Below are 72,089 nucleotides of genomic sequence, written 5' to 3' on the forward strand. Positions count from 1 at the left end.
GTTGTTTTTTTTCTCACTTAATTGTTGCCCTTTTCATTTTACCTGTATCTGATCTGTTTGTGCAAAAACATGTCAACTGTGTTATGCTGAGATTCAGATGCCAGTACAGACCTGAATGAGATGAGGTGAGATCTTTCAAGACAGTTGTGAAAATTGAGTAAAGCTTCATCTACTTCAGTGTTTGAGTAGGCCTGAAGGTCTCTGAACATCAAGCAAGGGCACAATTGTGTTCCCCTCTCATGATATCTCCTCCCTATTTCAGCCAAATATGGGCAACTATGTACTTATTGGTCAAGTTCAATTTCATGGGCAGATCTCGCCTTTAGAATGTAAGACTCTCAGCCAATGAGGATGAGGGTCAATGGTGGGAGGGGGTGTTTTGCGTTAGGGATTAAAAGTGCTGTCCTACCCACAGGAGGCGCTTCCTCTGTTTGTTGGAAGGATGGGACGCCCTTCTCTGGAGAATGTACAATAAACTTTGATTTTTTTCTAGAGCTCTCTCCAGTTTTTTTTATTAAATGGTGACCTCTCACCATTTCCGTACCACACAGACCGATATTAATTTAAAGTGGAGAGTTTATTGAAAGCTGAGGCTGCTGAGGATAATACCCAAATCAGACAGAGCCGAACAGTAGGAGGAGGAGGTTTATAAAGTCTAAAACCACTAAGGGCAGGGGATTCTGTAGCGTAAGGGGAATAACAGAAGCAAGGAGTAAAGGTTACATTTCTTAATGCTAGGCAGAGACAAAGGAACTGAAAAGTTATTTCCTCCTTATTCCTCTCGTTTGCTTTTGATGCCCCTGTCACATCTAATTTGTTTTTGTTTGTTTGGTTGGTTTTGTTTTGTTTTGTTTTGTTTTTTACTGGCCAATTCCTTTATTTTCCAAATGAAGAATCTGAGGATTAGAAATATGAAATCACTTGCCTGAAAGTCTCATAAATAATAAGGCAAGAATAGTGAGATTTCATCCCAGATTCCCTGGTTCTAAATCTAGAATTCTTTTCCACTGTATTATGGAAGCTAGAACTTTTGTCTTTTTCTTGGTCTCTTCAGAATCTAGCACAAAGTTTCATACATAGTAGTTGCTTAATACATTTTTGTTGAACTAAATTGAATTATATTATATTAGAATACTAGTTCTGAACCTTTTTTGGATCATAAAATACTTTAATTGTCTGGTGAAGCCTAGAATAATGTTTTTAAATGTATTTTAAAAATTGTATAGTATTTAAGAAGAAACCAATTATGATGTGGACTTATTCTCTTCCCCTATGAGGAAGAAGCTCATTTGGCTATTATCAGGCATAATCAATTCCCGGACTATCCTGTTTGTATAGAGTGATTGTAAGGATGGAACTCTTTATCAAACTCTGTTGTCTATTCCTCAACCTTTGTGTCATACCCAATTTGTGCATCTGTTTCTAGTTTAATTTGATAGGACTTCTATCAAATTTCTGGCAAACTGCTTTTCCCTCATCCCATCTGTTTTTGTTTTGTTTTTACTTTTGTTTGTTTATAGCATGTATTGTGTGCTCTTCTTCTCAACTCCTGTGGTGGATTTATTAAACACTATTTTATTTGTTTGCTTGTGTACATTTGCATACCTAATCTTTTTCACTAATCAACCTTTCAATTTTTTAACAAACTACAATTGTTTTCTGAGTAGCTAGGTGGCTCACTAGGCCTGTCCTCAGGAAAAAATCATTTTCCTGAGTTCAAATATGGTCTCTGATACTTACCACCATCATGACCCTGAGCAAATAATTTCACTCTATTTATCTCATTTTTCTGCAGATGAACTCCAGAAGGAAATGGCAAACCACTTCATTATCTTTGGCCAAAAAACCCCAGATGAGGTGATGAAAAGTTAAGGCTAAATATACATAGTTATTTTCATAATCACTGATTTGTATTACTTTGAGTGCTACCAATAAACACTAATTAAAACCCTTTTTCTTTCCTCTATTTCCCCCTTCATTATTACGAGATTCTTGACTTCTTTTTTCAATAGATTTTATTTTCCAAAATACATGTAAAGGAGTTTTCACATATATTTTTATAAAAATTTCTGTTCTATTTTTCCCTACCCTCTCTTACATACTCCCTCTCCAAGACAGCAAGCAATATAAGTTAAATATGTACTGTCCTTTTAAACATTTCCATATTTGTCATGTTGTACAAGAAAAATCAGAACAAAAGAAAAAAAAAAAAGACAGAAGAAAGAAAACAAACCAACAAGTAAAAATGTAAAATACTGTGCTTCTATCCATATTCAGTCTCCATAGTTTTCTCTCTGGATGTGATTTGCATTTTCCATTCCAAGACTAGTAGAATTTCTCCTCATTGTTGAGAAGAGCAAAGTCCACTGATGAGATTGGAAAGGAGATAGCTTAAAATCAAAAAAAGACCAAATGCCAGCAGGAAATTCCTTTTTTGGGGAGAGACAGAAGGAGATAATAACCGAGAATTCCTGTCTTATTTACAACAACAAAGAATTCTTGTCTTATTTACAATAATAAGAAAATCCCTGTCTTATTTACAACACTTTCCAAAACCTCATTACATCACTGCATCTGAATGACTGTGCTCATGTATAAAACAGAGTCCTCAAAAATCTATTCTTTGCAAAATTGGCCTTGTACCATGCAACCATTTTGCCCACCGACTCTCCGGGTGTTTCCATTCTAATCAATAAAGGCTTTGTTTCCATACAGCATTGAGCAGCAAATTCATTTGCTACGGAACCCGCTCGGTTGGTTATTTTGGGGAAGGAGAGAGAGAGATAATCAGACTTAGGAGAAAAGGAACTAACTCATCTCGGTTTAGAACCTCAGTTTACTCTTCATCATCCACCACAGCTTATCATCACATAATCTTGTTGTTGCTATGTACAGTGTTCTCTTGGTTCTTCTCACTTTATTTAGCATCAGGTCATGTAGGTCTTCACAGGCTGAAATCAGCCTCTCATCATTTCTTACAGAAAAAATAATATATATCATATTTTATATCATATATCATAACTTATTCAGCCATTCCCCAGCTGATGGGCATCTACTCAGTTTCTTGCCACTACAAAAGAAACTGCTACAAACATTTTTGTGCATAAGGGTGCTTTCTACTTTTTTATAATCTCTTTGGGATACAGACTCAGTAATGAGACTACTGGATCAAAGTTTATGGGAAGTTGGATAACCCTTTGGGCATAGTTCCAAATTGCTCTCCAGAATGGCTGAATCATTTCACAATTCCACTAACGATGAATTAGCATTCCAGATTTCTCACATTCCCTCCAATATTTATCATTATCTTTTCCTGCTTGTCCTCTTCAGAAACAATTATTGATGTTTTCTGTTTCACACATCACTAGAGTATAGAACGTATTCCCTCTTATCCCCATCTTCAAAAGCCATGCCATGTGACAAATAGTATTGATGCGGAGAAATTGTGGCTCTAAGCCAAGATGGATCAGCTCTTTTTCTGGTTGTCTGATTACCTCTCTCTCCTTCCCTAAAGTACCCAAGGGCAGGTCCAGATAGCGAATTAATTTGCTACTCAATGCTGTATCAAAACAAAGTCTTTACTGATAGTAAAGGGATAGGCAGGCATTTGGCTTCTAGGAAGGCCAAGCTTCCTGGCAAGGAAACACCAGTTGGCGGGCACAAGGCAAGGATAAACTGAGTGCGAGGAATACATTTTTAGAAATTCTTTTTATACATAACCAGGGCCATAAAACAAAGTTTGCACAGAGATGTTATCCAAGAGGTTCCTGAGAGATTTGTAAATAAGACAGGAATTTCTCTTAATTCTATTAATTATTTGTCTCAAATTACTTGTCTCTCCTCAGACAAGAATTTCCTATTAATTATTTTTACCTTGGGCTATCTCTTTTTGCTCTTATCAGTATTTTTTGTTTTGTTTTAGTGAGGAAAAGAAAAGGGAGTACAGCTGATCAATGCATTTGGGCAAAGGTATACAATGTATAAATACCTCTCTCTCAATTTCTCTCTCTCTGTCTCTCTCTGTCTCTCTCTCTTCCTCTCTCTCTCTCTCTCAATTTCTCTCTCTTCTTCTCTCTCTCTTCCTCTCTCTCTCTTCCTCTCTCTCTCAATTTCTCTCTCTCTCTCTCTCTCTCTCTCTCTCTCTCTCTCTCTCTCTCTCTCTCTCTCTCTTTCTCTCTCTCTCTTTCTCTCTCTCTCCCTCTCTCTCTCTTCCTCTCTCTCTCAATTTCTCTCTCTGGCTCTGTTTAAGTCACTTTGAATCAGTTCCCAAAGATCTTTTTATACTTCTCTATTTTCATCACTCAATTGGAATTTTGATCAGCATCCAGAGAGACTTGGATTCGAAAAAGAAGAAGGTAATAGGTGGTCTGGGCACTATCTGAGGACTTTCTTGTCCTTATCCAGATGATTTTGCTTTTCCCTCTGAAAATATTTTTTACTTTCTATATAATTTGTATGTGTGTGTGTATAGATAGAGATAGAGATAGAGATAGAGATAGAGATAGAGATAGAGATAGAGATAGAGATAGAGATAGAGATATTGTTACCCATGATGGAATATATGCTCCTCAAAGAATGTTTTTAATATCTTTAGTGCCTAGCACATAGTAGGTATTTAATGAATGCTTGTTGCTTAATGGCTTAGTATTTATGGGCAAGAGAGTCTTTCAGTATTCTTCAAATCATATCACAGACTGACTAAATCACTTTACTATTACAAAATGTCTTGCTCTTATTCCCTACTCTGCCATATTCACCTGCCTCTTATTTTGCATTGTCTTGCAAACAGACACCTGGACTGTATCTTATTACAATCTCTGACTACTATTCTGTGCATAATATCCAGGCCATTCCCTCAAGCCAGTCCATTGACATCCCAACCTTGAGGAACTTCCACAGTCCAGCTCCATTATTTCTCTCTTCAAGCAATTGTTTCCCCTAGCAGTTCCTGGGCAGGACTGGAGATGTGGAGGAAATCTTCCTTTTCCTTGAATTGCTCACCATATACTGTCCCCCTTCCAATACATTTGTGCTAAGTCACAAAAGCTCAGCAGCATGTAGCTGGCTCTTGCACAGTGCTGATCGGGATGGTAGTTCTCAATCTCCCAATTATCATATAACATATAGGGTCCTAGGGAAAGAAGTGAAGACCATGTGGGAACAGCATGAAGAACGTAGAACTCCCCATGTCCTATCTATTAGAAATGTTCTAAACATGTATTCATATAGCCTGCAGCAGATGAGTTAACATATCAATATTTTGATGAGTTACAAAAGACAGTAATTCTGTGCAGTGATCTGAAGAATGATAAATGGAAAAGAATCAATAGGATCTGTAAACTCCATGAAAAAGGCAGAGATGGACGATAATAATGAAAATAAAAATAAATACCTCTATGCTATATCATGGTTAGAAAAGAACTTTGTAAATATCTCATTTGAACCTTACAAACACCATATAATTTATTTAGTATAGGTATTCTTATCACCCCCGTTTTAAATATCTAAAAATTGAGGTTTAGAGCATTTTAGTGGCTTGTCTATGGTCACAATGAATAAGGAAGAAATTCACTCTAGACCTTGGGATTCCAATTCTAGTCACCTATCTTCTCTGGCGATAAATAGGTGTCAGGGCAGCTGGTGTTGGGTGAGAATAAAGTCCCAAACTTGAAATAGTTTTAGAAAAATATTAATGATGTCACGTAGTAGAGTAGTCTGAGCCAGAAAAGAGAATGGGGCTGCCTCTTGTCCAGGCTCTGAAAGGTTTTTGTTCCACAGAATGAGGACCGGAGTACCCACAGTTAAATAGGGGGGAAGATGCGCCCGTGCATGTCTGGGTGCCCCTCTGTCCCTTCCCACTCATTCTGATCTCCGTCTCCTCCTCCCCGGACAAAGGAAGCTGAGAGCCGTCCCTCCCCAGATCCCCCTCTTCCTCCTCGTCTCTGGGGGCTGGCAGGAATCCAAGTCCCATTCTAGACTGGGGGTTTGAAGATGCTGCTGAGCTATTGTGCTCTTCCTTTTTGTGGAGCCCAGAGCTCCCTTTCCTGGGCCTCCCCTTCAGCTCTTTGTCTTCTCCTCAACCACCCCCAGCAGAGCCCAGCTGCTGTCTCCCCTCCTGCCTGAACAAAGAAAGCTTAGGTGTTATGCATATGACCTCACTGCCATTTATTTGTCTGCTTTCTGTAGCTGCTGGACGCAAAGAAATAGGAGCAATTCCCCATTCAACATTGTCTAACTCTCCCTTCCCTATCACTCTTGGTAGTTCAAGAGAGGTATGCATTTAGGCAAGCCCTTGGGAAGAAGGAATTAATCTTTATGGCTCAATCAACAATTATCTTCCATACAACCCAGTCAGTGGGACAGAATTGGACCATTAAGTACTTTTTAAGAAGTAAAATTAGGCATTTCATTTCTCCTACAAAAATTTTATGTGATTTGGCAGAGAACCCAGAAGAAGTAGAATTCTCTAGTAGAATTTGGTTCTAAATAGGAAAAGTATAGGAAGACTGCTAAATTGTGTCTGTCAGAGTTATATATCTGCATCTCTATTTATATGTGTATTGTGTGCATGCAAACACACACACACACACACACACACACACACAAAGAATGACCCAACTGGAAAATTAGGCATTAGTCATTTGACACTGTTACTACATTGCCAATATAACTTCTAACTGATACAATTATAAAAACATTAATACTGACAGTAAACAGAAGAATTCATCTTAGGCAAACAGCAAACCAAACACAGGATTGGCATCACATGTAAATTTAATGAAGAAATTAGATTAAGATCCTGACTTTTATTTTTTTTTAATTTAAAACCCAACCTTATACAAAATAAGAAAAGGGGGAAAACATTGCCATATATGCAGAGTAGAATGTAAAAGAAGATTCAAGATGTAAATCCATAAATTTCTATGTCAAGAAAACCTATATGAGGCAGCTAGGTGGCACAGTGGACAGAACACCAGTCCTGAAGTCAGGAGGACCTGAGTTCAAATCCGACCTCAGACACTTAATACTTTCCAGTTGTGTGACCCTGGGCAAGTCACATAAACCCAATTGCCTCAGGGGGGGAAAAACTTATATAATAAAAATACATTATGTTCAGAGCTGCTCATCTTTATTTTTTTAAGATTTTTATTTTCTTTTTTTTTTTAATAATTTTTTATTTTATTTTATAATTATAACATTTTTTGACAGTACATATGCATGGGTAATTTTTTACAACATTATCCCTTGCACTTACTTCTATTCAGATTTTTTCCCTTCCTCCCCCAACCCCCTCCCCCAGATGGCAAGCAGTCTTATATATGTTAAATATATTACAGTATAATTTAGATACAATATATGTGTGTAGAACCGAATTTTTTGTTGCACAGGAAGAATTGGATTCAAAAGGTAAAAATAACAGTTTACATACATTTCCCAGTGTTCCTTTTCTGGATGTAGCTGGTTCTGTCCATCATTAATCAATTGGAATTGGATTAGCTCTTCTCTATGTTGAAGAAATCCACTTCCATCAGCATACATCCTCGTACAGTATCATTGTTGAAGTGTATAATGATCTTCTGGTGATGCTCGTTTCACTCAGCATCAGTTGATGTAAGTCTCTCCAAGCCTCTCTGTATTTCTCCTGTTGGTCATTTCTTATAGAACAATAATATTCCATAACATTCATATACCATAGTTTACCCAACCATTCTCCAATTGATGGACATCCATTCATCTTCCAGCTTCTAGCCACTATGAAAAGGGCTGCCACAAACATTTTGGCACATACAGGACCCTTTCCCTTTTTTAGTAGTTCCTTGGGGTATAAGCCCAGTAGTAGTATGGCTGGGTCAAAGGGTATGCACATTTTGATAACTTTTTGGGCATAATTCCAGATTGCTCTCCAGAATGGTTGGATTCTTTCACAACTCCACCAACAATGCATCAGTGTCCCAGTTTTCCCACAGCCCCTCCAACATTCATCGTTATTTGTTCCTGTCATCTTAGCCAATCTGACAGGTGTGTAATGATACCTCAGAGTTGTCTTAATTTGCATTTCTCTGATCAATAGTGATTTGGAACACTCTTTCATATGAGTGGAAATAGTTTTAATTTCATCATCTGAAAATTGTCTGTTCATATCCTTTGACCATTTATCAATTGGAGAATGGCTTGATTTCTTATAAATTAAAGTCAATTCTCTGTATATTTTGGAGATGAGGCCTTTATCAGAACCTTTAACTGTAAAAATTTTTTCCCAATTTGTGACTTCCCTTCTAATCTTGTTTGCATTAGTTTTGTTTGTGCAGAAACTTTTTAATTTGGTGTAATCAAAATGTTCTATTTAATCAAAATGTTCAGAGATCCACAGGCTCAAGGACAATCCCCTCTTTCTCTTCCACAAGGGACAGGGAAACACCCATTTCATCAGGCGCTGCTTGAAACCAGAACAAAAATAAATACTGAGTTAAGTTATATCAGGAGAGATGAGAGAGAGATGACATAGAAAAGGGTTAGGGTTAGGGTTGGGGTTAGTTCCTGGACTTTCTCCTCTCTCCAGAGCCCCAAGCCTGAGCCCAGGGATGGAGGAAAGAAGGGAAAAGGATGGAAACGACCACCGGGGGTTGGAGGGCAGGGGATGTCCCCAAAGGCTTCTCCCTGTTGGACTTCACTGTATCCCAGCCCACCCAACTACCCCCCAAGCTGCAGCACTTCAGACAGAAGCTCCTTTGGCAAGGCAGGATGCCCAAAGGCAGGAGCAGCCCCAAGCAGGCACACACAGGAACACATGTGTACACACACACACACACACACAGACACACATATTGTTGGGGGCCGTAGCCCCCTTTGATATTCCTTGTTTAATCTCCAACTTCCTTTGGGTTAGTTTCATTTTTCAGCCCCCTTTCTAATGATCTGAAATTACCTAATTATCTATGGTATAGACAAACATAACTTATTTATTGTCTCTTGAGATTAACTACTTTTATAGAAGTCCTTTCCATTATTAGCACTCCTGCTTTCCTTTGTAATCACCTGAAGGAAAAAAAAGAAAATTAAATAGCACCCATGTTCAACTCTTTATATTTCTTGTGTGTGTTTTAGATAATTTTTGGTCTGCAATAAGTTGGTTTGTTTTGAAATCTGTTATTTAATTTTCTTATATTTCTTTACTGTACTTCATTAACATTGAATATAATATTTGTTTGTTTTCTCTTACTCAAATTCTGACATATTTTTGTTAAAAATATAAAAAGCACAAAAAGATGAGCTCTTTTCTACTAGCCATGAATGAATGAAAAAAGAAAAACATTTACCAATGTTTTACTAAGCATTTACTAAGCACTTACTATGTGTAAAGAATTGCATTAAGCACTGTAATATGTAGCCCAAATGGCAATTCCCACTTCCAGCTTCTGAACCTCTAAATCAATGTTCATGAATTCTATGTTATTATCCCCAAGATGTGTCTGATTTGGTGGAATTGTCCTTCCTAATTGAAAAGGAATTCAGGCAAAAAGGAAGGAGGAGAATAGAGCCTGCCCACCTAGTTCTGGAACTTGCTGTGGAGTTTCTGTTCCCCATAATCTCTACCCTTCCTCCTTCTTATCCTTCATCACTTGTCAATATGGCCTAACACTATGCTGCACATTCAGTAGGCAATACACCAAATAGTGAGTAAACAAGGAGCTAGCATTCTGATTTTGTTTTGTCAGCTCTGATCTTGAAAGTTTTTAAGCCTTGGAGTGATGTTTCCAATTCTCCCAACTCTTTCATGTACACAACTGTTGCTATTGTTTTTCTCTCTGACTCTAAGTTACAAGAAAAGGTTTGGCCCTGGGTCTATACCAGGAATACAGGATCAGTTCAGCATGATTGACCATTTCAAAAAGAAAACTAACAGAAATCATACGATTATCTCAATAGTTTCTCAAAAGTGCTTCACTAAATATGAGACCCATTCCTATTTTAAAACACTAGAGAGCATAAGAATAAAAGTAGTGTTCCTTAAAATAACAAGCAGTAACTATCTAAAACCATGAAGAAGCATTACTGGTCATGGGGATAAGCTAGAACCCTTCCCAGTAAGATCAGGGTGAAACAAGGATATCCATTAACTCCACTATTATTAAACATGGTACTAGACTTATTAGCCTTAACAATATGAAAAGAAAAAGAAATCAAAGGAATTATAATAGGCTATGAAGAACCAAAACCATCATTGCAGATGATATGACAGTATACTTTGAGAACCCAACAGGATCAACTAAAAAATTACTTGAAACAATTAATAACTTTAGCAGTTACAGGATGGAGGATAAACCCATATAAAGCCCAGCAGCAAGAGATAGAAAGAGAAATTCAAATTTAAATAATTGTTAAACTACATACTACATTTAGAACTGTATCTGCTAAGGTAAACCCATGAACTACATGCAAGCAATTACAAAATACTTTTTACACAGATAAAGTTAGATCTAAAACAAATGGAAAAATATGAATTGCTCATGAGTAGCCTGAGTCAATATCATAAACAAGACAATTTTATCTAAACTAATTTATGTATTCAGTACTGTACCATGCAAACTACCAAAAACTATATGGTTAGACTAGAAAAAATGACAACAGTGATCATCTGTAAGAGTAAAAGATCAAGGAAAAATATCAAGGGAATTAATGAAAAAAAAAAAAACACAAATTAAAGTAGTCTAGTAAAACCAGACCTCAAACTATAATATAAAGCAGTAATCATCACAACTTGCTAAGAAATAAGTGTGGTTGCCCCAGTGGAATAGACTTGCTACATAAGATACAGTAATCAATGACAAAAAATAACCCAGCGTTTGATAAATCAAATGATCCCAGCTTTACAGATAAGAACTCACAATTTTTAAAATTAATTTTATAATTATAACTTTTGTTTGACAGTAAATGTGCACGGGTAATTTTTTACAACATTATCCCTTGCACTCACTTCTATTCCGAAATTTCCCCTCCTTCCCTCGACCTCCGCCCCTGGATGGCAGGCAGTCCCATACATGTTAAATGTGTAAATAGTATATCCTAGATATAATATATGTGAGCAGAACCAAATTTCTTGTTGCACAGAAAGAATTGGATTCAGCAGGTAAAAATAAACTGGGAAGAAAAACAAAAATGCAAACATTTTACATTCCCAGTATTCCTTCTCTGGGTGTAGCTCATTCTGTCCATCAATTGGAACTGAATTATATTTTCTTTTTGCTGAAGATATCAATTTCCATCACAATACAACCTCATACAGTATCGTTGTTAAAGTATATCTCCTGGTCCTGCTCATTTCACTGAGCATCAGATAATGTAAGTCTCTCCAAGCCTCTCTGTATTCCTCCTGTAGGTCATTTCTTCCAGAGCAATAATATTCCATAGCATTCATATACCATAATTTACCCAACCATTCTCCAATTGATGGACATCCATTCATTTTCCAGTTTCGAGCCACTACAAAAAGGGCTGCCACAAACATTTTGGCACATACAGGTCCCTTTCCCCTCTTTAGTATTTCTTTGGGATATAAGCTCAGTGTAGCACTGCTGGATTAAAGGGTATGCAGAGTTTGATAACTTTTTGAGCATAGTTCCAAATCGCTCTCCAGAAAGGCTGGATGTATTCACAATTCCACCAAAAATATATCAGTGTCCCAGGTTTCCCACATCCCCTCCAACATTCTGCATTATCTTTCCTTGTCATGCTAGCCAATCTGACACTTGTGTAGTGGTATCTCAGAGTTGTCTTAATTTGCATTTCTCTGATCTAAAGTGATTTGGAACACTCTGTCATATGAGTGGAAATAGTTTCAATTTCATCCTCTGAGAATTGTCTGTTCATCTCCTTTGACCATTTATCAATTGGAGAATGGTTTGGTTTCTTACAAATTAGAGTCAGTTCTCTATATATTTTGGAAATGAGGCCTTTATCAGGACTTTTAACTGTAAAAACATTTTCCCAGTTTGTTACTTCTCTTCTAATCTTGCTTGCATTAATTTTGTTTGTACAAAAGCTTTTTAATTTAATATAATCAAAATTTTCTATTTTGTGATCAATAATGATCTCTAGTTCTCCTCTGGTCACGAATTACTTCCTACACCACAAAAAGAGGCTGAGAGCCGCCCGTCCCCCAGACCGCCCCCTTCCTCCTCTGTTCCCGGGGGCTCAGGGATCCAAGTCCCATTCCAGGGCTGGGGCCCGCTACTGCTGCAGCTCCTGGGCGGTTCCCTCATGGGGAGGCCAGGACAGCCGTCCACCTCCGTTCCTGCCCTCTTTCTCCCACTTTCCGTCAAGGGGCTGACCCCCAACACCCGGAATGGGAGCTCGGCTCCTGCCGCCCCCTCCCCCACCCCAGCTGCCTGTCCTCCGACACCTCGGTCTCGGCTCAGCCCCGGACCCTCCTCCACCTGCAAGATGCCCTGCGGCCCCTCCCCTGGGCAGGCTGGGAGGCGGGAGGCGAGCTCCTAACTTCTCCGGATTTACGTCACCCAGCCCCCTCCCTCTCTGCGGCCTCTTTGTTTGCTTGGGCGGAGAGCAGCCCTGCCTTTGCGGTGACCTCACCGCGCCCGCCTCTCCCTCCCACACTTGCATTAGCCCTCTTTTGTGGGAGGGGGAGGTGCGGGGCCCGGGAGCGAGGGTCCGGGGAACCGGAGGAGGAGGGGGGGGGCCGGAGGGGAGGCGGTGAATAGCTTGAGGTCCTCCCGTCCCCCCCCCCCACCGCCGGCCCTTCCCCTCCCCACCACACTCCTCGCACCCCCGCCCCCTTGGGATTGTGGAGTATTTTCCTTTGGGAACCAGGCAGATGCCCCTCCCTCCTCCTGCCCCCACCACGTTCTCTTCTCTCCAGGGTTCAGTCTTCTTCTGAATGTCCCCCCTCCTGATTGGCTTGTCTTAGTGTCCTAGGGGATGAGTGACGGCCCGGCTGGGCCGGGGGGGGGGGGGGGGGGGGGGGGGCATCAGTACCTTTCTTTATGCGTGCGTTGTCTGTGCAGGCGGGATCCTGCGTGATTACTGGCGTGTGTGGATGTGTGTGTACATGTGTGCACCGCTGTGTGCCGGCTGCAGCCTTCCCACGTTTCTGTGCGAAGGTCTGGGATAGTGGAATGGGCTGGGGCGCGACGGAGGCCAGCCTTTGGGCACACGGCCTCCCTCCCAGGTGGGCGTTTCTGCCTCTGGTTCCTCTGGTCCTTCACTTGGCCTTGGGACTAGGGACGGAGGAAAGCGTCCAGGAGCTCTTCCTTCCTCCACCCCTCTTTTGCCTTGGTACCATTTCTTGGAATGGTGTATTCAAGCAGCACCTAGTGAATGGGACATTTTCTTGTAACTTGCTGTGGAACAGAAAGAGATGCGGTCCCAGAACCTGCTGATCTCTCTCATTTGCAGCTGAAAGGGCACAATTGTCTTCTTGAGAGGAATTAGATGCCTCTCGCCTCCGGGCTGTTGATTGCCGGGATTTCTTCTTGTGAAAGTTTCCCTTTCTTAGCCTTTGACCTCTGGGAGGATGGCTCTTAATCTGGTACATTGTACATTCCTTCTAAATCTTGTAGACAGTAACAGTCCTTAGAGAACTTTGCTACAAAGATGTTTTTCCTCATTTAACTGTTACCACAGTCGTTTTAACTTTGTATCTTTGTGCTAAAGCACTTCACCTTCATAAAGCTAAATTGTCCATTTTATTTTCTGCGCTCCTCCGGCCCTCTTCCCCTCTCCATAGGTGTAAAAAGCGATTTCCTTCTTTCTCCTCGGATTTACTGTTGAGTCCCCCTTTCCACCTAATTCATGCATCTGTTTGTAATTGAATTTGATAGATGGCATGTGATGTGACTTGCTTTCCCTGGTAGGAAGAAGGACTAATGGCTTTAGTGTGATACAACAAATTCAGAAACAATTGTATTCCTATAGAACAACGTGACATTAGAGTCATGCTTAATTCATCCATCCTGTCTCTACTTAGCATCTTTAAAGACCGGTCCCCACAACCTTGAGTCAACCTTTATGGGAATTGACCTTTTTCCAGACTGACTTATTACCATGAATTAAGGTAATCAGAATATAAACTATTAACCATAATTGCATACAAAAAGGAAGTTAACTTTCCCAGGCTACCTTGGTTGGCATATCTTTAGTCAGGTGTGGGATTTGTTCTGCCAGGTGCATTCCTTGTACCTCTTTGACCCTTTCTCTCCACTTCCTGCCTTTATGCCCCGGAGCCAATTTCCCCTAAAATGTGATCTTGATGAAGATCTTTACTAACTTCTTTTCAGGACTAAGCCCACTAGGAAGTTACTCTCTCTCTCTCTCTCTCCTCCCAATGCCTTTCCTCTAGTGGCATCTCCCTCCTTACTCTAAGACTGGTAACTATGTGTGCTCCCACATGTTTCATATTCACCCTTCCTGGTATCTATTGTATCCCTTCATCTTGGTTGTAACCTCTTTCCCTAAATAAATCTACCTTTTTACATAATGGCTGTTGTGAATTTGTCACACATTTATTTCGAATTAGTAATTGCTGCCCCAACCCCATCATCCGGTGTGCTCTCAAATTTCTGACAAATGCCTTAGCCCTTCTGATTTTTATTATTTTATTACTATTATTTTAAAAATGTGTCCTCCCCTGCTCCTCTCTCCCCAACTGCATATTGATTTAGTATCCTGTTTTATTTCATTTGGTTGCTTCTGTACATAGCATTCCTTGTCTTTTCTACTAATCAATATCTCAATTTTGGACAAATTCTCATTGTTTTTCTGGACTGCCAGGTGTCTCATTAGGCCTGAAGTCAGGAAGAGTCATCTTCCTCAGATCACATCTGGCCACAAATACGGGCTAGCTGCATGACTCTGGGCAAGTCATTTACCTCTATTTTCCTCAGTGCCTTGCCTATCACATGAACTGCAGAAGAAAATGGCAAAGCCATTTCTGCCAAGAAAACCTCCAGTAAGGTCACAAATAGTCAGAGCAAACAAAAGAGGAACCACAATTGTTTTCATAGTCAGTGATTTCTAGTAGATTTTGAGATCTATTTGAGAATCTCTCACTCAGACCTGTTTCTTTACTCCTGTCCTCCATTATTACCCTCTAGATTTTTGCACTTTTTCTAAAAATTCTTTTCACTTTTTTACATTACCAGAGTATGGCATGTGTCCCTCTCTCTGCCCAATCGTATTCTTTTGTTTTAGGGAGGAAAAGAAAAAAAGGAGCACAAGTGCACCAGATCTAACACCTGCTGACCTCTCCCATCCTGGAATAGGTAGGGTGATGGTTTCTCCTTATGCTTTCTTTTCTTTCCTACTTGTTCTTTAACATCTTGGTGCAGATACTTTAAAATTTTTGGTGTTGTCCTTTCCATTTAAATTGCTGTAGTTTTACATGTGAATTCTACCAAACATTTAAAGAACAACTAACTCCAATGCTATATAAACTATTTGAAAAAATAGGGATTGAAGGAGTCCTACCAAATTCCTTTTATGTCACAGACATGGTACTGATACCTAAACCAGGTAAATAGAAAACTGAGAAAGAAAACTATAGACCAATTTCCTTAATGAATATTGATGCTAAAATCTTAAATAAGATATTAGCAAGAAGACTTCAGAAAATCATCCCCAGGATAATACATTATGACCAAGTGGGATTTATACCAGGAATGCAGGGCTGGTTTAATATTAGGAAAACTATTAGTATAATTGACCATATTAATAATCAAATTAATAAAAACTATATGATCATCTCAATAGATGCAGAAAATCCATTTGATAAAATCCAACATCCATTCCTACTAAAAACGCTTGAGAGTATAGGAATAAATGGACTATTCCTTAAAATAATAACAAGCATATATTTAAAACCATCAGTAAACATCATATATAATGGCGATAAACTGCAACCTTTCCCAGTAAGATCAGGAGTGAAACAAGGTTGACCACTATCACCATTACTATTCAGTATAGTATTAGAAATGCTAGCCTTGGCAATAAGAGTCCAGAAAGAGATTCAAGGAGTAGGAAATGAGGAAATCAAACTATCACTCTTTGCAGATGACATGATGATATGATTAGAGAACCCCAAAGACTCTGCTAAAAAGCTATTAGAAATAATTCAGAATTTTAGCAAAGTTGCAGGATACAAAATAAATCCACATACATCCTCAGCATTTTTATACATCACCAACAAAATGCAACAGCAGAGATACAAAGAGAAATTCCATTCAAAATAACGGTCGATAGTATAAAATATTTGGGAATATATCTACCAAAGGAAAGTCAGGAATTATATGAGCAAAAGTACAAAACACTTGCCACAAAAATAAAGTCAGATTTAAATAATTGGAAAGACATTATGTGCTCTTGGATAGGCTGAGCAAATATAATCAAGATGACAATACTCACTAAACTAATCTATTTATTTAGTGCTATACCAATCAGACTCCCAAGAAACTATTTTAATGACCTAGAAAAAATAACAACAGAATTCATATGGAACAACAAAAGGTCAAGAATTTCAAGGGAAATAATGAAAAAAAATTAAATGAAGGTGGTCTAGCTGTACCTGATCTAGAACTATATTATAAAGCAACAGTCGCCAAAACCATTTGGTATTGGTTAAGAAATAGACTAGTTGATCAGTGGAATAGGTTAGGGTCACAGAGCCAGATAGTGAATAAAAATAGCAATCTAGTGTTTGACAAACCCAAACATCCCAACTTTTGGGATAAGAATTCATTATTTGACAAAAACTGTTGGGAAAACTGGAAATTAGTATGGCAGAAACTAGGCATGGATCCACATTTAACACCACATACTAAGATAAGATCAAAATGGGTCCAAGATTTAGGCTGTTTCCTCAATATGTCCTAATTCTAATTGTTCTTGTACTAATTGATGTTTTCTCTTTGGTCAGGGTCCATTGCTTTACCCATACTGGTGTGTTGGAAACATTAACAGTAATGATCGCTCCTAAAATTTCTGTGGTGATATTTCATCCCTAAATTAATGTAATATATTCCTACCCCATAAGTTAATATATAATCCATATATTATTAAAGGAAAAATTGTTCCTGTCTTTCCATCATTTTTTGCCAGTTTACTGGTTCAGTGGTCATCAAAGTCTCCTTACTGCCTCCTACCTTTGCCAAGGGGGCCATTGAGAAGCAGCCACCACAGTCCTGTCAGCTCCAATGCCTATTAATCCTTCAAACTGTTGGTTATTCAAAATAAGGGTTAGTATTGGCCGAGTGAGTGTGAAAGACTTTGTAAAATATATTTGTACAATGGCCTCTGAATTTTGATCCATCTGTGGGGCTAATTCACACTTATTGTCTTCTGTTTTAATTGTAAATTCAGATGGAATAACTATTACAGACACAGGCACTTCCTTGTATATTTGTATGACTGGGATAGCTAATGAACCTTTGATACTGTTGAATGGGCACTTCACAAACAGCATGAGGGGGTAGGTGGAAATAATCATTGCTCCTGAGTTTTATTACTGTGATTGTCCCTTGGCCTCTAAAGCTGCATACCTGTTTCTCCATTCCTGATTTATATCTCTCCCTACTTGAGTTGTCATTCTCCATGTTGGTTTTGGGGGCCCGGTGCCACTAAGTTGCTCAAAATACAACTTTTTTGTTTGTTCCTGGAGCAACCTGATGGGGCAGTCAGCCAAGTCTGTTCTAAAAATTCTGTCATCCAGAACACTGCCTGGCCTGTGGTCAACCCCCATGAGAATGCTTTCCAATCATTGGGGTACAAAATTTCCCATGACATTGTTTCAAGTTGTGACATAAAAAAAGGTTCTATGGGCCCATATTTATGAACTGAGTCCTTAATCTGGGTTAGAACTTTAAAGGAAGTGGTTCATGTCTGCATCTTCTCTGCCCTGAGTTAAAAGGGTCATCCTCCTCTATAACAGGATATAATTCTTCCTACCCCTCTGTGTCTTTTCCTTGATCTCTACTCTGTTGAGAAACTTTTTGAAGTGAAGATAAAGAATATAACTGATTACCCTTTGCTTTTTTCTCTAAGTGTTGCTGTGGTCTTTGTTTTGTATTTTTTATCCTGCTTTTCCTCAGTTCTTATTTCATTTTTTTTTACATTAGGAGAGCCTTTGAAAGAATGTAGATCTGGATAGACACAAAAAAAAAGGTGGGGCTGAAGATGGTGGAAGTTGGGGTGGCCATTCATTATCATCCTCCTCATGCTTAGAAGAGGAACATCTACTACTAAGAGATGGGCTTATCTGTGCTTTGACTGTAAATTTCCTGACCTCCTTTTCTGGTTCTGATTTCAGACTTTGTTTAATGAGATTATTTTGTATTTTTCCTGGGCATTGTTTATCAAAGCTGTTCACCAAAACAATTATAACAGCCTTCCTCAGGTAACCATGGATAAATTTTTCAAGCAATGTCCAGAAATTTCCTAATTTCTCCTAATTGAATTATGCACCCCTGATCTTTTAAACATTTATATATAATTCTAACATATGATTCCCCGACTGAAGGGAGTAGGGTGCCTATTTTCCGCCTCATTAGGTTACTTAACTGTAATGTTCTTTGGTTCAGTTTCCTGGAAGTCTCTGTGAGCAGCCTTCCTTTTTATCACAGTAATCACCACAAGAGTCCCAGGGACCAAAGTCCCAATCCTTAATTATCTTCTTCCTGGTCTGGGCAGCTTTCTGGAGAGCCTTTCAGACAGGCCTTAGTCTCAGTGGAGAAGTTCAGGAGGAGAGCTTGCCAAGAGGAGCTTGAATGAATGTGGAAATGAATTTTTGTCTCCTTGTCTCAGAGAACTTTTAGTGTGTTTGTCTTCTGTGGCTCTCAGTCCCTCCTTATATGCTCCATACTGAGTATAAGCCAATCCTTATATCACTAGGAAACCATTATTTGTGATAGGATTAAATCAATCATGCTGAAGCATGCTAAACTAGATAACCATTGTCTGATTAATTCCACTTAATTAGTAATTAGTAGGTTTGCTGCTATGCACAGTTATGGTAGTATTAGGGTTAAGATGTAGGGAGAACACTCATCTAGACTGTTCAAACTACATTCTGCTCTGCCTTAAATTTCACCAGCAGCTAATTTGGCTGAATGATCAGAGCTGCTTGTCAGCTGGGAAGGAGGTCTCCAGTGGAGTGACCCAAAGTTCTGTCCTGGACTCTTTGGTGCTTAATATCAGTCTAAACCTTGGGACTCCAAGACCAGTCATCTACCCAGGATTCACTAAGAGAGAACAAAGCCCCAAATCTGAAATAATTTTAGAAAGAAATTGATGATGTCACTTAGTAGAGTAGTCTGAGCCAGAAAGGAGAATGGGGCTGCCTCTTGTCCAGGCTCTGGAAGGTTTTTGTTCCGAAGAATACAGACTGGAGTACCCACACATAAATAGGGGGGCAGATGCGCCCGTGCATGTCTGCGTGCCCCTCTGTCCCTTCCCACTCATTCTGAACTCCATCTCCTCCTGCCTGGACAAAGGAAGCTGAGAGCCACCCCTCCACAGATCCCCCTCTTCCTCCTCATCTCTGGGGGCTGGCAGGAATCCGAGTCCCATTCTAGGCTGGGGGTTTGCAGATGCTGCAGAGCTATTGTGCATTTCCCTTTTGTGGAGCCCAGAGCTCCCCTTCCTAAGCCTCCCCTTCAGCTCTTTGTCTTCACCTCAACCATCCCCAGCAGAGCCCTGCTGCTGTCTCCCCTCCCCCAGTTCCAGCAGCCTGGCCTCAGAGACCCAGGACCCTGGACAGCTGCATGCCCAGCTCTATATAAAAGATGCATGGCTGCCCGCTCCTATTGGAAGCTCAGTGACAGAGGGAGGGGGGGTGAGACAAATGATTGGGGAGCGGCTCCTCCTGCTCTGGGCCTGATGTCACAAAGCTCCCTGCCTCCCGCCTTGTTTCCCCCTCTGCTCTGGGAGGAGATGAGCCCCAGATTTTGTCATCACAGAGACTGCCCCCTCACACCCTCTTTTAAGTCTTCTTTGTCTCTGCAGAAGGATGTGAAGGGGAGTGAGCTGCCAGGGATATGGCAGCCCCGTCTCCATTTCCTTTCTTTCCCCTTCCACTCCCTTTCCTCTCTTGCCCACTGTCTTACCCCCATGTTCCAGACTGACCCATCCTGAGGGTTCTCCTAGTGGCTAAGTGGCCGTGAGGGAGGTAGGGACCCTCTCCCCTGCTTCACTTCCTCTCTATCTTCTCAGTGTCTTCTCTTACCTCCTTCTCCCAACCATTTCAGGTACCTCCCCCCTCTTCATTTGGCTTCTTTTGATGCTTAGAAGGATGCATGTAAGGCTGGGTGGAAGATCATGGGAGTATCCACACCTTTGTGTGTGTGTGTTAGCTATGTATGACCTTAGGTCAGTGTGTGTGTTTATGTGTGTGTCTCTATGTGTATGTACACACGTGTATACCTGCGTGTGTCTGTTTGTCCAGGGCTGCCAGAGATGTCATGGCTGTAACCCAAGGACTGTCCTGCTTCCCTCAACATGGAAAGGATCCCGCCACCAGAAAACTGTAGCTTAGATGGCTTAGCCACTGTGAAAAAATGAATCTAGCCCAGATAGGAGCTAAGTCACAGACAGAGCCCCTCAGGGAAGAATCTCTGTGGTGAGTCCACTGGAGCAATGCTCCAGGTGTCCAGCCGAGTGAGAGCAGACTAATACAATCACCAGAAGCATCATGGGAGGTAGAAATTGCCCCCTCGACAACTGTCCCCCTATGAGGCTCTTCTTGTGTCATTATTGCGGATACTCCTTCCTCACCACCCCTCTGATGGCAATCTACTTGTGGGAGAGGATGCTCTGGGCATGTTATGGAGGAAAGTTCTATTGCAGATCTTACTCTGCTCTTTCATTAAATGAATTTATTCAGAACAGTTTGTGCCTTTGACTGACAAGAATAAAAGGGGGCTCCTGAGCTCTCCTTTTGGGTGTCTATGCACACATGGAGTGTCTTGAATGTGGGGAAAATATTTGGGGACCCTAAATGAAGGAAGAGGAGCCAAAGATGCCACACGTTACTGAAGAATGTGAACATCTAGACAAGGGAATGGTGAACAGGCAAAATGAGCATGACCATCAAAAACAGCCCAAGCAAACTAACATCATGTCCATCTGTGACATGGTTGCTAAAGTGCTCAATGTGCTATGGATATGATGAGGTTGATGAGTCAGGGAACCAAAATATGATGAGGTATAGATTTTGGGGTATAGGGAACCAACTAATAAGGTCTAGATTTAGGGAACCAAAATGAGATTAGCATTCCTGGTGGTCACGGAGTTAAATGATAAGGTCTAGTGGCAGGTTTGGGGTTCAGGGAACCAAATGGAGAGGTTTGGTTGCCTCATACTCCCCTGAGATTCGGCACAAGGGTAGGGAGTTTGGGGGAATCTTTTCTGGTGGCACAGAGGTTCTCTGTAAAGGAATTTACAACCCCGAAAACCTAGATTGATAAAAGAGGTTTATTATAGGGATTGGGAAGTAAGGTTAGGAGTCCTGACAGAGAGTCCTAAAGTCTCATTAGGGTGGGGATAAAGAGAGGGTAGCACTGGAAAATAATCTTATTCCACTGGGCAGAGGTTTCCTTGGCATAGCATGGCCTAGCATGGTATGTTTAGAACCTCTGAAAAGAGAGGATTTTAGATTGGCTCTTTTATCATAAGAGTTTTGGCTACAAGCTGAAGGGGGCTGGTGGGTGGAGTCCCAAGTTGGCTCATCTACTACCTGGGTTTTTGCTTGAGTTGGAACTTGAATTGAATGAGTTTCTTTAATTGAACCAATCCCACCTAGAGAACAGAATGAAACTGTCTTGTTTCCCTCAGACAGGGTCCCTCACTGAGGCAGAGTTGAAGGAGATTTTCTCCTTCAAGGAGCTTTAGAGTTTTGGGGTCCCTTCTTCAAATAGTTTGCATAGATTTCTGCAAAATCCTTGAGAAATTATTCAGTGCTCTTTTTTTGTGGAAATGGTGTGCACATGTGGCCCAGAAGATAGGGAAATTAGATCTGGAATTAGCTGAAAGACTGGAGGATCAGGGTTGCTTGTGTCTCCAGTGGAGTGACTCAAAGCTCTGTCCTGGGGTCTTTGGGGTTAATATCAGTCTAATCCTTGGGACTCCAAGACCAGTCATCTATCCAGGATTCTAGAGGCAGGGCAGCTGGTGTTGGAGAGAACAAAGCCCCAAATCTGAAATACTTTTAGGAAGAAATTGATGAAGTCACTTTGTAGAGGAGAGTGAGCCAGAAAGGAGGGTGTGGCACCCCGTGTCCAGGCTCTGGGAGGTTTCTGTTCCACAGGATTCAGAGCAGAGTACCCACACATATTTAGGGGCGCACATGACCCTCTGTCTCTTCCTGCCCATTCTGATCTCGGTCTCCGTCTGCCTGGACAAAGGAAGCTGAGAGCTGCCTCTCTCCCAGACCACCCCCTTTCTCCTAGGCGCAGGGGGGGGGCGTGGGGGGGGAGGAGCTTTCAGGAATCCAAGTCCCATTCAAGGACTGGGGTTTGCAGATGCTGCTGAGCTATTGTGCTCTTCCGTTTTGTGGAGCCCAGGACTCCCCTCCCTGAGCCTCCCTCTTTGTCTCTTTGTCCCTTTGTCCTTCCTCTCCCAGTTTCTGTAGGGCTCCCTTAAGCTGAGTTCAGCTGCTCCCCACCCCAGTCTCAGCAGTCTGTCCTCAGGAAATCAGGACCCTGGTCAGCGCCCCGCCCACCTCCAGGTGGGAGATGCACTGCTACTCCCTCCATTAGTGATCCTGGGTGTCTGGGCTCAGAGAAAGGATTCGGGGGTGGGGCTGCCCGTGCTCTGGGCCTCACTTCACAAAGCCTCTTCCCCTCTATCCTCCCTTCCCCCTCTGCCCTATGGTGACATGACACTGACTGCCTCCTCCCACCCTGTGTTAAATGAAAATGTTCCTTGTCTCTGAGAAGGATGCAAGGGGGTGTGAGTGGGAGGTCTGTGAACCCCTCATCCCTATTCCTTCCCCTTCCCCTCCACACCCTCCCCTTCATTACCCAATCTCCCTGAGTGACAAATCCTGAGGGTCCTGCTCCTACCTAAGTGGCTGTGAGTGAGGTAGGGTGCCCCTCCCCTGCTCTTGCCTCCGCCCCTTCCTCTCCTCTCCTCTTCTCTTTTTCTTCTCTTCCCTTTCCTCCACCTTTTCAGGAATGTCCGCTCTCCCAACAGGCTTGCCTTGGTGCTCAGAAGGATGAGTGTAAGTGTGGATGGAAGTTCCTGGGAGTATCTTAACCCGTGTTTATGTGTAACCCACACATAAGTATGATATTAATGAGATGTAAACTGAGGTTTAAACCAAGATGGGTCAGTTCCTGTTCTCTCTCCTTCCCCAAAGTAACCCAGGGCGGGGTCAGCAGCAAAGGAATTTGCTACTTAATGCTGTATAGAGACAAAGTCTTTATTGATAGTAAAGGATTAGACAGGCCTTTGGCCTCCAGGAAGACCAGACTGCCTGCAAGGGGACGTCAGCTGGCGGGCATTGGCTGGTATACACCAAATGCCAAGATTTCATTTTTCAGCCTTCCTTATATACATAACGAGAGTCATCAAAACAATGTTTGCACAGAGATGTTCTCAAGAGGTTCCGGAGACATTTCCCAATAATACAAGAATTCTCTGCTGTTATAAACAAGACAGGACTTTTCTTATTATTGTCAATAAGACAAAGATTCTCTATTGCTGTCTCCTTCAGTCTCTCCCCAGAAAGGAATTTCAGATCATTAGACAGGGGGCTGAAAAAGGAAACTAGCCCAAAGGAAGTTGGAGATTAAACAAGGAACATCAAAGGGGGCTCCGGCCCCCAACAATATGTGTGTCTGTGTGTGTGTGTGTATACACATGTGTTCCTGTGTGTGCCTGCTTGGGGCTGCTCCTGCCTTCGGGCATCCTGCCTTGCCAAACCAGCTTCTGTCTGGAGTGCTGCGGCTTGGGGCGGTAGTTGGGTGGGCTGGGATACAGTGAAGTCCAACAGGGAGAAACCTTTGGGGACACCCCCTGCCCTCCACACCCCCGGTGGACGTTTCCATCCTTTCCCCTTCTTTCCTCCATCCCTGGGCTCAGGCTTGGGGCTCTGGAGAGAGGAGAAAGTCCAGGAACTAACCCCAACCCTAACCCTAACCCTTTTCTATGTCATCTCTCTCTCATCTCTCCTGATATAACTTAACTCAGTATTTATTTTTGGTCTGGTTTCCAGCAGAGCCTGATGAAATGGGTGTTTCCCTGTGCCTTGTGGAAGAGAAAGAGGGGATTGTCCTTGAGCCTGTGGATCTCTGACTTTCAGGCTGAAAGAGGAGAATTGTGTTCATGTGCACTTCTCTCATTAGGAAGGATTAGGTATGTTTTGTCTTAGGGAAGTTGATTGCTTGCATTTCTTCCTCTGCATATTCCTCTTTATAGGCTTTGACCTATGCAGGAAAGGCTTTTAAACCTTGCATATGCAACAGTCCTTTGAGAACTTGATTGCAAAGATGTTTTTCTTCACTTAACTCTTACCCTATTCATTTTTACTGCATTTGGTCAGGTGGGGCAGACACAGTGCATCTTAATAGAAGCTAAATGGTCTGTTTTGTTTTCTATGACTCTCTCTATCTCTTGTTCTATCATGACCACTTTCCCTATCCATAGATTTGAAGTGTATTTTTTCTTACTTCTCTAATTTGCAATTGATGCCCCCTTTCCATCTCAGTCATTGTTCTTATTGTAGTTTGAGTTGATACATGGTGTGAGGCATTGATGTGCTATCAAATCTCTGGCAAGCTGTTTTTCCCTTATCCCATTTGCTTTTTTAAAAAATCAAATAGTGCACTCCCCCACTGCTTTATTTTAGAGGCTTTACAAATTATGTTATTTGTTTGGTTTTGTACATAGTATACCTTATCTTTTCCATTGATCAACCTTTAATTTCTAACAAGGCTCACAGAGAGATCTGCTACTGATAATCACTAACTCCAACCCTTTTCTTTCTTTCTCCCCCCATTATTACAATTAAGAGTCTTCATTTTTTTTCACATTTTTGTTGTTTTCTCTTTCTTATATCAATAGGGTATCCCACATATTTCTTCTCCCCATCTTTGAGAACCATGCCATGTGAGAACTAGTTTTTAGCGAGAAAAAGAAAAGCAAGCACAACCCATAAATGGATTCCTGAAAAGGTGTGCAGTGTGTAACTCCTGTGGATGCCTCACCTCCTAGAAGTGGTAAGATAATGTTTCCTTCTCATGTTTCCTTTTTATTCCCACTTATCTTTAACATTTTGTTACAGATACTTTTAATCACTTTGCTGTGTCATTATTTTCATTTAAATGATTGTAGTTACTGTGCATATGTACTGTTTTCTTGGCTCTGCATCACTTCACAAAGATCTTGCATTATTTCTCATGTACTCATCACATATGTCATTTCTTACAGCTCAACAGTGGTATTCCATGTCATTCATGTCCTATGCCTTGTTTACTTATTCCACAGTTGATGAGCATTTGTTTCCAATTCATAGCTGTCATAAAAATTGCTATTTTATCTATTTTGGAGTATAGGGCGATTTTTTCCTTTTTGGTTGCTTCCTTGGAGTGTAATAGAGTCTTTGTGTTAAAGACCTTGGATTGTTTTGTTACTTTCCATAATTCCAAATTACATTTCAAAGTGTCATCTTACAGTTGTCCCAGCAGTGTATTTACGTGTATATTCCCACACCTTTGTTTAGGTACCAAAACTGTATTTGTTTCATAAAAGGAATTTCATAAAGCTTCTTCTTTACCTGTCGTTTCATATAGTTTATATAGTCTTGCGGTGAAATATCTTTTCAGTGGTTGGTAGGATTCACTTTACAATATAACTGATTTGGGGATTTTTCCTTAAGAAACTCATTTATATCTTGTTCAATTTCTTTTTTTATGATATGCTTATTTAAATCTTCTGGCTTGCTTTCTATTAACTTGGCAAGATTATATTTTTGTACGTATGAATCCATTTCATGTAGATCATCAATTTTCCTGGAGTATGACTGGGCAAAATAACTCCTGGACATTGCTTTAATTTCATCTTTATTTGTTAGGTATTCACTCTTTAATTTTGGAAATCAGTAATTTGGTTTTCTTCTTTCATCTTGTTGTCAAATTAACCAGCAGTTAATCTACTGTAGTGGCATTTTCATAAAACCAACACTTATTTTTCATTATTAGTTTGATTTAAAACAAAATTCCTAATCTCACCTTTGATTTTCATGATTTCCAACTTAACAATTAAGTCCCTAAATCAATAGTCAATTTAGACTTAAAGGCATATCTTTCTTCATTGGGCTTAGCTGAGAGGGCTAAAATATCCTAAAGAGGAAGTTTAATCCTACAGTCAGACTAAAAATAAATCAAACTTATCAATGCCAGCTGATTTAAAGGGTATTCTTTTTTTACTCTACCACCTAGTTCTATCCCTGTTGTTTCATCTATATGGGCTCTAGGCCAGCCCTAATCCCTGTGTTACAGATCTCTCCTTCCAATCTCTCACATTGTTTTGGGCTTTGAAGAATGTCTTAACCCGACCTTTGGTTGGTTCTACTGCTGGAGAATTTCTCTTCCCCATTAAAATGAGCAACAAGATTACACGATAATCAATTCTATCAGACAAGGTGATTCAGGCCAGTTCCAATGGTCTTGTGATGAAGAAAACCATCTGCCCTCAGAGAGGACTATGGGGACTGTGTATCACAACATAGTATTTTCAGCTTTTTTGTGCTTGTTTTCTTGCTTTTGGTAATCTTTCTCATTTTTCCCCTTTTTGATTTGATTTCTTATACAGCATGATAAGTATAGAAATATGTATAGAAGAATTGCACATGTGCAACATATATTGGATCACTTGCCCTTTAAGGAGGGGTGGAGGGAAAAGAGGGGAAAAAATTGGAACATAAGATTTTGCAAGGGTGAATATTGAAAACTATACATATGTTTTGAAAATAAAAATCTTTAAAAAAAAAGAAAGAAAGAAAGAAAGATGAACAGCTCTGAACATAATGTATTTTTATTATATAAGTTTTTCCCCCTGAGGCAATTGGGGTTAAGTGACTTGCCCAGGGTCACACAACTGGAAAGTATTAAGTGTCTGAGGCCGGATTTGAACTCAGGTCCTCCTGACTCCAGGGCTGGTGCTCTGTCCACTGTGCCACCTAGCTGCCTCATATAGGTTTTCTTGACATAGAAATTTATGGATTTACATCTTGAATCTTCTTTTACATTCTACTCTGCATATATGGCAATGTTTTCCCCCTTTTCTTATTTTGTATAAGGTTGGGTTTTAAATTAAAAAAAAAAAATAAAAATCAGGATCTTAATCTAATTTCTTCATTAAATTTACATGTGATGACAATCCTGTGCTTGGTTTGCTGTTTGCCTAAGATGAATGCTTCTGTTTACTGTCAGTATTAATGTTTTTATAATTGTATCAGTTAGAAGATATATTGGCAATGTAGTAACAGTGTCAAATGACTAATGCCTAATTTGCCAGTTGGGTGTGTGTGCAGTTGGTGTGCATGTGTGTGTGTTTGTGTGTGTGTGTGTGTGTGTGTGTGTGTATTTGCATGCACACAATACACATATAGATAGAGATGCAGATATATAACTCTGACAGACACAATTTAGCAGTCTTCCTATACTTTTCCTATTTAGAACCAAATTCTACTAGAGAATTCTATTTCTTCTAGGTTCTCTGCCAAATCACAAAAAAATTTTGTAAGGAGAAATGAAATGCCTAATTTTACTTCTTAAAAAGTACTTAATGGTCCCATTCTGTCCCATGAGTGAGTACAAGGGATAGTATTGTAAAAAAAAGTACCCATGCTATATGAACGTTATGGAATATTATTGCTATGTAAGAAATGACCAGCAGGAAAAATACAGAAAGGCTTGGAGAGATTTGCATGAACTGATGCTGAGTGAAATGAGCAGAACCAGAAGATCGCTGTACATTTCAACAACAATACTGTATGACGATATATTCTGATGGAAGTGGATATGTTCAACATAAAGAACATCCAACTCACTTCCAGTTGATCAATGATGGACAGAAACAACTACACCCAGAGAAATAACAGAGAAGTGAATGTAAATTGTTAGCATTACTGTCTATCTACCCAGGTTACTTATACCTTCGGAATCTAATACTTAATATGCAACAAAAGAAATGGTATTAAACATATATATTGTATCTAGGTTATATTGTAAGACATGTAAAATGTATGGGATTGCCTCATCAAGGGGAGGGAGTAGAGGGAGGGAGGGGATAATGTGGAAAAATGAATAAAAGGGATAATGTTATAAAAAAATTACTCATGCATATATACTGTCAAAAAATTTATAAATAAAAATTACCTATGCAATGTACTGTCAAAAATTTATAATTATAAAATTAATTTTAAAAATAAAGAAAAAAAAAGAAAGTAGACATTCTCCTTTTATAGAGGAAGGGGGATGTCCTCTAGGAACCTGGCATAATGGGATTGGCCCAAGAAGAAGGAGGGAGGCGTGCTAGGCTTTGAGAGCACTAAGGAGGGAGGTGTGGTACCTGGAATCAGACACTGCCTCATGGGGCTGTGCCCCACTTCCACGTAGGACTTACCTGCACCTCAAAACCTCTCATCCCTCAGGTCCTCCCACATGCCTTGAACTGCATTCCTTGCTTCTAGAGGCTTTTGAACCCTTACATATCCCCCTTTTTTATTAATAAGAGCAAATGTTCTCATGTTGACAAATGAAAAGCTCTTCCATAAGCACCTCTAAAGAATCTCTGTGGAGATGCAAACATATCTTGATCCCTCACATTAGAACCCTAGAGGGTTCCTCCATCCTTTTGGACCCTTTTTCATTACCATGATCTCATTCTTAGAGGGCCTTCTTAATGAAGATGGGGTGTTGTCTTTGAGTGATTCTCTATGTTCACCAAAGAGTATTTCATAGCTTGACTTAACTCATTTGAATCAAATGTTAAGTAATTTATTGTGTACACTGCTTTATCTGTATCTTTCTGAGTGACCCTACCTCCATTTCCCTCTTTTTTGTTTTTTGATAAATCTCTTGAGGGTCTGGTTAGTCCTTTCTACAATGGCTAGGTATCCTGTAGGGTTGTAAGGAATCACAGAAATATGATGTATGGAGAATTCCCGAAAGAACTGTTTTAATATGTTTTAAGTGTATGAGTGTCCATTTTTAGTCTTAATAGTGTGTGGGATACCCATAGAGGCAAAACAATGAAAGAAGTGATTTATTACATGTGCAACAGCTTCTTCTCATTAAGAGAATACAGATACAAACCCTGCATAAGTGTCCACTGTAATATGAATACATGTTTTTTGCATATGCGTAACATCCATTTGCTACATATCATTTGGCCTATCACCTATGGGGTAGTCCCCAGCCCTAGAGGTCTTTGAGAATTATATGTTGGTGCTGAGAAAGCAAATTTGTCTCTGTCCTCAGGGTGAAGAGGGATAGAGCAAAAGCAATCTTCAATATCTATTATCCATAAGGGCCATTCCCTGAGGATCATGTTTGGAGATGGCAAACCTGCCTGTAAAGAATCCATGTCTTTCAAGACTGAGTTTACTTGTCTCAAATCTGTTAACATTCTCCACTTGCTAGAATTTTTCTTTATCACTAATACAGGGGAGTTCCATGGACTATTTGTTTCCTCAATATGTCCTAATTCTAATTGTTCTTGTACTAATTGATGTTTTCTCTTTGGTCAGGGTCCATTGCTCTACCACACTGGTGTGTTGGAAGCCTTAACAGTAATGATCGCTCCTAAAATTTCTGTGGTGATATTTCATCCCTAAATTAATGTAATATATTCCTACCCCATAAGTTAATATGTAAGACATCTATTATTAAAGGAAAAATAGTTCCTGTCTTTCCATCATTTTTTTTTGCCAATTTACTGGTTCAGTGGTCATCAAAGCCTCCTTATTGCCTCCTACCTTTGCAAAGGGGGCCATTGAGAAGAAGGCACCACAGTCCGGTCACCTCCAATAGACATTGGTTATTCAAAATAAAGGTTAGTATTGGCTGAGTGAGTGTTATAGACTTCGTAAAATATATTTGTACAATGGCCTCTGAATTTTGATCCATCTGTGGGGCTAATTCACACTTATTGTCTTCTGTTTTAATTATAAATTCAGATGGAATAACTATTACAGACACAGGAACTTCCTCATATATTTATATGACTGGGATAACTAATGAATCTTTGATACTGTTGAATGGGCACTTCACAAACAGCATGAGGGGGTAGGTGGAAATAATCATTGCTCCTGAGTTTTATTACTGTGATTGTCCCTTGGCCTCTAAAGCTGCATACCTGTTTCTCCATTCCTGATTTATATCTATCCCTACTTGAGTTGTGATTCCCCATGATGGTTTTGGGGTCCCAGTGCCACTAAGTTGCTCAAAATACAACTTCATGTTTGTTCCTGGAGCAACCTGATTGGACAGTCAGCCAAGTCTGTTCTAAAAATTCTGTCATCCAGAACACTGCCTGGCCTGTGGTCAACCCCAATGAGAATGCTTTCCAATCATTGGGGTACAAAATTTCCCATGACATTGTTTCAAGTTGAGACATGAAAAAAGGCTCTATGGGCCCATATTTATGAACTGAGTCTTTAATCTGGGTTAGACTTTAAAGGGAAGTGGTTCAAGTCTGCATCTTCTCTGCCCTGAGTTAAAAGGGTCATTCTCCTCTATAACAGGATATAATTCTTCCTACCCCTCTGTGTCTTTTCCTTGATCTCTAGTCTGTTGTGAAACTTTTTGAAGTGAAGATAAAGAATATAACTGATTACCCTTTGCTTTTTTCTGTAAGTGTTGCTGTGGTCTTTGTTTTATATTTCTTATCCTGCTTTTCCTCAGTTCTTATTTCATTTTTTTTTACATTAGGAGAGCCTTTGAAAGACTGTAGGTCTGGATAGACACAAAAAAAAGGTGGGGCTGAAGATGGTGGAAGTGGGGGAGGCCATTCATTATCATCCTCCTCAAGCTCAGAAGAGGGACATCTACTACTAAGAGATGGGCTTAAGTGTGCTCTGACTCTAAATTTCCTGACCTCCTTTTCTGGTTCTGATTTCAGACTTTGTTTAATGAGATTATTTTGTATTTTTCCTGGGCATTGTTTATCAAAGGCTGTTCACCAAAAGCTGTTCACCAAAACAATTATAACAATTATAACAGCCTTCCTCATGGAGAAACTTTTTAAGCAATGTCCAGGAATTTCCTAATGTCTCCTAATTGAATTATGCACCCCTGATCTTTTAAACATTTATATATAATTCTGAAATATGCTTCCCCGTCTGAAGGGAGTAGGGTGCCTATTTTCTGCCCCATTAGGTTACTAAACTGTAATATTCTTTGGTTCAGTTTCCTGGAAGTCTCTGTGAGCAGTCTTCCTTTTAGTCAGAGTAATCACAAGAGTCAAAGGGGCCAAAATCCAAATCCTTAATTATCTTCTTCCTGGTCTGGGCTTGTCTAGAGAGCCTTTCAGACAGGCTTTAGTCTCAGTGGAGAAATGCAGGAAGAGAGCTTGCCACTAGGAGCTTGAATGAATGTAGAAATGAATTTTTGTCTCCTTGTCTCAGAGAACTTCTAGTGCCTTTGTCCTCTGTGGCTCTCAGTCCCTCCTTATATGCTCCATACTGAGTATAAGCCAATCCTTATATCACTAGGAAACCATTTTTTGTTATAGGATTAAATCAATCATACTGAAGCATGCTAAACTAGATAACCATTGTCTCATTAATTCCACTTAATTAATACCTTCTAAGCATCCTTGTTTCAAGTTCAGAGTTCTGGCCCATAACATCTCCCACTTTCTTTTGTTTTAGATTTAGAACATAATGTAGTCACTCTCTCTGACTTCTCAAGGAGATGAGAACCCCAAAAAGGAGGTGATCACGCCTTCCCTGACTGCTCAAAAGAAGGGAGAACTTGGATTCAGAAGGTAAAAATAACCTGGGGGGGAAAAATGCAAACAGTTTACACTCATTTCCCAGTGTTCCTTTTCTGGGTGTAGCTGATTTTGTCCATCATTGATCAATTGGAACTGAATTAGATCTTCTCTTTGTTGAAGATATCCACTTCCATCAGAATACATCTTCATACAGTATTGTTGTTGGAGTATAATGATCTCCTGGTTCTGCTCATTTCACTCAGCATCAGTTCATGTAAGTCTCTCCAACCCTCTCCGTATTCATCCTGTTGGTAATTTCTTACAGAACAATAATATTCCATAACATTCATATACCACAATTTACCCAACCATTCTCCAATTGATGGGCATCCATTCATTTTCCAGTTTCTAGCCACTAAAAAAAGGGCTTCCAGAAACATTTTGGCACATACAGGTACATTCTACTCTGCATATATGGCAATGTTTTCCCCCTTTTCTTATTTTGTATAAGGTTGGGTTTTAAATTGAAAAAAAAAATAAAAGTCAGGATCTTAATCTAATTTCTTCATTAAATTTACATGTGATGACAATCCTGTGTTTGGTTTGCTGTTTGCCTAAGATGAACTCTTCTGCTTACTGTCTGTATTAATGTTTTTATAATTGTATCAGTTAGAAGTTATATTGGCAATGTAGTAACAGTGTCAAATTACTAATGCCTAATTTGCCATTTGGGTCATTCTGTGTGTGTGTGTGTGTGTGTGTGTGTGTGTGTGTGTGTGTGTATTTGCATGCACACAATACACATATAGATAGAGATGCAGATATATAACTATGACAGACACAATTTAGCAGTCTTCCTATGCATTTCCTATTTAGAACCAAATTCTACTAGAGAATTCTATTTCTTCTAGGTTCTCTACCAAATCACATAAAAATTTTGTAAGGAGAAATGAAATGCCTAATTTTACTTCTTAAAAAGTACTTAATGGTCCCATTCTGTCCCACTGACTGGGTTGTATGGAAGATAATTGTTGACTGAGCCAGAAGAATAATTCCTCCTTCCCAAGGGCTTGCCTAAATGCATACCTCTCTTGAACTACCAAGAGGGATAGGGAAGGGAGAGTTAGACAATGTTGAATGGGGAATTGCTCCTATTTCTTTGTGTCCAGCGGCTACACAAAGCAGACAAATAAATGGCAGTGAGGTCATATGCATAACACCTAAGCAAATCTGAGATGCAGGACTTCAAGTTCTTAGCTACCTCTTCTCTTTTTTGTTTCTTTTCTTGAGCTCAGGGCAGTCAGCCAGTCAGATTCAGTAAGCACTTGTTATATGCTGGGCCCTATCACTGATAACAATTCAAAGAAATCAATGCTTTCACATCTGGAGATAACCTTGGAAATTATAGAAGTTGGGAGGTCTTGGATTGATGCCAGTTGCCTAAGAAGAGATGATTTTTAAAATATCTCTTAAAGAAGAAAAACACCATCAAAAAATTGATTACCCAAGAAGCTATAGTCAAAACCATGTTAGAGTGGCTAACCCATGTGTTATGAATGAAATATCTGTTCAGAAGCACTACAAAGTTGTTCTTATATTCCACAAGCCAGTCAAAAGATGATTTATTACTGTTCTATGTTGTAAATATTTAATCATGTATAATTATTATTTTGTATAAAGAATAAATACCTTATATCCAGAAAAAAAGTTTTTCTTTCATAAGAAACTTTGTCTTCCCCATGGGTATCTTTATAACAAAGAGCTTCTTTTTAAAATTGTATTTTATTTTTTCCTGAGTTACATGTCAAGAAAAGTTTTAACATTCATTTTTACAGGACTAGGAGTTGCAAAATTTTCTCCCTTCTTTCTTCCCTCCCAATCACTCTTCCAAAGATAGTAGGAAGTTTGACACCTCTCTAATATGCCCAATCCTTATGTAGATACTCAGCTTCCCCCAGAACCCCTACCGATTCAAGGTAATGGCCAGGATACCACTCCCTATGTAATCATGCAGAGGAATAACATGAGACCATGTCATGTCATGACATGGGCCAAACCAAAGGCCCTGATCTCCCTCACACCATCCTCCATCAGTCTTTCCTAGCTACCTTCCTATCTCCCGAACTAGTTTTCCCTTTACTAATGGAACATTCTGATAAAAAGTGATCCTAGCCACCAAAAATTCTCCCTACATGCTCTGAGGAGCTTTGCCAGCATCTGCTGGTTTCATGTGTGCACTTTTTTTTGTCCTGCAGACTTCATTATTCTTCTCTGCTGCCCTTTTCCATCACTTTTCCCCAGGCACCATCAAAGGAAGAGACAATCTGTAAAAGAACAATAATTGATTGTTTACATATTTATGTGAGTGCCTGATTTGACTTTCCCTCCTGTACAAGCCCTGATGTAAAGTGGAGTAAGGTTGTCATGTAAGGTATAACTTGAGAGGTCCCCTGAGAGTACAGGGACTCAGTGACTCATACCTTGTCTGTTAGGTTTTTACTAAGTGCTAATGAGATAATGAGATATTAGGTTCTTACTAAGTGCTAATTATGTACTTAACAATTCTCTAGTTCCGGCCTTTAGGAGAGGTTTATCCCTGTGAACTCCTGGGGTTTAAGCTTATATGCTTAGGAGGAGCAAGTTCATTGGTTGAAGTAATTTTTCCCAGAAACCCCTGAATTATTCCATGCCCATTCTCTGGGATGATAAAAGAGAACACCATTGAGCAAGGGGAGAATCTTGTCTGGGCCAGAGTTGGAGCGGCTCTCTGGAGGAAGGAGTCTCTACTCTAGGTGAGAGACAGCAGATCTCCTCCCAGAGAGTGATCAGCAGTTTCTGGAGACAACAGAACATTACATATTGGCGTCCACAAGGTGGGGGAATGACTTTTCCTTATCCTGACAAGGACTTATTCTGAGCCTTTCAGAGGAACTAGACCAGACCATCACATGTAGGGGCACTTTTTCCTCCCTTGTTGCCATTTTCTTGAAGTCAGGAGCATTTCACCTTGCATATCTCTTGCCAAAAACAGAGTCTGGCACATTGTACGTTCTTGATTGATGGATACAGTAATCTAATATCCAAGACTTGGGACTGGATTCTGGAGAACAGAGAAAGACAAGAAAAAGATGTAGTTTGCCCTTGAAATACTCGTAGAATCAGAAAATCTCAGAATTAGCATGAGCTAAGAGAGATTAAGCATGATGTGAAGCAAGAATCCTTTTGACAGAATTGCACAAAATGATCAAACAGATTCTTAAATGCCTCTAAGAGATTCATTTCTTCCCAGGTGAGTTGACTTTAGTATTTTGTATAATACTAATTTTTAATGGGTTTCTTATATGAGACCTAACACTTGTCAACTGCACTCCCTGGCTCCACAGACTTGCTAAGGAAGAGATTGGCCAATACGAGGGTCCCCAGATACTCTGTGCCTCAGGTAGTCCAGGTAAGAAGGCCAGTGCTCCTAAACCATCTTTTCCATGAACACTTCCCAAGGTATCAGATGGGTGGGTGGATGGATAGATAGAGCAAGCAAGCATTTCTCGGGTGCTTGCTGTGTGGCAAGCATTGTGCTAAGCACGAGCATAGGAGAAGGTGGGCTAGCAGCACTCAAGAAGAAAAATAGAAGAATATGAGAGTCCAAGCAATTGGTTGTTAAATCTCAGTTTGGACATAAGAGGCCATCACAGCAAACCTCATTGTGCCAGGGGAGGAAATGGGAGCAGAATATACTTTAATGACTTTCCTTGGAACACAAAACTAGCAAGTCTCTCAGGCAGGGTTGTGCTCTAGTGTTCTTGACTTCACATGCAGTGTTATATCCACGGCATAGCAGAGCTACCTCTTCATTCTCCATCACCTTCCATAGCTAATCCCTTACTCTACCCCGGTATTTCAGCCCCTTATTTCTGCACTGTTCACTCCCTTTAAGTTCCAGCACCAGCACTATTTCTTCAATCTGTTCTCAACGACCATAGTGCTGTAATCCTGGATCACTCCAACCACCCACTACCTCCCCCCTACACTTGTGTCAATTAGCAAACCTAGAGAGAATCACAAAATGGTATTAACTGGATACATGACAAATTTTGTGTAGATGACTTAAACTGGAGCCTCACTGAAGCAAGGCAAACTTTTACACATCCCTAATTAATTATCCATTAACCCACTCATCACAGTGACTCTTCTGAAACTTGTCATCTCTGCTGCCATGTCCCAAGGCTCCCATTACCTCACCTCTAAGATGAGAGCCCTCCCTCATATATTAAAGAAAAAAATGGAGTCCCTCTTTTCTCCATTTCATGCCATAATCTCCAGCAGATTACCCCTTCCAGCATCCCTTCTCTCACTTTTCTTCCATCTTTCCCTTTTATGGATAGCTTGTCCTGCCTGCAAACACATTCATGTCTCCTTCCCCCTCCAAAAATCATCTCCACTAGCCCTCATCTTCTATTCCCTTTGATGGTCAAATTAATTGAGAAGGCTGACTTCCTTCAGTCACCTTACTTCCTTTTTTCTCTGTCTTCTTAACCTTCTAAGGCATAGATCTCATGATGCACATGATCCTCATGATCTCAGACAAAGCAAAAAGAGACCTACTTCAAGGACATAATTCGGGAAAGTAATTGTGTGAAAAGATGCTACAATAAATTAAGTAATATTAAAATTAACCTCCCATCACAAATGTATCCAGAACTCTGACAGATTTATAAAAATAAGAGCCATTCACTTATTGAATACTACTGGAGGGATATGAACAGGGAGCTTTCAAAAGAAGACATCATAACTATCTATACTCATATGAAAGCATGTCCTAAATGATTAGCTTTTATAAAAATAGAAATGAAAACAATTCAGAGGTCCCACTTCACATCTATCAGAAATGATAAATACTGGATGAGAAGAGGGAAAATAAGCGCACTGATTAGAGGGGTTGTTTGCTGGTGCCACCATTCTGGTGAACAATTTGGACCTATGCCCAAAGTATTGTAAACTCTGTAAACCCTTTGACCGAGCAGTATCACCAACAAGACTGCATTCACAGGAAAGAAAAGTAAAAGAAAAGGACTTACAATGTTTAGACATAGTTATAGCAACTCTTTTTGTGGTGGGAAACAATTGGAAATTGAGCAGGTGCTTCTCAATGGGCAATAGCTGAACAAGCATGGCATATGATTGTGACAGAGTACAACCGTGTTATAAGAAATGACTAGGGTGATGGTCAGAAACACCTGACAATATTTGAATTCATACAAAGTCAGGTGACTTGAAACTGGATATCGTTGTGTACAGGAATGATAATCAATTGTGAGAGACTTAGCAGTTCTAGAGAGTTTCCTAGGCAATGCCACCTTCTCAAGGACTCATTTCACATGTATTTTTAGGATTTTTTTTGACATTTCCTTTAAATTTGTTCCTGAGAAAAATTGCTCAAGGCTCTCAACTATTTATCATTACCTAAACTATTATCTCTTTAAGAGGAGCTCCTTTCAATATTATGAAAACAGTAACACACTAAAAACTGCATAGGGATTTTACAAACCAGTCAAGTTTTCTTTTATGTCCATAAATGGTATGCCATGTGGCACATGTATATTTAATGTTTACATTATCTAATTATCTATGGTATAGACAAACATAACTTATTTATTGTCTCTTGAGATTAACTACTTTTATAGAAGTCCTATCCTAAACCATTATTAGCACTCCTGCTTTTCTTGGTAATCACCTGAAGAGAAAAAGAAAATAAAATAGCACCCATGTTCAACTCTTTATATTTCTTGTTTGTGTTTTAGATAATTTTTTTGTCTGCAATAAGTTGGGTTGTTTTGAAATCTGTTATTTAATTTCTTCTATTTCTTGGCTGTACTTCATTTACATTGAATGTAATATTTGTTTGTCTTCTCTTACGCAAATTTTGACATATTTTTGTTAAAAAATATAAAAAGCACAAAAAGAGGAATCTTTTCTACCAGCCATGAATGAATGAAAAAAGAAAAACATTTACCAATGTTTTACTAAGCATTTACTAAGCACTTACTATGTGTAAAGAATTGCATTAAGCACTGTAATATGTAGCCCAAATGGCAATTCCCACTTCCAGTTTCTGAACCTCTAAATCAATGTTCATGAATTCTATGTTATTATCCCCAAGATGTGTCTGATTTGGTGGAATTGTCCTTCCTAATTGAAAAGGAATTCAGGCAAAAAGGAAGGAGGAGAATAGAGCCTGCCCACCTAGTTCTGGAACTTGCTCTGGAGTTTCTGTTCCCCATAATCTCTACCCTTCCTCCTTCTTATCCTTCATCACTTGTCTATATGGCCTAACACTATGCTGCACATTCAGTAGGAAATCACCAAATAGTGAGTAAACAAGGAGCTAGCATTCTGATTTTGTTTTGTCAGCTCTGATCTTGAAAGTTTTTGAGCCTGGGAGTGATGTTTCCAATTCTCCCAACTCTTTCATGTACACAACTGTTGCTATTGTTTTTCTCTCTGACTCTAAGTTACAAGAAAAGGTTTGGCCCTGGGTCTATACCAGGAATACAGGATCGGTTCAGCATGATTGACCATTTCAAGAAGAAAACTAACAGAAATCATATGATTATCTCAATAGTTTATCAAAAGTGTTTCACTAAATACGAGACCCATTCCTATTTTAAAACACTAGAGAGCATAAGAATAAAAGTAGTGTTCCTTAAAATAACAAGCAGTAACTATCTAAAACCATCAAGAAGCATTACTGGTCATGGGAATAAGCTAGAACCCTTCCCAGTAAGATCAGGGTGAAGCAAGGATATCCATTAACTCCACTATTATTAAACATGGTACTAGACCTATTAGCCTTAATAGGCAATGAGGAACCAAAACCATTGTTGCAGATGATATGACAGTATACTTTGAGAACCCAACAGCATCAACTAAAAAATTACTTGAAATAATTAACAACTTTAGCAGTTACAGGATGGAGGATAAACCCATATAAAGCCCAGCAGCAAGAGATAGAAAGAGAAATTCAAATTTAAATAATTGTTAAACTATATATTACACTTAGAACTGTATCTGCTAAGGTAAACCCATGAACTTTATGCAAACAATTACAAAATACTTTTTACACAGATAAAGTTAGATCTAAACAAATGGAAAAATATGAATTGCTCATGACTAGGCTGAGTCAATATCATAACAAGACAATTTTACCTGAACTAATTTATGTATTCAGTACCATATCAAGCAAACAACCAAAAACTATCTGATTTGACTAGAAAAAATGACAACAGAGATCGTCTGTAAGAGTAAAAGATAAAGGAAAAATATCAAGGGAATTAATGAAAAAAAAAAACACAAAGGAAAGTAGTCTATTAAAGCCAGACCTCAAACTGTAATATAAAGCAGTAATCATCACAACTCTGATACTTGCTAAGAAATAGAGTGGAATAGACTTGCTACATAAGAAACAGTAATCAATGACAAAAAAAAAACCCAGTATTTGATAAACCAAATGATCCCAGCTTTTGATATAAGAACTCACAATTTTTAAAATTAATTTTATAATTATAACTTTTGTTTGACAGTACATATGCATAGGTAATTTTTTACATTATCCCTTGTACTCCCTTCTGTTCTGAATTTTTCCCTTCCTTACCTCCACTTCCTCCCCTTGATGGCAGGCAGTCCCATAAATGTTAAATGTGTTAATACTATATCCTACATATAATATATGTGTGCAGAACCAAATTTCTTGTTGCACAGAAAAATTGGATTCAGCAGGTAAAAATAAACTGGGAAGAAAAACAAAAATACAAACATTTTACATTCCCAGTGTTCCTTCTCTGGGTGTAGCTCATTCTGTCCATCAATTGGAACTGAATTATATCTTCTTTTTGCTGAAGATATCAATTTGCATCACAATATATCCTCATACAGTATCATTCTTAAAGTGTATCTCCTGGTCCTGCTCATTTCACTGAGCATCAGATCATGTAAGTCTTTCCAATCCTCTCTGCATTCATCCTGCTGGTCATTTCTTACAGAGCCATAAAATTCCATAGCATTCATATAACATAATTTACCCAACCGTTCTCTAATTGATGGGCATCCATTCATTTTCCAGTTTCTAGCCACTACAAAAAGGGCTGCCACAAACATTTTGGCACATACAGGTCCCTTTCCCCTCTTTAGTATTTCTTTGGGATATAAGCCCAGTAGTAGCACTGCTGGATCAATGGGTATGCACAGTATGATAACTTTTTCAGCATAGTTCCAAATCGCTCTCCAGAAAGGCTGGATGTATTCACAATTCCACCAAAAATATATCAGTGTCCCAGGTTTCCCTCATCCCCTCCAACATTCTGCATTATCTTTCCTTGGCATTCTAGCTAATCTGATACTTGTGTAGTGGTATTTCAGAGTTGTCTTAATTTGCATTTCTCTGATCTAAAGTGATTTGGAACACTCTGTCATATGAGTGGAAATAGTTTCAATTTCATCCTCTGAAAATTGTCTGTTCATCTCCTTTGGCCATTTATCAATTGGAGAATGGCTTGATTTCTTACAAATTAGAGTCAGTTCTCTATATATTTTGGAAATGAGGCCTTTATCAGGACTTTTAACTGTAAAAACATTTTCCCAGATTGTTACTTCTCTTCTAATCTTGCTTGCATTAATTTTGTTTGTACAAAAGCTTTTTAATTTGATGTAATCAAAATTTTCTATTTTGTGATCAATAATGATCTCTAGTTCTCCTTTGGTCACAAATTCCTTCCTCTTCCACAAGTCTGACAGGTAAACTCTCCTTTGTTCCCCTAATTTATTCATGATCTTGTTCTTTATGCCTAAATTATGGACCCATTTTGATCTTATCTTGGTATGTGGTGTTAAGTGTGGGTCCATGCCTAATATCTGCCATAGTAATTTCCAGTTTTCCCAGCAGTTTTTGTCAAATAATGAATTCTTATCCCAAAAGTTGGGATCTTTGGGTTTGTCAAACACTAGATTGCTACACTTGTTCACTATTTTGTCCTTTGAACCTAACCTATTACACTGATCAATAGTCTATTTCTTAGCCAATACCAAATGGTTTTTGTGACTGCTGCTTTGTAATACAGTTTTAGATCAGGTACAGCTAGGTCACCTTCATTTGATTGTTTGTTTTTTTTTTTTTTTTCATTAATTCCTTTCAAATTATGGACCTTTTATTCTTCCATAGGAATTTTGTTGTTATTTTTTCTAGGTCATTAAAATAGTTTCTTGGGAGTCTGATTGGTATAGCACTAAATAAATAGATTAGTTTAGGGAGTATTATCTTTATTTTATTCGCTCGGCCTATCCAAGAGCACTTAATGTATTTCCAATTATGTACATATGACTTTATTTTTGTGGCAAGTGTTTTGTAATTTTGCTCATATAATTCCTGACTTTCCTTTGGTAGATAGATTCCCAAATATTTTATAGTATTGACAGTTGTTTTGAATGGAATTTCTTTTTGTATCTCTTGCTGTTGGATTTTGTTGGTGATGTATAAAAATGCTGAGGATATATGTGGATTTATTTTGTATCCTGCAACTTTGCTAAAGTTCTGAATTATTTCTAATAGCTTTTAAGCAGATTATTTGTGGTTCATATCATCTGGTTGATTTTCTGAAGTCTTTTGGCTAATATCTTATTTAAGATTTTAGCATCAATATTTATTAAGGAAAATTGGTCTATAATTTTCTTTCTCAGTTTTGAACCTACCTGGTTTAGGTATCCGTACCATGTCTGTGTCATAAAAGGAGTTTGGTAGGACTCCTTCACCCCCTATTTTTTTTCAAATAATTTATATAACATTGGGGTAATTGTTCTTTAAAAGTTTGGTAGAATTCACATATAAATCCATCTGATCCTGGGGATTTTTTCTTAGGGAGCTAATTAATAGCTTGTTCTATTTCTTTCTCTGAAGTGGAACTATTTAAGCAATTTACTTCCTTCTCTATAAATCTCGGAAGCCTATATTTTTATATTCATTTCACTTAGGTTATCAAATTTATTGGCATAAATTTGGGCAAAGTAACTCCTTATTAATTCTCTAATTTCCTCTTCATTCTTGGAAAGCTCCTTCTTTTCATTTTTAAGACAATTTGATTTTCCTCTTTCCTTTTTCTGATCAGATTTACCAAAGATTTATCTATTTTATTGGTTTTTTTCATAAAACCAACTCTTAGTTTTATTTATTAATTCAATAGTTCTTCAATTTCAATATTATTTATTTCTCCTTTTAATTTTAGAATTTCAAGTTTAATATTTGATTGGGGGTTTTTAATTTGGTCTTTTTCTAGCTTTTTAAGTTGTAAGCCCAATGCATTGATATTCTCTTTCTCTATTTTATTCAAGTAAGCCTCTAATGATATAAAATTCCCCTTATTACTGCTTTAGATGCATCCCACAAATTTTGGTATGAGGTCTCATCATTGTCATTATCTTGAGTGAAATTATTAATTGTTTCTATAATTTGCTGTTTCACCCAATCATTCTTTGAGATGAGATTATTTAGTTTCCAGTTACTTTTGGTCTATTTACCCCTAACTTTTTGTTGAATGTAGTTTTCATTGCATCATGATCTGAAAAGAAAGCATTTACTATTTCTGCCTTCCTGCATTTAATTCTGAGATCTTTATGTCCTAATATATGGTCAATTTTTGTAAAGGTTCCATGAACTGCTGAGAAGAAAGTATACTCCTTTCTATCACCATTCAGTTTTCTCCAAAGTTCTATCATACATAATTTTTCTAATATTCTATTTACCTCTTTAATTCCTTTCTTGTTTGTTTTGTGGTTTGATTTATCCAATTCTGAGAGTGCAAGGTTGAGATCTCCCACTATTATAGTTTTGCTGCCTATTTCTTCTTGCAACTCTCTTAACTTCTCCTTTAGGAAATTAGATGCCATACCACTTGGTTCTTATATGTTTAGTATTGATATGGCTTCATTGTCTATGTTACCTTTAGCAGGATATAGTTTCCTTCCTTATGTCTTTTAATTAGATCAGTTTTTGCTTTTGCTTGATCTGAGATAAGGATGGCCACCCCTGCTTTTTTGAACTCACATGAGCCTTTAACCTTTACTCTGTATGTATCTCCCTGCTTTAAATGTGTTTCCTGTAAATATTGTAGGGTTCTGACTTTTGATCCAGTCTGCTACCCGCCTCCACTTAATGGGAGAGTTCATCTCATTCACATTTACAGTTAAAATTACTTGGATAAATAATAATATATAATAATAATAATATTATAATATAATATAATATATATATATATAAATATAATATATATATAATATAATATAATAATAATAATAATAATAAAATAATCCTTGGATTATGCTTTTTTTTTTCATTACCCCCCAACCTCTTCCCAAATATTAAACTTATGGGCCTTACTTGTGTCATGCAGCCCTCCCTCTTTATAATCCCTCCCTCCACAGAATCAGCTACACCCAGAGAAGGAACACTGGAATTGAGTGTAAACTGTTTGGACTATTGTCTTTCTATCCAAGTTAGTTTTACCTTCTGAATCCAATTGTTACCGTGCAACAAGAAATTCTGTTTTACACACATATATTGTATCTAGGATATGCTGTAACACATGTAACATGTATGGGATTGCCTGTCATCTAGGAGAGGGGGTAGACGGAGGGAGGGAGAAATTCGGAAAAGAAGTGAATACAAGGGATAATGGTGTAAAAAAATTACCCATGCAATGTAATGTCAAAAAATTATAATTATAAAAGTAATCTAAAAAATAAAGAAAAAAAGAAAGTAGACATTCTCCTTCTATAAAGTAGAATCAAACTTAAATTATTGAACTGGATGGCATTAGATCAATGATATTAGCTTCTTACAGTTCTTAAATTTTATAATAAGCTGGAATAAACATTTTTCACAATTGTGCTTTAACCTAAAAAAAAAAAATCCCTCTCTCCTCCCTTTTGATCCCTTCCCCTTTTTTATACCTTTCCATTATTATTGTTTTACTTTTCCCTTTTTCTCTTTCACTTTTTAATGAGGTGAGAGAGAATTCTCTGTAAAATAAATATGTCAATTATTTTCTCTTTGAGCCAACTCTGATGAGAGTGAGATTCACACAATGTTCCTCCCCCTCTCTAGTTTCCCTGAGATAGGATAGGTTTTCTTTGCCTCTTTGTAGGATGTAAGAACTTACAATTTGAGAAATCTTCAGGGAAGAAGGAAAATAGTGGGAGACAAAGTAGGCATAGAAGTACCTCTTAGACCATAAACCAAAACAAGGTCAAAATGTGTGCATGATTTAGAATTGAAATTTCAAATTTTGATGGAATTTTCCATCAGGTTTTCCCAATTCACTGCTAAAGGTTTTTAGATTGGGAAAAAGAAACAAAACAGCATTTTGGGCCATGTCTTTCATTATTCTGTGAACACAGCAAAGGAGGTGTAGGAAGGATGAGGTTTTCTTGGGAGTGATCTCCCAGAAGCCATGTTTTGTAGAGCATCTGTCTGTTTTCTTTGATGATGACACAGGATACATTATTGAGTGTGGTGATGACACATGACCAATGTGAGTCTAGGTGTGTCTGACCATGGTTGGGTCATTGTCCCAATGTGTCTGACTCTCTGTGACCTCATTTGGGGTGTTCTTGACACTATACTACTGCCACTTCCTTCTTCGGCTCATTTGACAGATGAAAAACTGAGGCAAATAATAAGTTGGCCAGAGTGACACAACTCTTAAGTGTCAGAGGTCAAACTCAAGAAGATGGGTCTTCCTGACCCCAGGTCTAGTGCTCTATTTACTCCATCACCCAGCTGCCAATGGCTGGGCTCCCATTTCCCCATGGAGTTCTGGAGTTCTTCTGATTTGTATCTAAGTATTTCTAGATTAGGTGGCTTATTGAGAAGACACCTGGCAGAGCTTTTTAGGATCTTTAATGCTGAAGTATACATAAAAAAATGGTAGAATGCATCGGAATAAAAGGAGTATTCCTCAAAACGAAATATTAAATGAAATGAAAAGTGAAATATTAAAATAGAAATATATGTGGATACACATTCGCATATATGTACATATCTGTTGATATCTCATCTAAGCTAAGCTGTTTTGTAAATCCTTGAAAAGTCATTTTGGTAAGGTAAAACCAGGACAAGGACTTGTCACATGAGAGAAAGGGTTGGGTGTAGACAGGAATTTCACTGAAGACGTCCATTTAGACCAATAATTTGGTCCTCAGGTTGTGCTGCCTCTGAGACTCCAGCTCGGTAGTGTCCCCTCATTTCTCTCCTTGTTCTAAGACTAGAAAGATGGGGGCTAAGTTTCTATTTTAAGAAAACAGAAATTCAATTCAATTCAAATTCTAGAGAAAAGTCATTTCCCCAAGCCAGCCGTTTCCACCTCATTCGTATCTCGGCCTCTTCCCTGGGGGAAGGTGGCCGGCAGCCATAGTCTCATTTCCTCCAGGCCGAGCTCGGCCAGGGGCACTTGCCAGGGTGCCCAGGGGTTCCTCTCAGCCTCTGGCCTGGTCTTGTCTCCCCCTACCTGCAGAAAAGAGGCCGAGAGCCGCCCGTCCCCCAGACTACCCCCTTCCTGCTCTGTTCCCGGGGGCTCAGGGATCCAAGTCCCATTCCAGGGCTGGGGCCAGCTGCTGCTGCAGCTCCTGCGCGGTTCCCTCATGGGGAGCCCAGGACAGCCGTCCACCTCCGTTCCTGCCCTCTTTCTCCCACTTTCCGTCAAGGGGCTGACCCCCAACACCGGAATGGGAGCTCGGCTCCTGCCGCCCCTCCCCCACCCCAGCTGCCTGTCCTCCGACACCTCGGTCTGGGCTCAGCCCCGGACCCTCCTCCACCTGCAAGATGCCCTGCGGCCCCTCCCCTGGGCAGGCTGGGAGGCGGGAGGCGAGCTCCTAACTTCTCCGGATTTACGTCACCCAGCCCCCTCCCTCTCTGCGGCCTCTTTGTTTGCTTGGGCGGAGAGCAGCCCTGCCTTTGCGGTGACCTCACCGCGCCGCCTCTCCCTCCCACACTTGCATTAGCCCTCTTTTGTGGGAGGGGAAGGTGCTGGGCCCGGGAGCGAGGGTCCGGGGAACCGGAGGAGGAGGGGGGCCGGAGGGAAGGCTGTGAATAGCTTGAGGTCCTCCCGTCCCCCACCGCCGGCCCTTCCCCTCCCCACCACACTCCTCGCACCCCCGCCCCCTTGGGATTGTGGAGAATTTTCCTTTGGGAACTAGGCAGATGCCCCTCCCTCCTCCTGCCCCCACCACGTTCTCTTCTCTCCCGGGTTCAGTCTTCTTCTGAATGTCCCCCCTCCTGATTGGCTTGTCTTAGTGTCCTAGGGGATGAGTGACGGCCCGGCTGGGAGGGGGGGGGCGCTAGGAACGTAGGAAACCGTCCAGGAGCTCTTCCTTCCTCCACCCCTCTTTTGCTTTGGTACCAGGAGCTCTTCCTTCCTCCACCCCTCTTTTGCCTTGGTACCATTTCTTGGCATGGTGTATTCAAGCAGCACCTAGTGAATGGGGCATTTTCTTGTAACTTGCTGTGGAACAGAAAGAGATGCGGTCCCAGAACCTGCTGATCTCTCTCATTTGCAGCTGAAAGGGCACAGTTGTCTTCTTGGGAGGAATTAGATGCCTCTTGTCTCGGGGCTGTTGATTGCAGGGGTTTCTTCTTGTGAAAGTTTCCCTGTTCTTAGCCTTTGACCTCTGGGAGGATGGCTCTTAATCTGGTACATTGTATATTCCTTCTAAATCTTGTAGACAGTAACAGTCCTTAGAGAACTTTGCTACAAAGATGTTTTTCCTCATTTAACTGTTACCACAGTCGTTTTAACTTTGTATCTTTGTGCTAAAGCACTTCACCTTCATAAAGCTAAATTGTCCATTTTATTTTCTGCGCTCCTCCTGCCCTCTTCCCCTCTCCATAGATGTAAAAAGCGATTTCCTTCTTTCTCCTCGGATTTACTGTTGAGTCCCCCTTTCCACCTAGTTCATGCATCTGTTTGTAATTGAATTTGATAGATGGCATGTGATGTGACTTGCTTTCCCTGGTAGGAAGAAGGACTAATGGCTTTAGTGTGATACAACAAATTCAGAAACAATTGTATTCCTATAGAACAACGTGACATTAGAGTCATTCTTAATTCATCCCTCCTGTCTCTACTTAGCATCTTTAAAGACCGGTCCCCACAACCTTGAGACAACCTTTATGGGAATTGACCTTTTTCCAGACTGACTTATTACCATGGATTAAGGTAATCAGAATGTAAACTATCAACCATAATTGCATACAAAAAGGAAGTTAACTTTCCCAGGCTACCTTGGTTGGCATATCTTTAGTCAGGTGTGGGATTTGTTCTGCCAGGTGCATTCCATGTGACTCTTTGACCCTTTCTCTCCACTTCCTGCCCTTATGCCCCGAAGCCAATTTCCCCTAAAATGTGATCTTGATGGCATCTCTCTCCTTACTCTGTCTGGTAACTGTGTTTGCTCCCACCTATTTCATATTCACTCTTCCTGGTATCTATTGTATCACTTCATCTTGGTTGTAACCACTTTCCGTAAATAAATCCACCTTTTGCCAAAATGGCTGTTGTGAATTTGGCACACATTTATTTCGAATTAGTAATTGCTGCCCCCACCCCATCATCCGGTGTGAAGTGTTGATGTGCTCTCAAATTTCTGACAAATGCCTTATCCCATCTACTTTTTATTATTTTATTACTATTATTTTAAAAACGTGTCCTCCCCTGCTCCTCTCTCCCCAACTGCATTTTGATTTAGTATCCTGTTTTATTTCATTTGGTTGCTTCTGTACATAGCATTCCTTGTCTTTTCTACTAATCAATATCTCAATTTTGGACACATTCTAATTGTTTTTCTGGACTGCCAAGTGTCTCATTAGGCCTGAAGTCAGGAAGAGTCATCTTCCTCAGATCACATCTGGCCACAAATACAGGCTAGCTGCATGACTCTGGGCAAGTCATTTACCTCTGTTTTCCTCAGTGCCTTGCCTATCACATGAACTGCAGAAGAAAATGGCAAAGCCATTTCTGCCAAGAAAACCTCCAGTAAGGTCACAAATAGTCAGAGCAAACAAAAGAGGAACCACAATTGTTTTCATAGTCAGTGATTTCTAGGAGATTTTGAGATCTATTTGATAATCTCTCACTCAGACCTGTTTCTTTACTCCTGTCCTTCATTATTACCCTCTAGATTTTTACTCCTTTTCTAAAAATTCTTTTCACTTTTTTACATTACCAGAGTATGGCATGTGTCCCTCTCTCTGCCCAATCGTATTCTTTTGTTTTAGGGAGGAAAAGAAAAAAAGGAGCACAAGTGCCTTCAGGAAATGGTGCACCAGATCTAACACCTGCTGACCTCTCCCATCCTGGAATAGGTAGGGTGATGGTTTCTCCTTATGCTTTCTTTTCTTTCCTACTTGTTCTTTAACATCTTGGTGCAGATACTTTAAAATTTTTGGTGTTGTCCTTTCCATTTAAATTGCTGTAGTTTTACATGTGAATTCTACCAAACATTTAAAGAACAACTAACTCCAATGCTATATAAACTATTTGAAAAAATAGGGATTGAAGGAGTCCTACCAAATTCCTTTTATGTCACAGACATGGTACTGATACCTAAACCAGGTAAATAGAAAACTGAGAAAGAAAACTATAGACCAATTTCCTTAATGAATATTGATGCTAAAATCTTAAATAAGATATTAGCAAGAAGACTTCAGAAAATCATCCCCAGGATAATACATTATGACCAAGTGGGATTTATACCAGGAATGCAGGGCTGGTTTAATATTAGGAAAACTATTAGTATAATTGACCATATTAATAATCAAATTAATAAAAACTATATGATCATCTCAATAGATGCAGAAAATCCATTTGATAAAATCCAACATCCATTCCTACTAAAAACGCTTGAGAGTATAGGAATAAATGGACTATTCCTTAAAATAATAACAAGCATATATTTAAAACCGTCAGTAAACATCATATATAATGGCGATAAACTGGAACCTTTCCCTGTAAGATCAGGAGTGAAACAAGGTTGACCACTATCACCATTACTATTCAATATAGTACTAGAAACTCTAGCCTTGGCAATAAGAGTCCAGAAAGAGATTCAAGGAGTAGGAAATGAGGAAATCAAACTATCACTCTTTGCAGATGACATGATGATATACTTAGAGAACCCCAAAGACTCTGCTAAAAAGCTATTAGAAATAATTCAGAATTTTAGCAAAGTTGCAGGATACAAAATAAATCCACATACATCCTCAGCATTTTTATACATCACCAACAAAATGCAACAGCAGAGATACAAAAAGAAATTCCATTCAAAATAACGGTCGATAGAATAAAATATTTGGGAATATATCTACCAAAGGCAAGTCAGGAATTATATGAGCAAAATTACAAAACACTTGTCACAAAAATAAAGTCAGATTTAAATAATTGGAAAGACATGTGCTCTTGAATAGGCTGAGCAAATATAATCAAGATGACAATACTCCCTAAACTAATCTATTTATTTAGTGCTATACCAATCAGACTCCCAAGAAACTATTTTAATGACCTAGAAAAAATAACAACAGAATTTATATGGAACAACAAAAGGTCAAGAATTTCAAGGGAAGTAATGGAAAAAAAAGTAAATGAAGGTGGTCTAGCTGTACCTGATCTAGAACTATATTATAAAGCAACAGTCGCCAAAACCATTTGGTATTGGTTAAGAAATAGACTAGTTGATCACTGGAATAGGTTAGGGTCACAGAGCCAGATAGTGAATAAATATAGCAATCTAGTGTTTGACAAACCCAAACATCCCAACTTTTAGGATAAGAATTCATTATTTGACAAAAATTGTTTGGAAAACTGGAAATTAGTATGGCAGAAACTAGGCATGGACCCACATTTAACACCACATACTAAGATAACATCAAAATGGGTCCAAGATTTAGGCTATTTGTTTCCTCAATATTTCCTAATTCTAAATGTTCTTGTACTAATTGATGTTTTCTCTTTGGTCAAGGTCCATTGCTTTACCCATTCTGGTGTGTTGGAAACATTAACAGTAATGATAGCTCCTAAAATTTCTGTGGTGATATTTCATCCGTAAATTAATGTAATATATTCCTACCCCATAAGTTAATATGTAAGCCACCTATTATTAAAGGAAAAATTGTTCCTGTCTTTCCATCATTTTTTGCCAATTTACTGGTTCAGTGGTCATCAAAGTCTCCTTACTGCCTCCTACCTTTGCCAAGGGGGCCATTGAGAAGCAGCCACCACAGTCCTGTCAGCTCCAATGCCTATTAATCCTTCAAACTGTTGGTTATTCAAAATAAGGGTTAGTATTGGCCGAGTGAGTGTGAAAGACTTTGTAAAATATATTTGTACAATGGCCTCTGAATTTTGATCCATCTGTGGGGCTAATTCACACTTATTGTCTTCTGTTTTAATTATAAATTCAGATGGAATAACTATTACAGACACAGGCACTTCCTTATATATTTGTATGACTGGGATAGCTAATGAATCTTTGATACTGTTGAATGGGCACTTCACAAACAACATAAGGGGGTAGGTGGAAATAATCATTGCTCCTGAGTTTTATTACTGTGATTGTCCCTTGGCCTCTAAAGCTGCATACCTGTTTCTCCATTCCTGATTTATATCTCTCCCTACTTGAGTTGTCATTCTCCATGTTGGTTTTGGGGGCCCGGTGCCGCTAAGTTGCTCAAAATACAACTTTTTTGTTTGTTCCTGGAGCAACCTGATGGGGCAGTCAGCCAAGTCTGTTCTAAAAATTCTGTCATCCAGAACACTGCCTGGCCTGTGGTCAACCCCCATGAGAATGCTTTCCAATCATTGGGGTACAAAATTTCCCATGACATTGTTTCAAGTTGAGACATGAAAAAAGGTTCTATGGGCCCATATTTATGAACTGAGTCCTTAATTTGGGTTAGAACTTTAAAGGAAGTGGTTCATGTCTGCATCTTCTCTGCCCTGAGTTAAAAGGGTCATCCTCCTCTATAACAGGATATAATTCTTCCTACCCCTCTGTGTCTTTTCCTTGATCTCTACTCTGTTGAGAAACTTTTTGAAGTGAATATAAAAAATATAACTGATTACCTTTTGCTTTTTTGTCTAAGTTTTGATGTGGTCTTTGTTTTATATTTCTTATCCTGCTTTTCCTCAGTTCTTATTTCATTTTTTTTTACATTAGGAGAGCCTTTGAAAGACTGTAGATCTGGATAGACACACAAAAAAGGTGGGGCTGAAGATGGTGGAAGTTGGGGTGGCCATTCATTATCATCCTCCTCAGGCTCAGAAGAGGGACATCTACTACTAAGAGATGGGCTTATCTGTGCTTTGACTGTAAATTTCCTCACCTCCTTTTCTGGTTCTGATTTCAGACTTTGTTTAATGCGATTATTTTGTATTTTTCCTGGGCATTGTTTATAAAAGGCAGTGAGCTGTTCAACAAAACAATTATAACAGCCTTCCTCAGGTAACCATGGATAAATTTTCCAAGCAATGTCCAGAAATTTCCTAATGTCTCCTAATTGAATTATGCACCCCTGATCTTTTAAACATTTATATATAATTCTGAAATATGCTTCCCCGTCTGAAGGGAGTAGGGTGCCTATTTTCCGCCTCATTAGGTTACTTAACTGTAATGTTCTTTGGTTCAGTTTCCTGGAAGTCTCTGTGAGCAGCCTTCCTTTTTATCACAGTAATCACCACAAGAGTCCCAGGGACCAAAGTCTCAATCCTTAATTATCTTCTTCCTGGTCTGGGCAGCTTTCTGGAGAGCCTTTCAGACAGGCCTTGGTCTCAGTGGAGAAGTTCAGGAGGAGAGCTTGCCAAGAGGAGCTTGAATGAATGTGGAAATGAATTTTTGTCTCCTTGTCTCAGAGAACTTTTAGTGTGTTTGTCTTCTGTGGCTCTCAGTCCCTCCTTATATGCTCCATACTGAGTATAAGCCAATCCTTATATCACTAGGAAACCATTATTTGTGATAGGATTAAATCAATTATACTGAAGCATGCTAAACTAGATAACCATTGTCTGATTAATTCCACTTAATTAGTAATTAGTAGGTTTGCTGCTTTGCACAGTTATGATAGTATTAGGGTTAAGATGTAGGGAGAACACTCATCTAGACTGTTCAAACTACATTCTGTTCTGCCTTAAATTTCACTAGCAGCTAATTTGGCTGAATGATCAGAGCTGCTTGTCAGCTGGGAAGGAGGTCTCCAGTGGAGTGACCCAAAGTTCTGTCCTGGACTCTTTGGTGCTTAATATCAGTCTAAACCTTGGGACTCCAAGACCAGTCATCTACCCAGAATTCACTAAGAGAGAACAAAGCCCCAAATCTGAAATAATTTTAAAAAGAAATTGATGATGTCACTTAGTAGAGTAGTCTGAGCCAGAAAGGAGAATGGGGCTGCCTCTTGTCCAGGCTCTGGAAGGTTTTTGTTCCATAGAATACAGACTGGAGTACCCACACATAAATAGGGGGGCAGATGCGCCCGTGCATGTCTGCGTGCCCCTCTGTCCCTTCCCACTCATTCTGATCTCCGTCTCCTCCTGCCTGGACAAAGGAAGCTGAGAGCCGCCCCTCCCCAGATCCCCCTCTTCCTCCTCAACTCTGGGGGCTGGCAGGAATCCGAGTCCCATTCTAGGCTGGGGGTTTGCAGATGCTGCTGAGCTATTGTGCTCTTCCCTTTTGTGGAGCCCAGAGCTCCCCTTCCTAAGCCTCCCCTTCAGCTCTTTGTCTTCTCAACCACCCCCAGCAGAGCCCAGCTGCTGTCTCCCCTCCCCCAATTCCAGCAGCCTGGCCTCAGAAACCAAGGACCCTGGACAGCTGCAGGCCCAGCTCCATATAAAAGGTGCATGGCTGCCTGCTCCTATTGGAAGCTCAGTGACAGAGTGGGGGGGGTGAGACAAATGATTGGGGAGCGGCTCCTCCTGCTCTGGGCCTGATGTCACAAAGCTCCCTGCCCTCCCGCCTTGTTTCCCCCTCTGCTCTGGGAGGAGATGAGCCCCAGATTTTGTCATCACAGAGACTGCCCCCTCCCACCCTCTTTTAAGTCTTCTTTGTCTCTGCAGAAGGATGTGAAGGGGAGTGAGCTGCCGGGGATATGGCAGCCCCGTCTCCATTTCCTTTCTTTCCCCATCCACTTCCCTTTCCTCTCTTGCCCACTATCTTACCCCCATGTTCCAGACTGACCCATCTTGAGGGTTCTCCTAGTGGCTAAGTGGCCGTGAGGGAGGTAGGCGCCCTCTCCCCTGCTTCTACTTCAATTCCTTTCTATCTTCTCAGTGTCTTCTCTTACCTCCTTCTCCCAACCATTTCAGGTACCCCTCCCCCTTCATTTGGCTTCTTTTGATGCTTAGAAGGATGCATGTAAGGCTGGGTGGAAGATCATGGGAGTATCCACACCTTTGTGTGTGTGTGTTAGCTATGTATGACCTTAGGTCAGTGTGTGTGTTTATGTGTGTGTCTCTATGTGTATGTACACACGTGTATAGCTGTGTGTGTCTGCTTGTCCAGGGCTGCCAGAGATGTCCTGGCTGTGACCCAAGGACTGTCCCGCTTCCCTCAACATGGAAAGGTTCCAGCCACCAGAAAACTGTAGCTTAGATGGCTTAGCCACTGCGAAAAAATGAATCTAGCCCAGATAGGAGCTAAGTCACAGACAGAGCCCCTCAGGGAAGAATCTCTGTGGTGAGTCCACTGGAGCAATGCTCCAGGTGTCCAGCTGAATGAGAGCAGACTAATACAATCACCAGAAGTATCATGGGAGGTAGAAATTGCCCCCTCGACAACTGTCCCCCTATGGGGCTCTTCTTGTGTCATTATTGCGGATACTCCTTCCTCACCACCCCTCTGATGGCAGTCTACACAAGAGAGGCTGCTCTGGGCATGTTATGGAGGAAAGTTCCATTGCAGATCTTACTCTGCTCTTTCATTAAATGCAGAACAGTTTGTGTCCTTTGACTGACAAGAATAAAAGGGGGCTCCTGAGCTCTCCTTTTGGGTGTCTATGCACACATGGAGTGTCTTGAATGTGGGGCAAGTATTTGGGGACCCTAAATGGAAGAAGAGGAGCCAAAGATGCCACACGTTACTGAAGAATGTGAACATCTAGACAAGGGAATGGTGAACAGGCAAAATCAGCATGACCATCAAAAACAGCCCAAGCAAACTAACATCATGTCCATCTTTGACATGGTTGCTAAAGTGCTCAATGTGCTATGGATATGATGAGGTTGATGAGTCAGGGAACCAAAATATGATGTGGTTTAGATTTTGGGGGTATAGGGAACCAACTAATAAGGTCTAGATTTACCGAACCAAAATGAGATTAGCATTCCTGGTGGTCACGGAGTTAAATGATAAGGTCTAGTGGCAGGTTTGGGGTTCAGGGAACCAAATGGAGAGGTTTGGTTGCCTCATACTCCCCTGAGATTCGGCACAAGGGTAGGGAGTTTGGGGGAATCTTTTCTGGCGGCACAGAGGTTCTCTGTAAAGGAATTTACAACCCTGAAAACCTAGATTGATAAAAGAGGTTTATTATAGGGATTGGGAAGTAAGGTTAGAAGTCCTGACAGAGAGTCCTAAAGTCTCATTAGGGTGAGGATAAAGAGAGGGTAGCACTGGAAAATAATCTTATTCCAGTGGGCAGAGGTTTCCTTGGCATAGCATGGCATAGCATGGCATGTTTAGAATCTCTGAAAAGAGAGGATTTTAGATTGGCTCTTTTATCATAAGAGTTTTGGCTACAAGCTGAAGGGGGCTGGTGGGTGGATTCCCAAGTTGGCTCATCTACTAGCTGGGTTTTGGCTTGAGCTGGAACTTGAATTGAATGAGTTTTTTTACCTGAACCAATCCCACCTAGAAAACAGAATGAAACTGTCTTGTTTCCCTCGGACGGGGTCCCTCACTGAGGCAGAGTTGAAGGAGATTTTCTCCTTCAAGGAGCTTTAGAGTTTTGGGGTCCCTTCTTCAAATAGTTTGCATAGATTTCTGCAAAATCCTTGAGAAATTATTCAGTGCTCTTTTTTTTTGTGGAAATGGTGTGCACATGTGGCCCAGAAGATAGGGAAATTAGACCTGGAATTGGCTGAAGGACTGGAGGATCAGGGTTGCTTGTGTGTCCAGTGGAGTGACTCAAAGCTCTGTCCTGGGGTCTTTGGGGTTAATATCAGTCTAATCCTTGGGATTCCAATACCAGTCATCTATCCAGGATTCTAGAGGCAGGGCAGCTGGTGTTGGAGAGAACAAAGCCCCTAATCTGAAATACTTTTAGAAAGAAATAATGAAGTCACTTGGTAGAGGAGACTGAGCCAGAAAGGAGGGTGTGGCACCCTGTGTCCAGGCTCTGGGAGGTTTCTGTTCCACAGGATTCAGAGCAGAGTACCCACACATATTTAGGGGGGCACATGCTGCCGTGCATGTCTGGGTGCCCCTCTGTCTCTTCCTGCCCATTCTGATCTCGGTCTCCTCCTGCCTGGACAAAGGAAGCTGAGAGCTGCCTCTCTCCCAGACCACCCCCTTTCTACTCAGCTGGAGGGGGAGGGGCTTTCAGGAATCCAAGTCCCATTCAAGGACTAGGGTTTGCAGATGCTGCTCAGCTATTGTGCTCTTCCCTTTTGTGTAGCCCAGGACTCCCCTCCCTGGGCCTCCCTCTTTGTCTCTTTGTCCCTTTGTCCTTCCTCTCCCAGTTTCTGTAGGGCTCCCTTAAGCTGAGCTCAGCTGCTCCCCACCCCAGTCTCAGCAGGCTGTCCTCAGGAAATCAGCACCCTGGTCAGCGCCCCGCCCACCTCCAGGTGGAAGATGCACTGCTACTCCCTCCATTAGTGATCCTGGGTGTCTGGGCTCAGAGAAAGGATTCGGGGCTGAGGCTGCCCCTGCTCTGGGCCTGATGTCACAAAGCCTCTTCCCCTCTGTCCTCCCTTCCCCCTCTGCCCTATGGTGACGTGACACTGACTGCCTCCTCCCACCCTGTGTTAAATGAAAGTTTCTCTGTGAGAAGGATGCAAGGGGGTGTGAGTGGGAGGTCTGTGAACCCCTCATCCCTATTCCTTCCCCTTCCCCTCCACCCCCTCCCCTTCATTACCCAATCTCCCTGAGTGACAGATCCTGAGGGTCCTGCTCGTACCTAAGTGGCTGTGAGTGAGGTAGGGGCCCCCTCCCCTGCTCTTGCCTCCGCCCCTTCCTCTCCTCTCCTCTTCTCTTTTTCTTCTCTTCCCTTTCCCCCACCTTTTCAGGAATGTCCGCCCTCCCAACCGACTTGCCTTGGTGCTCAGAAGGATGAGTGTAAGTGTGGATGGAAGTTCCTGGGAGTATCTTAACCCGTGTTTATGTGTAACCCACCCATAAGTATGATATTGATGAGGAGTAAACAGAGGTTTAAACCTTGATGGGTCAGTTCCTGTTCTCTCTCTCTCCTTCCCCAAAGTAACCCAGGGCGGGGTCAGCAGCAAAGGAATTTGCTACTTAATGCTGTTTAGAGACAAAGTCTTTATTGATAGTAAAGGGATAGACAGGCCTTTGGTCTCCAGGAAGACCAGACTGCCTGCAAGGGGACGTCAGTTGGCGGGCATTGGCTGGTATACACCAAATGCCAAGATTTCATTTTTCAGCCTTCCTTATATACATAACTAGAGTCATCAGAACAGTGTTTGCACAGAGATGTTCTCAAGAGGTTCCGGAGACATTTCCCAATAATACAAGAATTCTCTGCTGTTATAAACAAGACAGGACTTTTCTTATTATTGTCAATAAGACAAAGATTCTCTATTGCTGTCTCCTTCAGTCTCTCCCCAGAAAGGAATTTCAGATCATTAGACAGGGGGCTGAAAAAGGAAACTAGCCCAAAGGAAGTTGGAGATTAAACAAGGAACATCACAGGGGGCTCCGGCCCCCAACAATGTGTGTGTGTGTGTGTGTGTGTGTGTGTGTGTGTGTACACATGTGTTCCTGTGTGTGCCTGCTTGGGGCTGCCCCTGCCTTCGGGCATCCTGCCTTGCCAAACCAACTTCTGTCTGGAGTGCTGCGGCTTGGGGGGTAGTTGGGTGGGCTGGGATACAGTGAAGTCCAACAGGGAGAAGCCTTTGGGGACACCCCCTGCCCTCCACACCCCCGGTGGACGTTTCCATCCTTTCCCCTTCTTTCCTCCATCCTTGGCTTAGGCTTGGGGCTATGGAGAGAGGAGAAAGTCCAGGAACTAACCTCAACCCTAACCCTAACCCTTTTCTATGTCATCTCTCTCTCATCTTTCCTGATATAACTTAACTCAGTATTTATTTTTGGTCTGGTTTCCAGCAGCGCCTGATGAAATGGGTGTTTCCCTGTCTCCTGTGGAAGAGAAAGAGGGGATTGTCTTTGAACCTGTGGATCTCTGACTTTCAGGCTGAAAGAGGAGAATTGTGTTCATGTGCACTTCTCTCATTAGGAAGGATTATGTACATTTTGTCTTAGGGAAGTTGATTGCTTGCATTTCTTCCTCTGCATATTCCTCTTTATAGGCTTTGACCTATGGAGGAATGGCTCTTAACCTTGCATATGCAACAGTCCTTTGAGAACTTGACTGCAAACATGTTTTTCTTCACTTAACTCTTACCCTATTCATTTTTACTGCATCTGGTCTGGTGGGGCAGACACAGTTCATCTTGATAGAAGCTAAATGGTCTGTTTTGTTTTCTATGACTCTCTCTATCTCTTGTTCTATCATGACCACTTTCCCTATCCATAGATTTGAAGTGTATTTTTTCTCACTTCTCTAATTTGCAATTGATGCCCCCTTTCCATCTCAGTCATTGTTCTTATTGTAGTTTGAGTTGATACATGGTGTGAGGCATTGATGTGCTATCAAATCTCTGGCAAGCTGTTTTTCCCTTATCCCATTTGCTTTTTTAAAAAATCAAATAGTGCACTCCCCCCACTGCTTTATTTTAGATGCTTTACAAATTATGTTATTTGTTTGGTTTTATACATAGTATACCTTATCTTTTCCATTGAACAACCTTTAATTTCTAACAAGGCTCACAGAGAGATCTGCTACTGATAATCACTAACTCCAACCCTTTTCTTTCTTTGTCCCCCCATTATGACAATTACGATTCTTCATTTTCCCCCACATTTTTGTTGTTTTCTCTTTCTTACATCAATAGGGTATCCCACATATTTCTTCTCCCCATCTTTGAGAACCATGCCATGTGAGAACTAGTTTTTAGGGAGTTAAAGAAAAGCAAGCACAACCGATAAATGGATTCCGGAAAAGGAGTGCAGTGTGTAACTCCTGTGGATGCCTCACCTCCTAGAAGTATCAAGATGAGGTTTCCTTCTCATGCTTCCTTTTTATTCCCACTTGATCTTCAACATTTTGTTACAGATACTTTTAGTCACTTTGCTGTGTCATTATTTTCATTTAAATGATTGTAGTTACTGTGTATATGTACTGTTTTCTCGGCTCTGCATCAGTTCACAAAGATCTTGCTATACTTCTCTTGTACTCGTCACATATGTCATTTCTTACAGCTCAACAATGGTATTCCATGTCATTCATGTCCCATGCCTTGTTTATTTATTCCCCAGTTGATGAGCATTTGTTTCCAATTCATAGCTGTCATAAAAATTGCTATTTTAACTATTTTGGAGTATAGGGTGATTTTTTTCTTATGTGTTAAAGACCTTGGATTGTTTTGTTACTTTCCATAATTCCAAATTACATTTCAAAGTGTCATCTTACAGTTGTCCCAGCAGTGTATTTACGTGTATATTCCCACACCTTTATTTAGGTATCAAAACTGTAATTGTTTCATAAAAGGAATTTCATAAAGCTTCTTCTTTACCTGTCGTTTCATATAGTTTATATAGTCTTGAGGTGAAGTATTTTTTCAGTGGTTGGTAGGATTCACTTTAAAATCTAACTGATTTGAGGATTTTTCCTTAAGATACTCATTTATATCTTGTTCAATTTCTTTTTTTTATGATATGTTTATTTAAATCTTCTGCCTTGCTTTCTATTAACTTGGCAAGATTATATTTTTGTACGTATGAATCCATTTCATGTAGATCATCAATTTTCCTGGAATATGACTGGGCAAAAAAGTCCTTGACTTTGCTTTAATTTCATTTTTATTTGTTATGCATTCACTCTTTAATTTTGGAAATCAGTAATTTGGTTTTCTTCTTTCATCTTGTTATCAAATTAACCAGCAGTTAATCTATTGTATTGGTATTTTCATAAAACCAACACTTATTTTTCATTATTAGTTTGATTTAAAACAAAATTCCTAATCTCACCTTTGATTTTCATGATTTCCAACTTAACAATAGACTTAAAGGAATATCTTTCTTAATTGGGCTTAGCTGAGAGGGCTAAAATATCCTAAAGAAGGAAGTTTAATCCTACAGTCAGACTAAAAATAAATCAAACTTATCAATGCCAGCTGATTTAAAGGGTTTTCTTTTTTTACTCTACCACCTAGTCCTACCCGTGTTGTTTCATCTATATGGGCTCTAGGCCAGCCCTAATCCCTGTGTTACAGATCTCTCCTTCCAACCTCTCACATTGTTTTGGGCTTTGAAGAATGTCTTAACCCCACCTTTGGTTGGTTCTACTGCTGGAGAATTTCTCTTCCCCATTAAAATGAGCAACAAGATTACACGATGATCAATTCTATCAGACAAGGTGATTCAGGCCAGTTCCAATGGTCTTGTGATGAAGAAAACCATCTGCACTCAGAGAGGACTATGGGGACTGTGTATCACAACATAGTATTTTCAGCTTATTTGTGCTTGTTTTCTTGCTCTTGGTATTCTTTCTCATTTTTTCCCTTTTTGATTTGATTTTTTGTGCAGCATGATAACTATAGAAATATGTATAGAAGAATTGCACATGTGTAATACATATTGGATTACTTGTCCTTTAAGGATGGGTGGAGGGAAAAGAGGGGGAAAAATGGGAACATAAGATTTTGCAAGGGTGAATATTGAAAACTATACATATGTTTTGAAAATAAAAATCTTTTAAAAAGAGAAAGATGAGCAGCTCTGAACATAATGTATTTTTATTATATAACTTTTTCCCCCTGAGGCAATTGGTGTTAAGTGACTTGCCCAGGGTTACACAACTAGGAAGTATTAAATGTCCGAGGCCAGATTTGAACTCAGGTCCTCCTGACTTCAGGGCTGGTGCTCTGCCCACTGTGCCACCTAGCTGCCTCATATAGGTTTTCTTGACATAGAAATTTATTGATTTACATCTTGAATCTTCTTTTACATTCTACTCTGCATATATGGCAATGTTTTCCCCCTTTTCTTATTTTGTATAAGGTTGGGTTTTAAATTAAAAAAAAATAGAAGTCAGATCTTAATCTAATTTCTTCATTAAATTTACATGTGATGGCAATCCTGTGCTTGATTTGCTGTTTGCCTCAGATGAATTCTTTTTTTGTTCTGCAGACATCATTATTCTTCTCTGCTGCCCTTTTCCATCACTTTTCTCCAGGCACCATCAAAGAAGAGACAATCTGTAAAAGAACAATAATTGATTGTTTACATATTCGTGTTTGTGCCTGCTTTGACTTTCCCTCCTGTACAAGCCCTGATGTAAAGTGGAGTAAGGTTGTCATGTAAAGTATAACTTGAGAGGTCCCCTGAGAGTACAGGGACTCAGTGACTCATACCTTGTCTGTTAGGTTTTTACTAAGTGCTAATGAGATAATGAGATATTAGGTTCTTACTAAGTGCTAATTAGGTACTTAACAATTCTCTACTTCCGGCCTTTAGGGGAGTTTTATCCCTGTGAACTCCTGGGGTTTAAGCTTATATGCTTAGGAGGAGCAAGTTCATTGGTTGAAGTAATTTTTCCCAGAAGCCCCTGAGTTATTCCACATCCATTCTCTGGGATGATAAAAGAGGACACCATTGAGCAAGGGGAGAGTCTTGCCTGGGCCAGAGTTGGAGCAGCTCTCTGGAGGAAGGAGTCTCTACTCAAGGTGAGAGACAGCAGATCTCCTCCCAGAGAATGATCCATCAGCAGTTTCTGGAGACAACTGAACATTACATATTGGCGTCCACAAGGTGGTGCAATGACTTTTCCTTATCCTGACAAGGACTTATTCTGAGTCCTTCAGAGGAGCTAGACCAGACTATCACATGTAGGGGCACTTTTTCCTCCCCTGTTGCCATTTTCTTGAGGTCAGGAGCTTTTCATCTTGCATCTCTCTTGCCAAAAACAGTGTCTGGCACATTGTACGTTCTTGATTGATGGATACAGTAATCTAATATCCAAGACTTGGGACTGGATTCTGGAGAACACAGAAAGACAAGAAAAAGATGTGGTTTGCCCTTGAAAGACTTGTAGAATCAGAAAATCTCAGAATTAGCATGAGCTAAGAGAGATTAAGCATGATGTGAAGCAAGAATCCTTTTGACAGAATTGCACAAAATGATCAAACAGATTCTTAAATGCCTCTAAGAGATTCATTTCTTCCTAGGTGAGTTGACTTTAGTATGTTGTATAATATTAATTTTTAATGGGTTTCTTATGTGAGACCTAACACTTGTCAACTGCACTCCCTGGCTCCACAGACTTGCTAAGGAAGAGATTGGCCAATACGAGGGCCCCCAGATACTCTGTGCCTCAGGTAGTCCAGGTAAGAAGGCCAGTGCTCCTAAACCATCATTTCCATGAACACTTCCCAAGGTATCAGATGGGTGGGTGGATGGATAGATAGAGCAAGCAAGCATTTCTCGGGTGCTTGCTGTGTGGCAAGCATTGTGCTAAGCAGGAGCATAGGAGAAGGTGGGCTAGCAGCACTCAAGAAGAAGAATATGGGAGTCCAAGCAATTGGTTGTTAAATCTCAGTTTGGACATAAGAGGCCATCACAGCAAACCTCATTGTTCCAGGGGAGGAAATGGGAGCAGAATATACTTTAATGACTTCCTTGGAACACAAAACTAGCAAGTCTCTGAGGCAGGGTTGTGCTCTAGTGTTCTTGACTTCACATACAGTGTTATATCCACTGCATAGCAGAGCTACCTCTTCATTCTCCATCACCATCCCTAGCCAATCCCTTACTCTACCCCGGTATTTCAGCCCCTTATTTCTGCACTGTGCACTCCCTTTAAGTTCCAGCACCAGCACTATTTCTTCAATCTGTTCTCAACGACCATAGTGCTGTAATCCTGGATCACTCCAACCACCCACTACCTCCCCCCTACACTTGTGTCAATTAGCAAACCTAGAGAGAATCACAACATGGTATTAACTGGATACATGACAAATTTTCTGTAGATGACTTGAACTGGAGCCTCACTGGAGCAAGGCAAACTTTTACACATCCCTAATTAATTATCCATTAACCCACTCATCACAGTGACTCTTCTGAAACTTGTCATCTCTGCTGTCATGTCCCAAGGCTCCCATTACCTCACCTCTAAGATGAGAGCCCTCCTCATTCATTAACATCGAATGTAATATTGTTTGTTTTCTCTTACTCAAATTCTGTCATATTTTTGTTGAAAAATATAAAAAGCACAAAACAGGAGCTCTTTTCTACCAGCCATGAATGAATGAAAAAAGAAAAACATTTACTAAGCACTTACTATGTGTAAAGAATTGCATTAAGCCCTGTAATATGTAGCCCAAATGGCAATTCCCACTTCCAGTTTCTGAACCTCTAAATCCATGTTCATGAATTCTATGTTATTATCCCCAAGATGTGTCTGATTTGGTGGAATTGTCCTTCCTAATTGAAAAGGAATTGTGGCAAAAAGGAAGGAGGAGAATAGAGCCTGGCCACCTAGTTCTGGAACTTGCTCTGGAGTTTCTGTTCCCCATAATCTCTACCCTTCCTCCTTCTTATCCTTCATCACTTGTCTATATGGCCTAACACTATGCTGCACATTCAGTAGGAAATCACCAAATAGTGAGTAAAGAAGGAGCTAGCACTCTGATTTTGTTTTGTCAGCTCTGATCTTGAAATTTTTTGAGCATGTGAGTAATGTCTCCAATTCTCCCAACTTTTTCAGGTACACAACTGTTGCTATTGTTTTTCTCTCTGACTCTAAGTAACAAGAAAAAGTTTGGCCCTGGGTCTATACCAGGAATACAGGATTGGTTCAGCATGATTGACCATTTCAAGAAGAAAACTAACAGAAATCATACGATTATCTCAATAGATTCTCAAAAGTGTTTCACTAAGTACAAGACCCATTCCTTTTTTAAAACACTAAAGAGCATAAGAATAAAAGTAGTGTTCCTTAAAATAACAAGCAGTAACTATCTAAAACCATCTAGAAGCATTACTGGTCATGGGGATAAGCTAGAACCCTTCCCAGTAAGATCAGGGTGAAGCAAGGATATCCATTAACTCCACTATTATTAAACATGGTACTAGACCTATTAGCCTTAAACAATATGAAAAAAAAAAGAAATCAAAGGAAGTATAATAGGCAATGAGGAACCAAAACCATCTTTGAAGATGATATGACAGTATACTTTGAGAACCCAACAGCATCAACTAAAAAATTACTTGAAATAATTAACAACTTTAGCAGTTACAGGATGTAGGATAAACCCATATAAAGCCCAGCAGCAAGAGATAGAAAGAGAAATTCAAATTTAAATAATTGTTAAACTATATATTACACTTAGAAGTGTATCTGCTAAGGTAAATCCATGAACTTTATGCAAACAATTACAAAATACTTTTTACACAGATAAAGTTAGATCTAAACAAATGGAAAAATATGAATTGCTCATGACTAGGCTGAGTCAATATCATAAACAAGACAATTTTATCTGAACTAAATTACGTATTCAGTACCATACCAAGCAAACTACCAAAAACTATCTGATTTGACTAGAAAAAATGACAACAGAGATCATCTGTAAGAGTAAAAGATAAAGGAAAAATATCAAGGGAATTAATGAAAAAAAAAAACACAAAGGAAAGTAGTGTAGTAAAGACAGACCTCAAACTGTAATATAAAGCAGTAATCATCACAACTCTGATACTTGCTAAGAAATAGAGTGGTTGCCCCAGTGGAATAGACTTGCTACATAAGACACAGTAATCAGTGACAAAAAATAACCCAGTATTTGATAAACCAAATGATCCCAGCTTTTGGTATAAGAACTCACAATTTTTAAAATCAATTTTATAATTATAACTTTTGTTTGACAGTACATATGCATAGGTAATTTTTTACATTATCTCTTGTACTCCCTTCTGTTCCGAATTTTTCCCTTCTTTACCTCCACTTCTTCCCCTTGATGGTAGGCAGTCCCATAAATGTTAAATGTGTTAATAGTATATCCTACATATAATATATATGTGCAGAACCAAATTTATTGTTGCACAGAAAGAATTGGATTCAGCAGGTAAAAATAAACTGGGAAGAAAAACAAAAATGCAAACATTTTACATTCCCAGTGTTCCTTCTCTGGGTGTAGCTCATTCTGTCCATCAATTGGAACTGAATTATATCTTCTTTTTACTGAAGATATCAACTTGCATCACAATATATCCTCATACAGTATCATTCTTAAAGTGTATCTCCTGGTCCTGCTCATTTCACTGAGCATCAGATCATGTAAGTCTTTCCAATCCTCTATGCATTCATCCTGCTGGTCATTTCTTACAGAGGAATAAAATTCCATAGCATTCATATAACATAATTTACCCAACCATTCTCTAATTCATGGGCATCCATTCATTTTCCAGTTTCTAGCCACTACAAAAAGGGTTGCCACAAACATTTTGGCACATACAGGTCCCTTTCCCCTCTTTAGTATTTCTTTGGGATATAAGCTCAGTGTAGCACTGCTGGATTAAAGGGTATGCACAGTTTGATAACTTTTTGAGCATAGTTCCAAATCGCTCTCCAGAAAGGCTGGATGTATTCACAATTCCACCAAAAATATATCAGTGTCCCAGGTTTCCCACATCCCCTCCAAAATTCTACATTATCTTTCCTTGGCATTCTAGCCAATCTGATACTTGTGTAGTGGTATCTCAGAGTTGTCTTAATTTGCATTTCTCTGATCTAAAGTGATTTGGAACACTCTGTCATATGAGTGGAAATAGTTTCAATTTCATCCTCTGAAAATTGTCTGTTCATCTCCTTTGGCCATTTATCAATTGGAGAATGGCTTGATTTCTTACAAATTAGAGTCAGTTCTCTATATATTTTGGAAATGAGGCCTTTATCAGGACTTTTAACTGTAAAAACATTTTCCCAGTTTGTTACTTCTCTTCTAATCTTGCTTGCATTAATTTTGTTTGTACAAAAGCTTTTTAATTTGATGTAATCAAAATTTTCTATTTTTTGTTCAATAATGATCTCTAGTTCTCCTTTGGTCACAAATTCCTTCCTCCTCCACAAGTCTGACAGGTAAACTCTCCTTTGTTCCCCTAATTTATTCATGATCTTGTTCTTTATGCCTAAATTATGGACCCATTTTGATCTTATCTTGGTATGTGGTATTAAGTGTGGGTCCATGCCTAATATCTGCCATAGTAATTTCCAGTTTTCACAGCAGTTTTTGTGAAATAATGAATTCTTATCCCAAAAGTTGGGATCTTTGGGTTTGTCAAACACTAGATTGCTACAGTTGTTCACTATTTTGTCCTTTGAACCTAATCTATTCCACTGATCAACTAGTCTATTTCTTAGCGAATACCAAATGGTTTTGGTGACTGCTGCTTTATAATATAGTTTTGGATCAGGTACAGCTAGGCCACCTTCATTTGATTTTTTTTTCATTAATTCCTTTGAAATTATGGACCTTTTATTCTTCCATATGAATTTTGTTGTTATTTTTCTAAGTCATTAAAATATTTTCTTGGGAGTCTGATTGGTATAGCACTAAATAAATAGTTTAGGTAGTATTATCTTTATTATATTCGCTCAGCCTATCCAAGAGCACTTAATGTATTTCCAATTATGTACATATGACTTTATTTTTGTGGCAAGTGTTTTGTAATTTTGCTCATATAATTCCTGACTTTCCTTTGGTAGATAGATTCCCAAATATTTTATACTATTGACAAGTGTTTTGAATGGAATTTCTTTTTGTATCTCTTGCTGTTGGATTTTGTTGGTGATGTATAAAAATGCTGAGGATTTATATGGATTCATTTTGTATCCTGAAACTTTGCTAAAGTTCTGTATTATTTCTAATAGCTTTTTTAGCAGAGTCTTTGGGGTTCATATCATCGGGATGATTTTCTGAAGTCTTTTGGCTAATTTCTTATTTAAGATTTTAGCATCAATATTCATTAAGGAGATTGGTCTATAGTTTTCTTTCTCAGTTTTCAACCTACCTGGTTTAGGTATCAGTACCATGTCTGTGTCATAAAAGGAGTTTGGTAGGACTACCTCATCCCCTATTTTTTCTAATAATTTATATAACATTGGGGCTAATTGTTCTTTAAAGGTTTGGTAGAATTCACATATAAATCCATCTGATCCTGGGGATTTTTTCTTAGGGAGCTGATTAATAGTTTGTTCTATTTCTTTCTCTGAAATGGAACTATTTAAACAATTTACTTCCTTCTCTATAAATCTCGGAAGCCTATATTTTTGGAGGTAGTCATCCATTTCACTTAGGTTATCAAATTTATTGGCATAAAGTTGGGCAAAATAACTCCTTATTATTTCTCTAATTTCCTCTTCATTGGTGGAAAGCTCCCCCTTTTCATTTTTAAGACTAACAATTTGATTTTGCTCTTTCCTTTTTCTGATCAGATTTACCAATGGTTTATCTATTTTATTGGTTTTTTCATAAAACCAACTCTTAGTTGTATTTGTTAATTCAATACTTCTTTAATTTCAATATTATTAGTTTCTCCTTTTAATTTTAGAATTTCAAGTTTAGTATTTGATTGGGGGTTTTTAATTTGGTTTTTTTCTAGCTTTTTAAGTTTTAAGCCCTATACACTGATCTTCTCTTTCTCTATTTTATTCAAGTAAGCCTCTAACCGTATAAAATTCCCCTTATTACTGCTTTAGATACATCCCAAAATTTTGGTATGATGTCTCATCATTATCATTACCTTGAGTGAAATTATTAATTGTGTCTATAATTTGCTGTTTCACCCAATCATTCTTTAAGATGAGATTATTTAGTTTCCAGTTACTTTTGGTCTATTTACCCCTAACTTTTTGTTGAATGTAGTTTTCATTTCATCATGATCTGAAAAGAAAGCATTTACTATTTCTGCCTTCCTGCATTTAATTCTGAGATCTTTATGTCCTAATATATGGTCAATTTTTGTAAAGGTTCCATGAACTACTGAGAAGAAAGTATACTCCTTTCTATCACCATTCAGTTTTCTCCAAAGATCTATCACACCTAATTTTTCTAATATTCTATCTACATCGTTAATTTCTTTCTTATTTATTTTGTGGTTTGATTTATCCAATTCTGAGAGTGCAAGGTTGAGATCTCCCACTATTATAGTTTTGCTGCCTATTTCTTCTTGCAACTCTCTTAACTTCTCCTTTAGGAAATTAGATGCTATACCACTTGGTTCTTATATGTTTAGTATTGATATGGCTTCATTGTCTATGTTACCTTTAGCAGGATATAGTTTCCTTCCTTATGTCTTTTAATTAGATCAGTTTTTGCTTTTGCTTGATCTGAGCTAAGGATGGCCACCCCTGCTTTTTTTGAACTCAGATGAGCCTTTAACCTTTACTCTGTATGTATCTCCCTGCTTTAAATGTGTTTCTTGTAAATATTGTAGGGTTCTGACTTTTGATCCAGTCTGCTATTCCCCTGGACTTAATGGGAGAGTTCATCCCATTCACATTTACAGTTAAAATTACTAATTATGTATTTCCTGCCATCATAATATCCTTGGATTATGCTTTTTTTCCCTTTCCCCTCCCATCCCCTTTCCAAATATTAAAGTTCTGGGCTTCACTTGTGTCATGCAGCCCTTGCTCTTTAGAATCCCTCCCTCCACAGAATCAGCTCCACCCAGAGAAGGAACAGTGGGAATTGAGTGTAAACTGTTTGGCCTATTGTCTTTCTATCCAAGTTAGTTTTACTTTCTGAATCCAATTGTTACCCTGCAACAAGAAATTCTGTTTTACACACATATTGTATTTAGGATATGCTGTAACACATGTAACATGTATGGGATTGCCTGTCATCTAGGGGAGGGGGTAGAGGAAGGGAGGGAGAAATTCGGAAAAGAAGTGAATACAAGGGATAATGGTGTAAAAAAATTACCCATGCAATGTAATGTCAAAAAATTATAATTATAAAATTAATCTAAAAAAATAAAGAAAAAAAGAAAGTAGACATTCTCCTTCTATAAAGTAGAATCAAACTTAAATTATTGAACTGGATGGCATTAGATCAATGATATCAGCTTCTTACAGTTCTTAAATTTTATAATAAGCTGGAATAAACATTTTTCACAATTGTGCTTTAACCTAAAAAAAAAAAAATCCCTCTCTCCTCCCTTTTGATCCCTTCCCCCTTTTTGTACCTTTCCATTATTATTGTTTTACTTTTCCCTTTTTCTCTTTCACTTTTTAATGAGGTGAGAGAGAATTCTCTGTAAAATAAATATGTCAATTATTTTCTCTTTGAGCCAACTCTGATGAGAATGAGATTCACACAATGTTCCTCCCCCTCTCTAGCTCAGCCCCTTGACCCTCCTCCACCTGCAAGATGCCCTGCGGCCCCTCCCCTGGGCAGGCTGGGAGGCGGGAGGCGAGCTCCTAACTTCTCCGGATTTACGTCACCCAGCCCCCTCCCTCTCTGCGGCCTCTTTGTTTGCTTGGGCGGACAGCAGCCCTGCCTTTGCGGTGACCTCACCGCGCCCGCCTCTCCCTCCCACACTTGCATTAGCTCTCTTTTGTGGGAGGGGGAGGTGCTGTGCCCGGGAGCGAGGGCCCGGGGAACCGGAAGAGGAGGGGGGACCGGAGGGGAGGCGGTGAATAGCTTGAGGTCCTCCCGTCCCCCACCGCCCGCCCTTCCCCTCCCCACCACACTCCTCGCACCTCCGCCCCCTTGGGATTGTGGAGTATTTTCCTTTGGGAACCAGGCAGATGCCCCTCCCTCCTCCTGCCCCCACCACGTTCTCTTCTCTCCAGGGTTCAGTCTTCTTCTGAATGTCCCCCCTCCTGATTGGCTTGTCTTAGTGTCCTAGGGGATGTGTGCGGGCCCGGCTGGGCGGGGGGGGCCTAGGGACGGAGGAAAGCGTCCAGGAGCTCTTCCTTCCTCCACCCCTCTTTTGCCTTGGTACCATTTCTTGGCATGGTATATTCAAGCAGCACCTAATGAATGGGGCATTTTCTTGTAACTTGCTGTGGAACAGAAAGAGATGCGGTCCCAGAACCTGCAGGTCTCTCTCATTTGCAGCTGAAAGGGCACAATTGTCTTCTTGAGAGGAATTAGATGCCTCTTGTCTCGGGGCTGTTGATTGCCGGGATTTCTTCGTGTGAAAGTTTCCCGTTCTTAGCCTTTGACCTCTGGGAGGATGGCTCTTAATCTGGTACATTGTATATTCCTTCTAAATCTTGTAGACAGTAACAGTCCTTAGAGAACTTTGCTACAAAGATGTTTTTCCTCATTTAACTGTTACCACAGTCGTTTTAACTTTGTATCTTTGTGCTAAAGCACTTCACCTTCATAAAGCTAAATTGTCCATTTTATTTTCTGCGCTCCTCCTGCCCTCTTCCCCTCTCCATAGATGTAAAAAGCGATTTCCTTCTTTCTCCTCGGATTTACTGTTGAGTCCCCCTTTCCACCTAGTTCATGCATCTGTTTGTAATTGAATTTGATAGATGGCATGTGATGTGACTTGCTTTCCCTGGTAGGAAGAAGGACTAATGGCTTTAGTGTGATACAACAAATTCAGAAACAATTTATTCCTATAGAACAACGTGACATTAGAGTCATGCTTATTTCATCCCTCCTGTCTCTACTTAGCATCTTTAAATACCGGTCCCCACAACCTTGAGACAACCTTTATGGGAATTGACCTTTTTCCAGACTGACTTATTACCATGGATTAAGGTAATCAGAATGTAAACTATCAACCATAATTGCATACAAAAAGGAAGTTAACTTTGCCAGACTACCTTGGTTGGCATATCTTTAGTCAGGTGTGGGATTTGTTCTGCCAGGTGCATTCCATGTGACTCTTTGACCCTTTCTCTCAACTTCCTGCCCTTATGCCCCGGAAGCCAATTTCCCCTAAAATGTGATCTTGATGAAGATCTTTGCTAACTCCTTTTCAGGACTAAGCCCACTAGGAAGTTTCTCTCTCTGTCTCTGTCTCCCCCTCTCTCCCTCTCCCCCTCTCCCCCTCTCCCCCTCTCCCCCTCTCCCCCTCTCCCCCTCTCCCCCTCTCCCCCTCTCCCCCTCTCCCCCTCTCCCCCTCTCCCCCTCTCCCCCTCTCCCCCTCTCCCCCTCTCCCCCTCTCCCCCTCTCCCCCTCTCCCCCTCTCCCCCTCTCCCCCTCTCCCCCTCTCTCTCTCTCTCTCTCTCTCTCTCTCTCTCTCCCTCCTCCCAATGCCTTTCCTCTAATGACATCTCTCTCCTTACTCTAAGTCTGGTAACTGTGTGTGCTCCCACCTGTTTCATATTCACCCTTCCTGGTATCTATTGTATCCCTTCATCTTGGTTGTAACCACTTTCCGTAAATAAATCCAACTTTTGCCAAAATGGCTGTTGTGAATTTGGCACACATTTATTTCGAATTAGTAATTGCTGCCCCGACCCCATCATCCGGTGTGAAGTGTTGATGTGCTCTCAAATTTCTGACAAATGGCTTATCCCATCTGCTTTTTATTATTTTATTGCTATTATTTTAAATACATGTCCTCCCCTTCTCCTCTCTCCCGAACTGCATTTTGATTTAGTAACCTGTTGTTTTTTTTTTTGTTTGTTTTTGTTTTTAATTTCGTTGCTTTTGTACATAGCATTCCTTGTCTTTTCTACTAATCAATATCTCAATTTTGGACAAATTCTAATTGTTTTTCTGGACTGCCAGGTGTCTCATTAGGCCTGAAGTCAGGAAGACTCATCTTCCTCAGATCACATCTGGCCACAAATACGGGCTAGCTGCATGACTCTGGGCAAGTCATATAACTCTGTTTGCCTCAGTGCCCACTGCCTCTCAAATGAACTGCAGAAGAAAGTGGCAAAGCCATTTCTGCCAAGAAAACCCCCAGTAAGGTCATAGAGCAAACTAAAGAACAACCGCAATTGTTTTCACAGTCACTGATTTCTAGTAGACTTTGAGATCCATTTGATAATCTTTCACTCAGACCTGTTTCTTTTCTCCTGTCTCCATTATAACCCTCTAGATTCTTGCTCTTTTTCTAAAAATGCTTTTCACTTTTTTACATTACCAGAGCATGGCATATGTCCCTCTCTCTGCCCATTTTTGAGAGCCATGGTACATGACAAATCGTATTCTTTTGTTTTAGGGAGGAAAAGAAAAAAAGGAGCACAAGTGCCTTCAGGAAATGGTGCACCAGATCTAACACCTGCTGACCTCTCCCATCCTGGAATAGGTAGAGTGATGGTGTCTCCTTATGCTTTCTTTCCTTTCCTACTTGTTCTTTAACATCTTGGTGCAGCTACTTTAAAATTTTTGGTGTTGTCCTTTCCATTTAAATTGCTGTAGGTATCAGGGAGATATACTGCTTTCATGGCTCTGCTCAATTCACTTTGTCTCACTTCATAAGGAGCATACCATACTTGCCTGTACTCTCCACCTTATCGTTCCTTAAAAGCCAGTTTTAATATTCCATTATTCATGTTCTTTAACTTGTTGTCCAGCTGATGAGCATGTGCTTTGTTTCTAATTTGTAGCTGTCGGGGAAAAAGTGCTTGTTATCATTAATTTGGAATATATGGGGACTTATTTTTTCTTCTTATTAATGGCTTCTGCAGGGTATAAGTCTAGTAATGGAGTCTTTGTTTTAAGGCTGTGGACATTTTTGTTGCTTTCTTTGAATTCCAAATTACTTTCTAAAATGGGGGTGTCATTTCACAGTTCTACCAAAAATGTATTAGTTTGCCTATTTTCTCATACCCCCTGCATTTGACTTTCCATTTTCAG

At 39.8% G+C, this 72,089-nt stretch overlaps 1 long non-coding RNA gene across 1 annotated transcript; it reads left to right on the forward strand.

The window, feature by feature from the left end:
- Positions 1-24,236: 24,236 nt before the first annotated feature.
- On the forward strand, positions 24,237-58,201 carry LOC141548907 (uncharacterized). Its single transcript, XR_012484150.1, has 4 exons — positions 24,237-24,357; positions 25,066-25,220; positions 48,257-48,343; positions 58,152-58,201. It is a non-coding gene; the product is annotated as an uncharacterized LOC141548907 (long non-coding RNA).
- The last annotated feature ends 13,888 nt before the right edge of the window (positions 58,202-72,089 follow it).

The sequence above is a fragment of the Sminthopsis crassicaudata genome, chromosome X, assembly GCF_048593235.1.
Source record: "Sminthopsis crassicaudata isolate SCR6 chromosome X, ASM4859323v1, whole genome shotgun sequence".
NCBI classification, from domain to species: Eukaryota; Metazoa; Chordata; class Mammalia; order Dasyuromorphia; family Dasyuridae; genus Sminthopsis; species Sminthopsis crassicaudata.